Source organism: Phyllobates terribilis, unplaced genomic scaffold, assembly GCF_046119375.1.
Source record: "Phyllobates terribilis strain yellow unplaced genomic scaffold, ASM4611937v1 Scaffold_1__5_contigs__length_1240528914, whole genome shotgun sequence".
In the NCBI taxonomy this organism is placed as follows: domain Eukaryota; kingdom Metazoa; phylum Chordata; class Amphibia; order Anura; family Dendrobatidae; genus Phyllobates; species Phyllobates terribilis.
This window is the reverse complement of record NW_027362761.1, coordinates 736686332-736758420: the sequence shown is the minus strand read 5'-3', so window position 1 is coordinate 736758420 and position 72089 is coordinate 736686332. Positions and strand designations below refer to the sequence as shown.

At 41.9% G+C, this 72089-nt stretch overlaps 1 protein-coding gene across 3 annotated transcripts; it reads left to right on the top strand.

The window, feature by feature from the left end:
• The first annotated feature begins 11946 nt into the window (after positions 1 to 11946).
• Positions 11947 to 71364, top strand: LOC141275451 (kelch-like ECH-associated protein 1A). 3 transcript variants are annotated; one of them, XM_073686387.1, is made up of 8 exons: positions 11947 to 12205; positions 30627 to 30701; positions 31144 to 31304; positions 50318 to 51148; positions 52541 to 53217; positions 53625 to 53830; positions 61869 to 62045; positions 65895 to 67127. In XM_073686387.1, the coding sequence occupies exons 4-8, from the start codon at positions 50585 to 50587 to the stop codon at positions 66059 to 66061; spliced, it is 1791 nt and encodes a 596-aa protein (XP_073542488.1). In that variant the 5' UTR covers positions 11947 to 12205; positions 30627 to 30701; positions 31144 to 31304; positions 50318 to 50584; the 3' UTR covers positions 66062 to 67127. The 3 variants fall into 3 exon arrangements, with proteins under 3 accessions (XP_073542488.1, XP_073542487.1, XP_073542489.1); XM_073686386.1 differs by lacking the exon at positions 11947 to 12205 and adding an exon at positions 69264 to 71364 and having other exon boundaries at positions 30447 to 30701; positions 65895 to 66084; XM_073686388.1 differs by lacking the exon at positions 11947 to 12205 and adding an exon at positions 46270 to 46400 and having other exon boundaries at positions 30448 to 30701.
• The last annotated feature ends 725 nt before the right edge of the window (positions 71365 to 72089 follow it).

Genomic DNA, 72089 nt, shown 5'->3' with positions numbered 1-72089 from the left:
TGAGGGACTGTGAACTGGCCCCCTGTTTAAAAAGTTTGAGGACCCCTGGTCTAAGGTCTAAAACACATGCAGGATTAGGAGGTTAAATCCAAGTGAAAACAAGTTATTGTCTATCCACGGGATAGACGATAAGTTACTGATCGGTAGGTGTCCGAATTCTGGAACCCGCACCAATCGTCAGAACAGGGAATGACTGACTGCTGATCCATTCATCCTTTCTAAGGCTGACAGAAAAAGCCAAGCACAAAGGTAAGCAGCCCCATAGGAAATGAATGGTCCGCAGGTCTCATATGCGCACTGCCGCTTCATTCTAATGGTGATAAAGGTTCCCTGTTCTGCCGATCAGTGTGGGACCCAGTGGTCAGACACCCACTGATCAATAACTTATCACCTGTCCTATGGACAGATGATAATTTGTTTCCAGCAAACAACTCATTTAAGTGAATCTTTTAACTTAAACTTAAAGTGCTTGGCTGGCATCAATCATTGTTGCATTGGGAGGCAGGGCCACCATCAGAGCATTACTGCCCTTACTGGCGTATGGAGCCTGGTGAGCAGAGGGGTCCGGACGGGGCCCCCCTCTGCTCACCAGGCCCCAGCGAACTGAACTGGCAGGTTCACTTGAAATCTATTACCATGCTGGAGTCTTCCCGTGTGGCAATAGCTAACAGCCGCCAGCCAATCAAAGGCCAGCAGCTGACATAAGCGCACACGTCGCGCTGGCGTATGATGTCGCTGCTGGCCTGTGAATGGCTGGCGTCCACGCCTCAGATTGAAGAAGGAGAGTCGTCGCTGGACGCAAGGTAAGGAGAGACATTTTTTTTTTATTCTTTTACTTTTTTGTAGAGCCACACCATGGGGGCACAATGGAGACATGGGGCAGAATAGGAGATGACATGAGGGCAGAATGGAGAGATGACATGGGCTCACAATGGAGACATGTGGGCAGAATGGGAGATGATATGGGGTCCCAATGGAGACATGGGGGCACAATAACGACATGGGGGCAGAATGGAGATGACATGGGGGCAGAATGGAGATGACATGGGGGCAGAATGGAGATGACATGGGGCAGAATAGAGATGACATGAGAGTAGAATGGGAGATGACATGGGGCAGAATAGAGAGACATAGGGGCAGAATGGAGATGACATGGGGGCAGAATGGAAATATGTGGGGCAGAATGGAGATGACATGGAGGCAGAATGGAGATGACATGGGGCAGAATGGAGACATATGGGGGCAGGATGAAGTCACATGAGGCCAGTATGGGAGAACATATGAGGGCAGGATGAAGACATATAGGGCCAGTAATGGGAGAACACAAGGGGCCAGGAATGAGACATGTTGGGTCCAGAATGGAGTACTATGGGACCAGGATGTGGGACGTTATTATTGTAGGGGCTATTTAAGGGCTATTATTACTGCTGTGATGTATTTTACACTTGAGGATACTGTTTTCAGTGAGGGGTGGGGGGTCCTGCAGGGCGACACTATGTCCGTTTTTTTCTTCATGTAGTGTAGTGTAGAAGTTGGTGAAAATAGGGGAATGTGCTCTGGAAACTGATCTAGATAACTGTGTGTTATTTTCTGGAGAGACGAGTCCTGGCTGGAAGAAGTGGTGGCAGTCTGTGCTGGATGAACAAGAAAAGCTAAGATGAAAGATTTCACCTAGAGGCGTCACTAGTGAGTCAGTGTGTTACCTGTACATTGACACTATATATAGAGCTCCTGTCAGGGGCAGACACTGACTGCTTGGGGCCCCTGTGCAAAAAATGTGTCTGGGCCCCCCACCTTTTATGGCGACAAAGCTACAGATGTATATATAGCCACACACACATATATACCTCTTACATAGCCTCCTTTACTATATATATTGCCGTCCCTTATTACACAGTGCCCTCTCTTGTTATGTACAGCACCATCCCTTACATGGATTATTTATAGCGCCCTGTCTTTATTACATAGCGTCCTCTCTTGTTAGATATATAATACAAAAACGGCTGATGGAGCAAGGGAAAGCTTCTTTTCTGATGGAGGAGCTGATGGACTGGTCTTCTAGTCAGATGCTGTGCCATCAGCAGTCATTATATATCTAACAAGAGACAACTATTTAATAAAGAGAGGGTGCTGTGACTGATAAAAATAACAAGAATACGCTATGTAAGGGACAGCACTGTACATAACAGAAGAGGAAGCTATATAATAAGAGACGGCAGCATATATAACTAGAGAGGATGGTAGGTAATAAGGGAGGGTGTTATACATAATAAAAGAGGAAACTATATAACTTAGGATGGCGCTATACATAATAAGTGAGTACACTATAAACTAAGGGACTGTGCTATACATAATCAGGCTACATTCCTGTATTCGTGTGCAGTGTCGGTGTGCTGCCCGCTATTACAGACGCATTGAGCATGTCCTATTCTAATCCTCAAAATCAGATCAGAATAGGACATTCTCTGACCCTCTCAGATCCGTGATTTTCATGGATGTGTGAATGGATATATAAAGCTCTATGAGACCGTGCACCATCCCATGAAAAAATCTGGCAGCACACGGACATTTCACACAAATGTGAGAATGCAGCCTAAGGGATTTTACAGATAACATTATCACTCCAAGTCACACAGTGCAGATACAGAATAATATTTACATCCTGGCACTTACCGCTGACGTCTCATCTGATCAGAGTCGGTTTCTGCTGCTTCTTCTCCATCTGGTCAGACCTTCATGTCAACATCTCCCAGCCACGACTTGTCTTGTAACGATGATCTCCAGCCTAGAAAATGACAAGGTCACTTATATTGTATATATACATGTGTCTCCTCCACACTGCGCCACTGACTACAGATATGTACCCCTCCTTCATTAATATACTATTAGCCACTTAGTAATCAAAATATAAAGTGACAAGCAGCACTGTGCCCCCCATTAACTATGATCTCCACCAGCCAATAATATAAATTATTCAGTCTCTGTGACTCTCCCCAATTAACTGTAAGGCTATGTGCATGGAAAATATACAAGGCTTTATAGTACAAGCAAAGTGAAACCCCCATCAATGCTCTCTCCCAGCACCCCCATCATTGCTCTCTCCCAGCACCCCCATCATTGCTCTATCCCAGCACCCCCGTCATTGCTCTCACCACCCCCATCATTGCTCTCCCCATCCTCATCATTGCTCTCACCATCCCCATCATTGCCTTCCCCAGCCCCATCATTGCTCTCCCCAACCCCATCATTGCTCTCCCCATCATCCCCTACATTGCTCTCCCCATCCCCTACATTGCTCTCCCCAAGCCCCATCATTGCTCTCCTCATCCCCGACATTGCTCTCCCCAGCCCCATCATTGATCACCACAGCCCCATCATTGCTCACCCCAGCCCCATCACTGCTCTCCCCAACCCAATCATTGCTCTCCCAAGCCCAATCATTGCTCTCCACAGCTCCGTTATTGCTCTCCCTCATTTTCCTGTTACTCTCCCAGCGTTTCAGTATAAAAAAACACACACAACTTACCTCTCAGCATCCTCCTTGTCTTCTGTAACTTTCTCCCTGACACAGGCCCACGCTGCATGATGACGTCATCAAGCAGCGTGAGCCTGTGTCAGGGAGGAAGCGCCGGGCAGGAAGCTGAGGTGAGGATCGATCCCTGCAGCTCTGCTCCGCTGCCATTTTCCTCCTGTCAGCAGCAGAGCTGCAGTGATAGCTCCCTGCTCGCTGCATATGATGAGGGAAGTCTGGCCATGGGCGCCCGAAGCCTGGGGCTCCGAGAAGCAGGCCAGATTGCCCTCATCATTAGCCGCCCGGCAAGGGCCCCCATGCAGTTGCACTGGCTGCACTGGTGGTAGGTTTATCCCTGGCTCCTGTGTATAATGTCTCTGGTGATCCCTGTATTACCTGTACACTTACACTATACACTGTATACTATGTACAGAGCTCCTGTGCATAATAGCACTTATGGCAATATTAGTAGTGTGTTTTTTTTATTAATGAACAGTATTGTAGTGTTTGGTCACTATGTGATAGTAATATGTGGTCTGGCCATGGTGTGACGGTATTTATCCCTTGTATGTGGTATTATTGGTCTTTTTTTTTTTTCCCTTTCCTTTTACTATAGTTTTTATTGAATTTTTAATAATTGAAAATGAAGGGTTAGGGAAGATAAGGAGTATAGGGGAGGGGAGGAGGGGGGGAGAAACTGGTGGAGGGGAAGGAAGTGGGAAAGTGAGGGGGTGAAGGGGGAAAAAATTGAATCAACAGTGTTGGTATTTGACAATAGAGTATAACCTATGTAAAATATTATAGCAAAACATAAAATAAACAGCATTGCGAGAGAATTACAGAGAATCATTAATGATTGATTAACTATGTAGTACGGATGAAATAACGGTTGTAGAGGACTCACAAATCAGTATGGAAATTTAGCTGTCCAAATATCCCATTTCTTTAAGAACTTAACCACGCAGTAATTGATAACAGCAAATCTGTATTCATATGTCCTGTGCAGGTTCATTTTTTCAATTAAGTCTTTTAGTGTGGGGAGGTCTGGCTTTTTCCAATAGAATGCAAGAGCATTCTTGGTGACCAAAAAAATATGTATTAGTAGTGATCTTTCGGAATAACTGAGAGGTTCTAAATCTAAAGAGAGTAAGGCCATTTGGGGAGGGATATCGAATGATCTGGTTAATAGGTCATTAACTAGTCTGGATGTCTGAGCCCATAATTTATGGATTTTGGGGCAGCTCCAGAAAAGATGTAGAATTTCACCTCTTTGGCCACAATTTCTCCAACATAGGGGAGAGTTGCTTGAATTGATGTGATGAAGCCTAGTAGGTGTATTAACACCATCTCAAGACAAGCTTATAATATGATTCCTGTAAGGGCATTGATATATTTGACGCTTGTGTGAATGCTAACGCATTCTCCCATTGGTCGATGTGGAATGTGCTTTTTAGATCTGTTTCCCAACGTATCATGTACAGATTTTTGATGAATAATGAGTCATTATTGAATCCGTTGTAAATGTATCTTAAACTCCAAAATATTTTGTGGGTGTGATTGCAGATGAGGTTTGCTGATGCTTCTGAAATTAGGAGTTTGCCGGAAAGGAATTTTTGGATAATTTCTTTTATGCTTGAGTAGTGAAAGAAGTCAGAGGAAGATTTAAATTATTTTTAATGTTTTTGAAAGGGATGATATTGGAGCCATCATGGAGGTCTTTTAGTTTTTTTAAACCTCTACTTTCCCAGAGATCTGGGATTGAGGAATTATATAGGGAGGCAATGAATGATAATGAGAAGTTTTTTAGGATTATGCATTTGTTATTGTTTGAGCCTTTAGAATGAATCTTTTTTTGTTTTGCTAGTTTTTTCCAGGCCCAAATGGCCGTATGAAAAATAGGGTGGGAATGGTCATGTGAGTTTTTTTGGAAAAGATATTTGAATAGAAGTTCTCGGGGAGGAGAGTTATTATTCATTGATGTTTCAAGATCGATCCAAGCTGGTGGGTCTACAAGGTTAAACCAGTAGGCACGCTGTTTAATAACATTTGCGAGGAAATATGCTGAAATGTTTGGTAGACCAAGTCCACCGTTGGCTTTACTTTTGTAGAGAATATTAGTAGATATTCTGGCTCTTTTATTGTTCTGAATTTATTTGGTTTTGGATTCTGAGGATGAATGTATGGGGAATAATTAGGGGGAGGTTCCGGAAAATATAAAGAAGTTTCGGGAGGATAAACATTTTTACCATAAGTACCTTACCCCACCATGAAAGGTTGTGGTCTCCATATCTCAGTAACTCTCTAGAGAGGACATCAATAATGGATTCTAAATTGGTGGAGATAATAGAGTTGATATCCTTGCATATAATGATCCCTAGGTACGTGATATCCTTTTCCGCCCAGCTGAAAGACGTGTTTTTTTTAAAGTGTTTATAGTATGTTCGTTCAAATTAAATTGAAGTAGTTTCGACTTCTCATTGTTGACTTTAAAGTAAGAGATTTGTGAGAATATTTCCAGAATTTCAGAGATTTCCCTCACTGAGTTTATTGGATCTAGTAGGGTTAGCATGATGTCATCCGCGAAAAGACTTATTTTAAATTGTCGAGCTGCAGTGGGTATTCCTTTAATTTTGGAGTTTTCTCTAATTTTTTGGGCTAGTGGTTCCACAGCCATAACGAAAAGTAAGGGAGGGAGAGGGCTTCCTTGTCTTGTACCGTTTGAAATGGGTATTGGGTTGGATAACTGATTATTGACATATACTCTAGCATAGGGATTAGAGTAAAGGGCCATAACTGAGGATAAAAAGTGGTTGTTGAAGCCAAATTTAATGAGTGATTGTTTTAGGTAGTCCCAGTTTAACCTGTTGAAGGCTTTTTCCGCGTCTAACGCTAGTAGTGTTGCTGGTAATTTTGAGGTATTGATTAGCTTGATAATGTCTATTAATCTCCTTGTACCTTCAGTTGCTTGCCTTCCTCCCACAAATCCGATTTGGTCATTGTTAATTAACTGGGGGAGTATATCAGTGAGACGATTCGCTAAGATTTTTGAGTATATTTTGATGTCTGTATTAATTAACGAGATGAGCCTGTAATTTTTGATGTTATCCAACTCTCCTTTCGGTTGAGGGATTAAGATGATAGTTGCTTCTAGCATTTCTGTTGGAAAGGATCCCAGGGTAGAGACTGAATTGAAAATTTTGGTCAGATGAGGGGAGAGGTGTTGGCTAAAATTTTTGTAGTATTCATTAATAAACCCATCTGGTCCCGGGGCCTTAAAAGATTTCAGTTGCTTGATTGTATTTTCTATTTCTGCAGTCGTAAATGGCATGTTTAAGGATTCTAGGTCAGGTAGGTTCAGTTTTGGGAGGTTGATGGAGGAGAGAAATTTATTAATTACTTCTGTGTCTGGTTGGGGGGATAATGGGGATGAATTAATATTGTATAAATTCTTGTAGTAATTGGCAAATTGATTTGCGATATCTCTGGGGTGGTAGTAGGTTGTACCATTTTCTGACTTAATTTTGTCGATTCTGTTGAAGATTCTTTTTTGTTTGATGCGACGAGCCGTAAACCGGGTGGGTTTATTTAATGCTGCATATTGGTTGAATTTTTAATTTTTAATGACTGAGTCAAAAGATGAAAAAATCTCTGATTTCAGTTCCTGTCTTAGATTCAATAACTCTCTCTGTATTGTCAAAGAAGGGGAGGGGAGATTCGTTTGTTTTGATTCTTTTTCTTTGATTATGTTTTGGAGTTTGTTTATTTTTGCCCTATTTTCTTTCTTTTGCTTGGATGAAATCTGCATGATTGTTCCTCTTAGCACAGCTTTATGCGCGTTCCAGCTGATAAAGGGGCTAGTTAGTTCCGGGTTGTCGTTTTCCTTAAAATAGTTGACGATGGCTTCCTCAATCACAGCTTTGTGTTTTGGAGTATGAAGGAGGGAGGAGTTACACTTCCATAAGAAGTTATCTTTAAGGAGAGGGCCTAGAGAGATTTCTCCCATAACAGGGGCATGGTCAGAGATGGATTTATTGTTTATGGAGATTTTGTTGAATTTGGTTAGTGAAAAGACATCCGCCAGAATTAAGTCTATCCTAGACGCTGATTGATGAACGTCTGAAAAATGGGAATACTCTCTAGAAGTTGTGTTTAGACATCTGAACACGTCAAATAGCTCTTTTTTAAACAGCCAATTGTTCAGCGTGGCAGAAAGGTGACGACTGGGGGAAGAGGAATCGAGATGCCCATCTGGAACTATATTGAAGTCCCCCAGCAAGACTAACTCGCCCCTCCTGACTTTTTCTACTTTATTCATTAGTTTATTCAAAAATGAGGTGTGTTTTTTATTGGGGATATAAACGTTTACGATGGTGCACTCGTGATTGTTTAGATTGCATACAAGAATGTGAATCCTCCCTTAAGTTGTTTCTGCGGCTTCTGTCCTCTAAGTCCGCGATTTTTGTTTTGAGTCTTTTGATTTCCATTTTTATATCTTGGTTCTCGGTGGTAAGTGTTACGGTTTTTTCCTCGACTACACTAAGTCTTTTGGCGTTATTCTCTAATTTCTGACCAAAGGTATTAAGGGTGGACTGTATTGTTTCCACCTGTTTTTCAAAACCTATCTTCATGTTTTTGTCAATTGTTTTTGTGAGATTATTGAGATATGTCCCAATATCTTTAAACTCAGAAACATGGGGATCAGTTAAGTTGAGCGTGGGTATGATTCTGTACCCCTGCAAGGAGAGGATAGGTCTTTTTTGGAGCGCCTTCTTTCAGGGCTCAAATTGGGGAATGAATCCAAGAATTCATCTTCTGAGTCTTCTGAGTTTAGTGTACTTTTATTGCCCCAGTCTCCTGGCTCCTTTCTCTTGGCAGAGATGGAGAGATCCATCTCTTCTTCAACTTTTTTGTCTAGTGGGGCAGTAGAGGTGAATGCAAATTTTGTATTTCTCTGGACTTTTGGTGATGTTTAAATTTTGGTAGTTTTGCTATTTGAGAGGGGTATGTTGTTTTTTTTTAATCTGAAGTATCGTCCGCCCTTTTAAGAGGTGATCTAGATTTAACAGGACTTATGAGGTTAGGTACGTCCTCTGAAGGGTTAGAGTATGAGTTGTAGTGCGAGGTTTTATCTTTTTGATTTTTAGTTTTACAGGCTGAATCAGATGACTTTTGTGGCGCTGCAGAAGCATTTCTGGTTTTTGAAGCCATTTTAGGATGCTGAATGTTAGGTATCGGATTATGATTAAAGCTGAATAAAATTGGAAACCTTAAATACGATGCGGGCCCGTGAGGTGTCTTGGTCAAACATTAGAGGTAGTAGAAGTGTGGTGTGAGATCACTGCCAAAACAGGTTAGCTTAGAAAATTATGCTGAGGAGTGTGAGAGGATTTCAGACATGTTTAGAGAGATACAGTAGAATAAGCATAGATTAACACGTGTTGGAATGACTAAAAACTTTAAGGGATATTCAAAACGGCATAATGATTGTATACATTAATGACCGGCACTTAAAATTTTAGTAAGTATATGTAGATAGCTACTTATGAGGAATTAATCCTCTTTAATGCTGTTCTCTGGCGTTAGATGAGGCAGAGAATAATCTTGTCTATATATGAAATTAGAGATTTCTATACAATTCCTTAAAATTTAGAAATTTAGAACCTTCAATCTGATGGTAACATATATATTTCAAAATTAACTCTTCAAGTTTGAAAAGGTACTCCCATGCAGAGGTTAGAAACGCTGAGCTGCAGCTTGAATTACCAGTTTCCTGGTTATATCACTTTAGTTGGGTGAATTGTACAATGAAACTGTCAGAGTCAGCTTTATTTAAGAGGCAGTTCAAATTTCCCGCGGTTCCAGCACTGTCACTGCGCTGCCGAAGACCGGGTCTCGTATCTCCCACTGTGCAGGAGGATGACTGATGCAAGTGAGCCTTACGGCTCTGTCTGGTTCCGGACACTCAAGCAGGGAAAAAGATGTAAGCACAGGGATGTGATTTGAAGATCGGGATGACAGCTGTGAGGTGAGGATTTTTATTTCTCCTCACAGCTGCAGGCGGCAGAGAACTGCTCTCAGAGCTGCCGGCAATTGAGTCCTGCACTGCAGGCGTAGGAGTAAGAAGATCGTGGCCCCGCTGACAGGACGCTGCTGGCTCTTTATTGTGCCATCCCAAGGATGCAAGGTGAGGGTTAGGGAGACCTTGGGTAGAGGCACTGACCTTTGTGGGTGGGTGCAGTTGGGATCCTGAACCTCTCCTTTCTTCTCACGGCCAGTAGATGGGTCAGGTCCACGGTGCTCCCAGGAGATGTGGCTGGGGAACCCTCGGTAGCTGGTAAGCCGGTCAGGACGCTGCAGGTGCTCCAAGCTGGACTAGGTCTGGTCACCGCAGAATAGACGGGTCTGGGGCACACAGATCACCTTGCACTCAGCATTCAGGGCATACAAGCCCTTGTCGCAGCACACCACCCACACTTATTTTACAGCAGAAACAGTGCGTCCGTCACAGCCTCATGGTCTCCCACCACGGCGTCCTCGCTCACTGGGTATACCCCACAGGAACTCAGTTTATATTCTGGTGGGTGTACAACTTGAATTTTCTTTCTTTACAGGGCTTGCCGTAACTAAGCTGCCGGATCCGGCTTGCTTCAGAGCCCCGGCAGCTAGGTTGCGCTTTGCAGCGACGGGAGGAGGGAGGACACGTCCCCGCTGACCAATCACGACTGGGACCCGGTTGTGCCACCCCCAGGATGAAAGGTGAGTGACTGGGAGGACTTGGGTGAGCAGCCTGACCTTAGTAAGAGCCAAAGGGTCCGCGCCTGAGCCTCTTTTCCCTGTCATCTGTCGGCGTGCAGGGAGATGGTTCCGTACCTTTCCTCCGGAGATGCAGCAGATCAGATGTTCAACAGGTTCGCTGTAGAGTATTCGGTTATTGATGAAGGTATGGTCCGGGGGCACAGGGTCTTATGCACACAAAAAGCTGCAGGGCTGCAGGCCTGCGTCGCAGCTTCCAGATCAGGGGAGATTCCCGGGCTGCAGCTCCGGCACCCCGCTGGCCTTCACACAGTATAAGTCCTGCTTTACTGGATCAAATTTATCCTTTTTGGTCTCAGAATGTTCCAGGACACATAAGGAACACGTCCTAAGTATTTTTAGAAGCATAGTTCTTCTTTGGTAGCTTAAATTGTAGATCTAAGGCTTAGCCTGCACGGAGCTCTGGATTTCTGCTGCCTACATATCCTGTGCCCAGGCCACGCCCCCTATTGGTCATTTTTTTTAAAAAAGTATATGTGACACATTCCTTTAAAGAAAAATAATGATAAATATATCTAAATATATTGAGTATTCTAAGAAATATTTAATAGGTTAGAGTAGAGTAGGGCCCTGCCAGAAGAGTCTACCTTGTCATGGTGGTGGCTTCTAAAATCTTGGTCAAAACAAAAGCTGCTGGCTGTGTGTGATATGGTGTTCAATAGAAACTGTTAATGTGTGATTGGTGAGGACGTGGTGCAGAAGAGGAGTTTTTCCAAGAGTGGGTGGTGGGACTGTGGAAGATTTGAGATGGAGGCGGAGCTGGGGTGAAGCCTGGGTGGAGTCTCAAAGAGACCCGAAATTTTTGCCAGTATGTGGCCCTGAAATTCCTGGTGGCAGCCCTGTCGGGAGGTGACATGAGCTGATGACGTCCCATCTACACATACCTGGTGGGACACACGATTGCCAGTCACGTGTCTTATTAGACAGGCTATGGGTTAGTGAACATACTGGTAATAACATTATTGCAGAACTTTGGGCCTCACTTTTATTTTTTGCCCAGGGTCCCACATTGTCTAAAAATGGCCCATCACTTATATCGATTTGTTATGGTTTTCCAATGTATCCATAAAAAATATTGTCTGTCTGTGATTTTTAGATAAGCAGTCCAAAAAAAATAAAGTTAGGTTTGCAGCCTTGGTGGGTTGACAATGCATTTATTGCTCTCCCGCTTCTCTGCCTTTTCCCTACCAGCTGCTACCTCCTGTCTTTGAATGACAGGTCACTGAAACAGCGAAATGGATTTCTACAAGAAAGGTAAGGATTTAATCAGCATCACAGCACCTTTACATACGTGCCATCAGTTTGGGGTATAAAATTCTGATGACAAGATCCCTTTAAATTTAGTGTATTGGTGAGTTATCGAACCTTTTTATAGGAGTCCAATCGTTTTTTTTTTTTTGTTTTTTTTTTCAAATGAAATAGATCTCCATTAAAAAAATAATGGATTCCTTGTTTAGATGGCAATAAGAACTGGAATCATATTACTTTTCTGCATATTAAATGCAATGATACAAGCTGCAGAGTAATACATTAGCTGTCCTTTCTGAGCTGCTGGCTGGACTGCAGAGTTGTGCCTTCTCCCCTACAATGATTTTGGATGAGTCATTGTGACTGGATTAGTGGCAGACAGCGCTCATTGTTCCTGTACACACATACATCAGAGACCTGCATTGCAATTATTATATTTACTGATGAGAGGTCGCTGTACAGCTTTCAAACTACCTGAAGAATACTGTGTCTTTTCACTTGGAAATTGCCTACAGTTACAGTTTGATCAGTGTCCTGCCATACTGCTACTTTAAGCATTCTCTATGAGCTTATATGAATATTTGTAATACTAGTGCTACATACAGAATTTGATGGGATTCTGTGATAACACAGGTAAGTGTGTCATGAGTGTGTCATTTGTACTGGACTATTCCTTGCATAGCTCACTTATACAATATTGTGTTTCTCCTCACTATTCTACTACCTTACTCTCTGGCCTTCACGCTTTGCAGCCTATTACTTCACTCAGTTTTCACATATTTTCCTGACAGATACTGTAAAACGAGACGCTGATATCAGAACTGGTGTGGTTGTTAAAGAGGTTATCCCATAAATAGCATTTAACAACTATCCATAGGATAAGTGATAAATGTATGGTTGATGGGGGTCGACCCATTGGGATGCCCAACAAACCTGATAATGGGGACCCTAAAGTCCCATTGGAATAGAACAGTGATGTGTATGTGACCACTAGCCAATAATTGTTATGAGTCTATGGTTACAGAGAATATCTTGGTATAACAATTTTAACAATTGCAGTACATAAGGATATTGTTAATACAAAGCTTTTGTGGAGCTACATTTGTTTGCATCAGCTTTTTATTTCTATTCTTCTATACTGTTATAGGAAGAGATAAAAGAGAAAAACAGGAGTGTCAAAACACATACTTGATAGCCTCCAATAGTGTCTGATGGCCCCCATTTACTATAATGAGGTAATTTGGGACCCAATATGGTGGCCATGATATTACTGGACAAACCAGTACAGTCCCACTTTTTTTACATAATGGGCGACGGTGCTTTCAATGTAGACGTGATCACAACTGTAGACAGTCAGTAGACATTGGGAACTATACTTGTCAGTTAGTGAAAGTAAAAATATTGTACTGATTCTGATTATATTCCTAGAAAAAGTTTAAAGGGAATCTGTCACCCCCTTGGACGTACGTAACCTATTAATATGGACATACAGATTATAGAATGGTTAAAATAGTCATATCTGTATGCCCATATCTGTGGTCTTGTTGTGCAGAAATCCTTTCTTATTCATTAATGATAATGAGTTCTTCCAGGCTCTGGAGCTTGCGGTGTCTGGAAGAAAACTCTGCCTCTGATCTTCCTTTCTGCATATACTTAACAATAGAATAAAATAGTAGGTTGATACAGGGATTTATTCTGACTGCTGGTTTCAGAGTCGGGAGGGAATTTTTCCTCAGGTGAAGATTGGCTAAATCATTTGGGGTTTTTGCCCTCCTCTGGATCAACTTTAGCAATTACAGAACTAACAGGTCGAACTTGATGGACGCAAGTCTTTATTCGGCTTTACTAACTATGTAACTATGTAACTATACCAGCCCCCTTCCATCATTCTCACAGTGTCCTTTGACATTTATTGGTGGCCCCGGAATTCCGCGCCTGCGCCCTGCAATACCGCGATTACACTTGACATTTCCTCCCTTCTATGGGTATTGGCTTCTTCTTTTTTCTGCGTAGGTGCTGGCGAGTCTCTGTAAAAAGGTGCTCTCCCCAAACACAGCGCACGCCGGAGGTCACTGGAGCGGAAGTAGCAGTGACTTGCCGGCGCCTGCGCAGAAGAAAGAAAAAGCTAATGCCCATAGAAGGGCGTAATCATCAAGTCTAATCATGCTATTGCAGGGCGTAGGCTCAGGATACCGATGCCACCACTACATGTCACAAGGCACTGTGATGCTGATGGGAGGGGGCTGGTATGCTAATGAAGACAGGGTTTTCTTCCATACCCCAGAGCCAGGAAGAACACATTACCATAAACGAATAAAACGATTTATGCACAACAAGACCGCAGATCTGGGAATACAGATATGACTAATTTAACCATTCTATAACCTGTATGCCCACTTTAATAGGTTACATATGTCCAAGGGGGTGACAGATTCCCTTTAAAGGAAATTGTCACTGCAGCCAGTCAATTCACTCAGCTCTGGAATTAAAGTCTCATTAACCTGCCAGTATTACAGCCTCAAAGCCAAAATAAAGCACCCATAAAGGTCTTTAGTTCCCCTGATATTCTCTGATATGCTTTTAAATACTGTGTCTATGGGCTCTTATACATGCCCTCTGGCTACACAAAGAACTCTTTGTGAAAGAGCAAACTTACACTCAACAAGCTGGACTTTCATTAATGGCAATATAGGAGCTAAGAGTTTTAGTAACAGAAATGGCATCTGCCCGTAGTGGCAGTCTGTAAATGTAAGAGTACACAGCTCATAACTACAGACACCTTAAGGTACCGTCACACTTAGCGACGCTACAGCGATCCCGACAACGATACGACCTGGCAGGGATCGTTGCTGCATCGCTATGTGGTCGCTGATGAGATGTCAAACAGTCAGATCTTCCCAACGACGCAGCAACGATACGGCGACCCGTAGTGACCTGTATAACGATGTCGGCGGTCGTTGGGACCCTGTCACATAGCAGCTACTCTGACTATTCAGACCTCGATGAGGGACGACTTCTCAGTTCTGAGTCGCCAACGAGGTCGTTGGTAAGGTGTCAAACACACCGATGCATGCTACCCAGCGGGACCTCAACGATCAAAAAATGGTCCAGGCCATTTCGACACGATCAGCGATCTCACAGCAGGGGCCTGGTCGCTGCTACGTGTCAAATGTAGCGAGATCGCTGCTGAGGTCGCTGTTGCGTCACAAAACTTGTGACTCAGCAGCGATCTCGCTAGCGATTTCGCTTAGTGTGACGGGGGCTTTAGGCATATTCAGTTAATTGGTATTGTCCCACAAAACGGGGGACAAGTGGGTGGGGTTTAAAGGGAACCTGTCACCAGGTTTGTCCCACATGAGATAAGGCAAGTACCTTTCAGCCCTGATGTACAGTACAGACCAAAAGTTTGGACACACCTTGTCATTTAAAGATTTTTCTGTATTTTCATGACTATGAAAATTGTACATTCACACTGAAGGCATCAAAACTATGAATTAACACATGTGGAATTATATAGTTAACAAAAAAGTGTGAAAAAACTGAAAATATGTCTTATATTCTAGGTTCTTCAAAGTAGCCACCTTTTGCTTTGATGACTGCTTTGCACACTCTTCGCATTCTCTTGATGAGCTTCAAGAGGTAGTCACCGGAAATGGTTTTCACTTCACAGGTGTGCCCTGTCAGGTTTAATAAGTGGGATTTGTTGCCTTATAAATGGGGTTGGGACCATCAGTTGTGTTGTGCAGAAGTCTGGTGGATACCCAGCTGATAGTCCTACTGAATAGACTGTTAGAATTTGTATTATGGCAAGAAAAAAGCAGCTAAGTAAAGAAAAACGAGTGGCCATCATTACTTTAAGAAATGAAGGTCAGTCAGTGCTAAAAATTGGGAAAACTTTCAAAGTGTCCCCAAGTGCAGTTGCAAAAACCATCAAGCGCTACAAAGAAACTGGCTCACATGAGGATCGCCCCAGGAAAGGAAGACCAAGAGTCACCTCTGCTTCTAAGGATAAGTTTATCCAAGTCACCAGCCTCAGAAATCGCAGGTTAACAGCAGCTCAGATTACAGACCAGGTCAATGCCACACAGAGTTCTAACAGCAGACACATCTCTTCAACAACTGTTAAGAGGAGACTTTGTGCAGCAGGCCTTCATGGTAAAATAGCTGCTAGGAAACCACTGCTAAGGACAGGCAATAAGCAGAAGAGACTTGTTTGAGCTAAAGAACACAAGGAATGGACATTAGACCAGTGGAAATCTGTGCTTTGGTCTGATGAGTCAAAATTTGAGATCTTTGGTTCCAACCACAGTGTCTTTGTGCGACGCAGAAAAGGTGAACGGATGGACTCTACATGCCTGGTTCCCACCGTGAAGCATGGAGGAGGAGGTGTGATGGTGTGGGGGTGCTTTGCTGGTGACACTGTTGGGGATTTATTCAAAATTGAAGGCATACTGAACCAGCATGGCTACCACAGCATCTTGCAGCGGCATGCTATTCCATCCGGTTTGCGTTTAGTTGGACCATCATTTATTTTTCCACAGGACAATGACCCCAAACACACCTCCAGGCTGTGTAAGGGCTATTTGACCAAGAAGGAGAGTGATGGGGTGCTACGCCAGATGACCTGGCCTCCACAGTCACCAGACCTGAACCCAATCGAGATGGTTTGGGGTGAGCTGGACCGCAGAGTGAAGGCAAAAGGGCAAACAAGTGCTAAGTATCTCTGGGAACTCCTTCAAGATTGTTGGAAAACCATTTCCGGTGACTACCTCTTGAAGCTCATCAAGAGAATGCCAAGAGTGTGCAAAGCAGTCATCAAAGCAAAAGGTGGCTATTTTGAAGAACCTAGAATATAAGACATATTTTCAGTTGTTTCACACTTTTTTGTTAAGTATATAATTCCACATGTGTTAATTCATAGTTTTGATGCCTTCAGTGTGAATGTACAATTTTCATAGTCATGAAAATACAGAAAAATCTTTAAATGAAAAGGTGTGTCCAAACTTTTGGTCTGTACTGTACATCATTCTAATATGCTGTATATATGCCCACAATCTGGCCTTCAAGACAAGAAAAATACTTTTTATAATACATGTTCCTTTTAAGCAAAATAAAAGTGGAAGTTCCCACAATGTTTTATGGGCATTGGTGTACCTGGTTAGGACTTAAAAGTGTAAATGTAAATAAAAAACATCACCAAAAGATCCAAGCAAATTCATACATAGATATCCCCTTAAATAGCCAGTGGTGTCAAAAAGAGATTCCCCCTTCCTGATTTCTTATTCTTTTGCATGTTTGTCACACTTAAATGTTTCAGATTTCAAAACAGATTTAAATATTAGACAAAGATAACACAAGTAAACACAAATTGCAGTTTTTAAAATAAGGTATTTATTATTAAGGGAAAAATAAATCCAAACCTACAAGGTCCTGTGTGAAAAAGTTATTGTCCCTAAACGTAATAACTGGTTGGGCCGCCCTTAGCAGCAACAACTGCAATCAAGCATTTGCGATAACTGGCAATGAGTCTTTTACAATGCTCTGGAGGAATTTTAGCCCACTCATCTTTGCAAAATTATTGTAATTCAGCCACATTGGAGAGTTCCTTTTTAAGGTCATCTCAATCGGATTAAAGTCAGGACTTTGACTAGGCCAATCCAAAGTCTTAATTTTGTTTTTCTTAAGCCATTCAGAGGTGGACTTGCTGGTGTGTTTTGGATCATTGTCCTGCTGCGTAACCCAAGTGCGCTTCAGCTTGAGGTCACAAATAGATGGCTGGACATTCTCCTGCGGAATTTTCTGGTAGACAGCAAATTTTATGGTTCCATTACCACAGCAAGTCTTCCAGGTCCTGAAGCAGCAAAATAGCCTCACACCATCACACTACCACCACCATATTTTACTGTTGGTATGATGTTCCCTTTCCAAAATGCTGTGTTACTTCTACGCCAGATGTAATGGGACATACACCTTCCAAAAAGTTCAACTTTTGTCTCATCAGTCCGTGGAGTATTCTCCCAAAGTCTTGGTGATCATCAGGGCTGGTGTCAGCACCTGGCGTATCCGGGCAAGTGCCAGGGCCCTGGACCATCAGGGAGGCCCACTCGCTGTCGGGCCCCGGACGCTTCCGCGGCATCTGTGCAGGACCGCCGGCGCTGTGTGAGTGCTGTCACTTTCCAGACATGGCCGCGCGCAGTGCGCTGTGCATGCTGTGTCTGCTAGTAACGACATGGCAGGGGCGACACTGCGCTTTAATTGTGCTGGTGTGTCACCCTGCCACGTCATTACTAGTAGACACAGCCGCACAGCACACTGCGCACGGCCATGTCTGCAAAGTGACAGCACTCACACAGCACCGGCAGTCCTGCACAGATGCTGGGGAAGTGGCATGGGCCCCAACGGCGAGTGGGCCCCCTTGATGGTCCAGGGCCATGTTTGTGACACGCTGGCGGCCCTGCACTGCCACATACAGTACAGACCAAAAGTTTGGACACACCTCATTTAATGATTTTTCTGTATTTTCATTACTATGAAAATTGTACATTCACACTGAAAGCATCAAAACTATGAATTAACACATGTGGAATTATATACGTAACAAAAAAGTGTGAAACAATTGAAAATATGTCTTATATTCTAGGTTCTTCAAAGTAGCCACCTTTTGCTTTAATGACTGCTTTGCACACTCTTGGCATTCTCTGTGCGTGTCTGCGTATTGTATGTGTGCATATCTGTGTACTATGTGCATGTGTATGCATGTCTGCGTACTGTGTGTGCATGTCTGCATACTGTATGCACGCATGTCTGCATACTGTGTGCATGTCTGCGCACTGTGTGTGTAACGTGTGTGTGCATGTCTGCGTACAGTATGTGTGCGTGTGCATGTCTGCGTACATGCCTGTGTGCATGTCTGCGTAATGCGTGTCTGAAGGATGACTGCATATGTGAAGGATGAGGCGGCAGGCTGTGTGCTAAAAGGGCCCACTGAGACTCTCGCCCGGAGCCCACGAAAACCTGGATCCGGCCCTGGTGATAATCAATATGTTTTCTGGCAAAACTGAGATGAGCCTTTATGTTTTGTTTGCTCAGCAGTGGTTTTGCCATTTTTGTATAGTCTCTTTTTTATGGTGGAGTCATGAACACTGACTTTAACTGTGGCAAGTGAGGCCTGCAGTTCTTTGAATGTTGTTGTGGGGTCTTTTATGACCTCTTGGATGAGTCATCGCTGCGCTCTTGGACTAATTTTGGTCGGCTGGCCACTCCTGGGAAGATTCACAACTGTACCGTGTTTTCGCCATTTGCGGATAATGCCTCTCACTGTTGTTCACTGGAGTCCCAAAGTTTTAGAAATGGCTTTATAACCTTTTCCAGACTGATAGATCTCAATTACTTTGTTTCTCATTTGTTCCTGAATTTCTTTGGATCGCAGCATAATGTCTAGCTTTTGAGCATCTTTTGGTCTACTTCACTTTGTCAGGCATGTCCTATTAAAGTGATTTCTTGATTGAGAACAGGTGTGGCAGTAATCAGGCCTGTGTGTGGCTAGGGAAATTGAATTCAGCTTCAAAAAGATGTGATAAACCACAGTTAAGTTATGTTTTATGGGTGGGGGGTTTTAAGGGTTTTTCACACAGGGCCCTGAAGGTTTGGATTCCTTTTTTCCTTAGTAATAAAGATCTTCATTTAAAAACTGCATTTTGTGTTTACTTGTTTTATCTTTGTCTAATATTCAAATTTGTTTTGCGATCTGAAACATTTAAGTGTGACAAACATGCAAAAGAATGAGAAATCAGGAAGGGGACAAACACTTTTTCACACAACCGTAGCTGCTCATAGAAACAAAATGATGCCATGTTCCATCATACAGTGCAGTCATTTGAGATGGAATGATGTGGCTGCCCAACATCTAGTCTCTTACATATGGTTGTCACACAGCCCATTCCTAGCTACTAGTCTATTTACATTAGAGTATACTCACATGTTAGATGTTTGCAGCAGAAATTACTGTACCAAAAACACTGCACCAAAATACTGCAGTTTACTGTACCAGCAAAATAAATGAGATTTATGCAGTCTCATGCACCTGTTGCTTTTTTTTTCCTTGCAAATCTGAAGCACTTTCAAATTTGCCACATGTCAAATTCAGCATTTTTGCATTGTTCTTTTTCAAATGCTTCAAATGCTCAGGTATTCGTTAGTTGGGTCGAGTAAATCGTAATGCTTGGGTGCTCGACCCGAGTAACGAGTACAATGTATGTCAATAGGAAATGCGAGCATTTTTCTGGTGGCCCTCCAGAGGTCTGGAGGGGGTCTAAAAATTGGTCAAATCGATGGGAACAGTGCTAAAACAACATGGGAACAGCATGGGGAAGACCCCTAGAAGCATCTCTGAATCCCAGGTCACTTCTGTGAATAATGTTGTCAGAATATTATGCCCCTTTTACAGACTGACAATAAAACATACAAAAACTAAGCTAAAATGGATTTTCCTGGAAAAAATGTTAAGAAACATTTTTTTCCAGGGAAATGACTTGTATATAAGGCAGAATAAATAACCAAAAACAAAAATTCTCTTCCACACCTTGGGCTATGTTCACACGTAGTGTTTTTGATGCGTTTTTGCACTTTTGCATTGCTTTCAACGGTGAAAAATACATTCATCAATAAATGTAATTTTAACATTTTACTACCTTATCTGGCCATGTGATGTGTGAGACATGATTAGACACATCCTGTTTCATTTTTTGAACAAAGGAGTCTGAAAGTCACAAAGCCTATTTTTACAGGGCCATCAGGTGGCCCTAACTATTGTTAGAGGGCCAGCAGTCGGCCCTCACTATTGTTAGAGGGCCATCAGCCGGCTATGCTTTGCATAGCAGTATATTGCTAATGCAATATAACGTATCCATGTGAGGTGGTCAAATTTTCTTTTTTGTATATATATTCTGTAAAGTTTGAAATTTAGATTTTCAGCAGGCGCCCTCACAATTTATAGAATGCCAGCATGCGGCCACCACTATTCTTAGAGGGCCAGCAGGCGTCTTGGGGACAGATGAGACCAAGATAAAGCTTTTTGGTAAAGCACATCATTCAACTGTTTACTGTAAATGAAATGAGGCCTACAAATAAAAGAACACAGTACTTACAGTCAAATATGGTGGAGGTTCTTCTGGACATCTGTCAAGTCAGAAGTCTTCCGCATGATTGTGGAGCCTACTGAAACAGACTAAGGGATCTTTTTAAACATTTAGGAAGCCTTTGCAGGTGTTTTTTGTTAATGACTCAAATTTACTGAGATAATGACTTTTGTGTTTTCATTGGCTGTAAGACATAATCATCAACATTAACAGAAATAAACACTTGAAATAGATCACTCTGTTTGTAATTACTCTATATAATATATGAGTTTCACTTTTTAAATTGCGGAACTGGAATAAATTAACTTTTTGATGATAATCTAATTTTGTGAGATGCACCTGTAGATCCGATGATGCTATGTGGCCATCCAATCACTGTAATGCCACAACCAACATGGCTACGGCATTACAGTGACTGTCAGGCAATCCCTGCATGTTAATTGGCTGCTTAATATGCGCCAAACATGCGGGGCGGGGAATCAAGCTCGCGCCCGAACATTCAAAAAATACTCGCCGAGTAATGAGAATCTCGAGCACTATGATGCTCGGGTGAGTCACGAGTAGTGACGAGCATGTTCGCTCATCACTATTCTTCACCCATTCAAATGAATGGGGAAAACACACACAAATGCATGCATATAATATGCCACAAATACATCAAAACGGCGTAAAAAATTGAGTATTTTATGCAGTGTTTTTTCCACTGCAAATATTCGTGTTTATGTAGAAAAAAATGTAAAACAAACACAAAAAAACAAACATATTTTTGCCTGATGTAGAATAATGCTCTACATATTCCAGCACAAGAGCAAACTATTGGAGGTCTTTGATATGAAGCTTTAGCTAAATTCAAACTTTTCAGCTCTCTATAGGCTAAAATGCTTCAACACATTTCTTGTACTTCTAAAAAAAAATACTGTGCAAACAAAGTCTGATTCAGAAGATTCAGGCATTATACTATGCTTATTCACTTTTGTTGAGGGCCAATATATCATGTTACAATTTTTTTTTAAATTGAATTGCAATTTTTAACTTCAAATTGGTGCACCGCTGAGATATATATTCAGTAGGATGTGTTTTTAGAGACCTTATACAAAGTCTAACGAGATTGGTAAGCTTGCATGCGGTAGATATTTGGCACTGTTGCCCTGAAAAATCTGCAATAACTTTGGCCATCATGTGGATTTTACCACAAAGTTTACCACATACAAAAACAAAAAATGAGACTGCACTGCCTCATGAGTTGGAGAAAAAGAAGTAAAAATAAAGCCCTATAAAATGTAATCTATATTCCTTTACTTTAAAACAAAACAACATTTTACAAGAGGACAAAAATATATAATAGGGGTATGGAAGAGACCGCACGGACCTCTAGGGTGCTAATTTTAGCCCTCTTTCATCTCTAATCTGTCTCTCCCTACCTGACCGCAAGTGTTGGCACTCTAATCCTAATCCACGTAATGGCACCCACACTCATTGTAGTCTGGCCCTCATATAGTCCCTACCTACAAAGAATGGAGACATCTGTCATTTTTATCGTAGGTACACTTCAACTGTGAAAGACAGATTCTAAAAAAAAAAACAGAAAATCACATTGGATGACTTTTAAATAATTAAATTGCATTTTACTGCATAAAATAAGTATTTTATCACCTACCAACCAGTAAGAAATCTGGCTCTCACAGACCTGTTAGTTTTTCTTTATGAAACCATCCTACTCTGCACTCATTACCTGTATTAATTACACCTGTTTGAACTCGTTACCTGTATAAAAGACACCTGTCCAAACACTCAAACAATCACACTCCAACCTCTCTTCCATGGCCAAGACCAAAGGGCTATCTTCAGACACCAGGGACAAAATTGTAGATCTGCAGAAGGCTGGGATGGGCTACAGGACAATAGGCAAGCAGCTTGGTGAGAGGACGACAACTGTTAGCACAATTATTGGAAAATGGAAGGAACACGGGATGACTGTCGGTCTTCCTTGGTCTGGGGCTCCGTGCACGATCTCGCCTCGTGGGGTAAGGATGATTCTGAGAAATGTCAGGAATCTGCCCAGAACTACACGGGAGGACCTGGTCAATGACCTGAGGATAGCTGGGACCACAGTCTCAAACATTACTGTTAGTTACACACTACGCACTATATACAGTAAATAAAAAGATTATTTATTACACCGTCATGGATTAAAATCCTGCAGGGCATTTAAGGTCCCGCTGCTCACACCAGCACATGTCCAGGCCCATTTGAAGTTTGCCAATGACCATCTGGATGATCCAGAGGAGGTATGGGAGAAGGTCACGTGGTCAGATGAGACCAAAAATAGAACTTTTTGGTATCAACTCCACTCGCCGTGTTTGGAGGATGCGTACAACCCCAAGAACACCTTCCCAACTATGAAGCATGGTGAGGGAAATATCATACTTTGGGGGTGCTTTTCGGCAAAGGGGACAGGACAACTGCACCGTATTGAAGAGAGCATGGATGGGGTAATGTTTCACGAGATTTGGTCCAACAACCTCCTTCCCTCAGTAAGAGCATTTAAAATGGTTCATGGCTGGGTCTTCCAGTATGACAATGACCCGAAACACACAGCCAGGGCAACTAAGGTGTGATTCAGTAAAAAGCATTTCAAGGTCCTGGAGTGGCCAAGCCAGTCTCCAGATTTGAACCCAAAAGAAAATCCTTTGAGGGAGCTGAAACTTAATGTTGCTCAGCGACAGCCCGAAACTTGAAAGATCTGGAGAAGATCTGTATGGAGGAGTGGGCCAAAATCCCTAATGCTTTGTGTGCAAATATTAAGTTCTGTTTTTCTAATATATCAAATAGTTATTTCATGCAATAAAATGCAAATTAATTATGTAAAAATCATACAATACGATTTTCTGGATTCTTTTTAAGATTCTGTCTTTCACAGTTGAAATGTACCTACAATAAAAATTACAGACCTCTCCATTCTTTGTAGCTGGGAAAACTTGTAAAATCGGCAGTGTATCAAATACTTATTTTCCCCTCTGTATACAGGTGCATCTCACTAAATTAGAATATCATCAAAAAGTTAATTTATTTCAGTTCTTCAATACAAAAAGTGGAACTCATATATTATATAGAGTCATTACAGAGTGATCTATTTCAAGTGTTTATTTCTGTTAACGGTGATGATTATGGCTTACAGCCAATGAAAACACAAAAGTCATTATCTCAGTAAATTAGAAAACTTTATAACAACAGCTTGAAAAATTATTTTAAAATCCGAAATGTTGGCCTACTGAAATGTATGTTCAGTAAAGTATGTTCAGTAAATGCACTCAATAGTTGGTCGGGGCTCCTTTTGCATCAATTACTGCATCAATGCGGCGTGGCATGGAGGCGATCAGCCTGTGGCACTGCTGAGGTGTTATGGAAGCCCAGGTTGCTTTGATAGCAGCCTTCAGCTTGTCTGCATTGTTGGGTCTGGTGTCTCTCATCTTCCTCTTGACAATACCCCATAGATTCTCTATGAGGTTAAGGTCAGCTGAGTTTGCTGGACAATCAAGCACAGTGATACTGTTGTTCTTAAGCCAGGTATTGGTACTTTTGGCAGTGTGGACAGGTGCCAAGTCCTGCTGGAGAATGAAATTTCCATCTCCAAAAAGCTTGTCGGCAGAGGGAAGCATGAAGTGCTCTAAAATTCCTGGTAGACGGCTGCGCTGACTTTGGTCTTGATAAAACACAGTGAACCAACACCACCAGATGACATGGCTCCCCAAACCATGACTGATTGTGGAAACTTCACACTAGACCTCAAGCAGCTTGGATTCTGCGCCTCTCCACTGACCTGTCACATGACTCAATGACGTCACCGCAGGTCCTTCACACCACCGCGAGCCGCCCAAGACACCGGACGCAGCGGAGAAAACACCAGGAGGACATCGGAAAGTAAGTATAATCTTTATTTTTTACCATTCTTATTCTTTTTTTTTTTTTAACTAACTTGGTCACACTACTATAAATCCATGCCGGTTGCATGGATTTATATAATGTGAACAAGTTGTCAAGCACCTTTCCAAGTGATGCTAAAATCGCTTGGAAAAGCGCTTGATAACAAGCATGCAGAAATGCATGCAAAAACGCTTGACAAACGCTTCTACCTGGCGGGAAAAACGCATTTTAAAACCGCATGCATTTTTCCTGCCAGGGAGAAGCGGAAAAAATATGCAGCATTTCTGCATTGTGGGCACATAGCCTTTAGGGTATGTGCCCATGATGCAGATTTTAAGCAGAAATTTCCTGAGCGTTTTTTCCTCTCCCTGGCAGAAAAAAACGCATGCAGATTTTACATGCGTTTTTTCTGCCAAGGAGAAGCGTTTTTTAAGCGTTTTTATATGCGTTTTTTCAAGCGCTTTTCCAAGCGATTTTGAGTATCACTTGGAAAAGGGCTTGACAAGTTGGTCACACAATATAAATCCATGCAACTTGCATGATTTATATTGGGTGACCGAGATTTCTGCTTAAAATACTACACCTATAGTAAAAAAAAAAGAATTATAAAGTAAAAAATAAAAAGAAATATTCATACACACCTCTCCGGCAGTCCCCGGTCTGCTCCAGGCGGTGTCCTCTTTCCTCGGCGGCCTGCGGTGTTCTGCCAGGACTTGCAGTGATGTCATTTAGTTAGCTGATGGTCACAGCGGTCGCGTGACCATCAGCTGACTAAATGTCGTCACTGCAGGTCCTGCCGCCGTGAGCAGACCAGGGGCCGCCGGAGAGGTGTGTATGAATATATATATATTTTTTACTTTGTAATTCTTTTTTAACGTGCAGGTACCATGGTACCCGGGTTGGAGGAGAGTCTCCTCTTCTCCAGACCCGGGTACCATCCACGCATTGAACCGCATAACATCCTCATGTATACATGCGGATGTTATGCGGTTCAATGCAAGTCACTGGCGGCGATTTCGCAGCAAAATCACACAATAAATGGTTGTGCTGCGGATTTTTCCACAATGATAATCTGCAGCACATGCGAATTATCATTGGGAAACATGGCAGACATCTTAACAAGCGATCTTAATGCGTTTCCGCGGCGAAAATACCACCGCGGAAACACATTAAATCCGCATCGTGGGCACACAGCCTCAGGAAGCCTTTGCAGGTGTTTTTTATTCCAATTTACAGAGATAATGACTTTTGTGTTTTCATTGGCTGTAAGCCATAATCATCAACATTAAGGCTATGTGCCCACGTTGCATTTATGAAGCAGAAAATTTCTGCTTCATTTCTGCAAGTCCTCTCCCGGAAAAACGCATGCGGAATTCCGCACGCGTTTATCGCGCATTTTTCGCGCGTTTATCACGCGTTTTCCACATGCGGAATTGCCTTGCGTTTTTTATGCATTGGACAAAGGCAATTCTGCTTGCGGAAATGCAAAATTAAATGACATGCTGCGGATTTTTGAACGCAGCATAAACGCTGCGGAAAAATCCGCAGCATGTGCATAGAACTTGCGGAATCCCATTGGGGACCATGGGGTGCGGGTTACCAAGCGTTTTACAAGCGTTTCCGCTGCGGAAATTCCGCATCAAAAACGCTTGAAAAACGCTACGTGGGCACACAGCCTAAAGGAAATAAACACTTGAAATAGATCACTCTGTTTGTAATGACTCTATATAATATATGAGTTTCACTTTTTGTATTGAAGAACTGAAATAAATTAACTTTTTGATGATATTCTAATTTAGTGAGATGCACCTGTGCACATACAGTACAGGCCAAAAGTTTGGACACACCTTCTCATTTAAAGATTTTTCTGTATTTTCATGACTATGAAAATTGTACATTCACACTGAAGGCATCAAAACTATGAATTAACACATGTGGAATTATATACTTAACAAAAAAGTGTGAAACAACTGAAAATATGTCTTATATTCTAGGTTCTTCAAAGTAGCCACCTTTTGCTTTGATGACTGCTTTGCCCACTCTTGGCATTCTCTTGATGAACTTCAAGAGGTAGTCACCGGAAATGGTCTTACAACAATCTTGAAGGAGTTCCCAAATATGCTTAGCACTTGTTGCCCATTTTGCCTTCACTCTGCGGTCCAGCTCACCCCAAACCATCTCGATTGGGTTCAGGTCTGGTGACTGTGGAGGCCAGGTCATCTGGCGTAGCATCCCATCACTCTTCCTCTTGGTCAAATAGCCCTTACACAGCCTGGAGGTGTGCTTGGGGTCATTGTCCTCTTGAAAAATAAATGATGGTCCAACTAAACGCAAACCGGATGGAATAGCATGCCGCTGCAAGATGCTGTGGTAGGCATGCTGGTTCAGTATGCCTTCAATTTTGAATAAATCCCCAACAGTGTCACCAGCAAAGCACCCCCACACCATCACACCTCCTCCTCCATGCTTCACGGTGGGAACCAGGCATGTAGAGTCCATCCGTTCACCTTTTCTGCATCGCACAAAGACACGGTGGTTGGAACCAAAGATCTCAAATTTGGACTCATCAGACCAAAGCACAGATTTCCACTGGTCTAATGTCCATTCCTTGTGTTCTTTAGCCCAAACAAGTCTCTTCTGCTTGTTGCCTGTCCTTAGCAGTGGTTTCCTAGCAGGTATTTTACCATGAAGGCCTGCTGCACAAAGTCTCCTCTTAACAGTTGTTGTAGAGATGTGTCTGCTGCTAGAACTCTGTGTGGCATTGACCTGGTCTCTAATCTGAGCTGCTGTTAACCTGTGATTTCTGAGGCTGGTGACTCGGATAGACTTATCCTCAGAAGCAGAGGTGACTCTTGGTCTTCCTTTCCTGGGGCGGTCCTCATGTGAGCCAGTTTCTTTGAAGCGCTTGATGGTTTTTGCAACTGCACTTGGGGGCACATTCAAAGTTTGCCCAATTTTTCGCACTGACTGACCTTCATTTCTTAAAGTAATGATGGCCACTCGTTCTTTACTTAGCTGCTTACAAAAATCTTTAAATGAGGTGTGTCCAAACTTTTGATCTGTACTGTATATATATATATATATATATATATACTCTCTATATATATACTGTGGTGTGAAAAGGTGTCTTCCCCCTTCCTTATTTCTTATTCTTTTGCATGTTTGTCACACTTATTTCAGATCACAAAACAAATGTAAATATTAGAGAAAGATAACAAGGATAAGCACTCCTCATATCCAAAATATATACATAACAATATAATTTTATTGATACAAAAAATGAACACACATAGAGTCAATAAAATCACGTAAAAACACCAAACCCTGTCCTTACTTTGCAAGATGCCTGTCCAGATGCATAGGTAGATATATTTTTATTGCTGTTGCATTTGACTAATATGACTGTCAGAACCAGTCAATTACAAGCTACCCTCATATTTTATAACAATCCCTAGGAAAAGATATAATATAAATATACGTTACCAATATAAATTGAATAATGCATCCATCCCAAACCCTACATCAGGACAAACTCACATACCAGTTGGTAACCAGGTATGTATGATAGTATGTGAACACCAGCTCCTTGCGTCCCTGGAGAGGAGTAGGGAAAAAGTAAAGAGGGGTAGTGGGAAGGGCGTTTGTCCAAGAAGAGCTGAGATCAGCAGAGTATGAGAAACAAACTCATCCTAGACCATATGACCCATCAGTTAGGTAACATACCCAAGTGGTTATGGGCATAAAGAAAATGAAGCCCGTTTGGTGTGAAAGCCTTAAAGGGAATCTGTCACCACTTAGGAGATATCAGACCTCTACTATGGGCATACAGGGTATAGTAAAGTAAATCTATACATACCTGTATGGCCCATAGTAGAGGTTTGATTGCAGAGAAAGCACTTTAATCAATTGTATTTTGTACAAGCTTGGCGTCCGGGGGAAGCCAAGCAATCCTCGCCTATATGCTTATTATTCCCCCAAAGCTTTGCCTATATGCTTAATTATCATATTACCCCCCTCCCCTGCACGTCACAGGGCCCTGTGACAAGCCCTGTGACGTGTCCTGTGCTCCCTGACTTCCCGGGCATGCGCATAGAGCGCGCTTTGCTTCATCCCGGCCCCGTCTGCCTGTGTACTGCGGCGCAGGTTTCTATTGCGCAGGCACCAGGGAGTTACAAGAATTTTGCAAATATGAGTGGGCCAAAATTCCTCCAGAGTGTTGTAATTGCCAGTTACTGCAAATGCTTGATTGCTGTTGTTGCTGCTAAGGTGTAGCCCAACCAGTTATTAGGTTTAAAGGCCAATTACTTTTTCACACAGGGTCCTGAAGGTTTGGATTTCTTTTTCCCTTAATAATTAAGACCTTCATTTAAAAACTGCAGTTTGTGTTTACTTGTGTTATCTTTGTCTAATATTTACATTTGTTTTGTGATCAGAAACATTTAAGTGTGACAACCATGCAAAAGAATAAGAAATCAGGAAGGAGGCAAACACTTTTTCACACCACTGTATATATATATATATATATATATATATATATATATATATATATATATATGCACAATTTGTTTGAAGCAAAAAATATATATACATACATATACGGTATATTCAAACAAGAATAGGGTGTTTCACGTAGTGACAAGGGACTGTGGGCACCTACCTGGTCCCTCAAACTAGGGGCACCCTAGGCTATCCCTGTCCCTGGATTACTGCTGATGGTGAAGACACTGGGGTTTCGTACCTTGCTATGCTCCTATCTTATCCCTTATCTGTTCTCTCCCCCACCCAGAGAGGTGTGAGACCGAAGTGTATTGGAAAAAAAAGAAATCTACAATTCTACAACCCTAACTATGGCATACAATGCCATCCACAACCTGTCTCCTCCATAAATCTGTGACCTAGTCTCCTGGAACTTATCTGCACGCCACCTTTGATCCTCACCAGATCTCCTTCTCTACTTCCCTGTTATCTCCTCTTTTTCACATGTAAAGTGCTATGGAATAAATGGCGCTATAATAATTATTATAGCGCCATTTATTCCACAGCATTTACATGTGAAAAAATAAATAATAATAATGGGTAGATTTGCTTTCTAAATATTTCAGAAATGACATACACAGCTACTGATGACCACGATATTATATAAATCCAGACATTTTAACTAGTCATGTTATTATTACTTTGCAAAATAACTACATGCTTTAAGAAACCAACCTATTCAGGTGTGAGAACACACAAACCTTTCCCAGACCTTTGAAAAGTTATATAATATTATTTTCTCTACATTGAGCTAGTGCTAAAACCTATAGAAGTGTCCAACTTTTGATACACATAAACCCTTTCCTCCAAAAATGCACAGAGGACAATTGTCATGTCTTTACAATTGTAAACTTTAGGAAAACTCAGGCCAGGTCAGTACTCTGTGACCGCTCGACAGGAGGCTTGCAAGTCGCCTTCCGAATCTTCTTTCGATTAGCTGGGCTGGTGCGACGCCGTGTGTGTGTCAATAATAACGCGACGCCAGCCTGGCTAATCAAAAGAAGAGAGGTAAGAAGACTCGCAGGCCTCCATTTGAGCTGTCACAGATTACTGACCTGGTTGATGGATTAGAGTCCTGTGAATCGATTCTCTAATCTCTAAGATTAATAAAAAATGTCAGATGGAATTTTATATCTCTAATAATTCTAGAATTATGTCCTGGTCACTTGTTCTTGTGGCTTATGGTGGCGCTTAGCTGTGTCCTCTCCTCTCAGACATTGTATAATCACAACTCCTGGCAGTTGCCTGGAGATTCACTAGTTAGAGACACATTTTCTCTCCTGAAAAGTGTCAAGTCACTGCTGTAATTCCCTTCAGCAGAGAGAGCTTTGAACCCAGGTCACATCATAATCAGGAGAGGACAGAGGATTGCCAGTCCCACCACTCAGACACTGAGTCACTTAGCTTTTGTTTTCACCATTTGCTTTTATCCTTTTACACTTTTTTCTACCTTCCAGAATAACTTGGTGGGTGGATAGATACTAAAGCCTCACAAGACTTCTTGTAGAAACTGCTCTGTCCATGACTGATGGGTGAGTAGCTTTTTAGCAGGTAACTGATATTGTTATTATTTCAGGCATAAGCTCTGTGTTACATAAAGAATGACAACTATGCATGTGATCTGCAAATCTGTTCTGAGTGCTTTGCAGGTATAAAGGGGTTAATGAGGAACTCCTCTTGTGCATTGCAATGATTCACTGCTAGGTGCCTGGTGTGGATGACAGTGCAGTAATTCTAGCACTGTGTGTACACTTCCTAAGCAGCAGAGATATCAGAAGAGAACTAGATCCAGAACTCTGAACCTGCCCCATAGAGTCACAAGATGCATTAGTATTGATATGACAGGGTTACACTTATAAGCCAGGCCTGGCTTATAAGTGTCAACCTTTTAATGGTTGACACAAATCATCAGCCACATTTTCTTATTGTTGTACTATTTGTGAGATTTCTCCTATTCGGCTTTCATTACTACAGAGATTAACTGGATATGGCTATGTGAAGATCTTTGATTCCTTGAATGAGTTTATACTGTGACTTGATCTTCAGAAGAGCAGACAAAACTTAAACTTGCTGAGGACAATGGAAGTAAAAGGCAAAGGAAAAATGATCTCTGAAGTGTGGACCCGCAATACAAGGTATATTATTTCCTATTATTGTATCCTTCATTTCCTGCTCCCACTCACAATCTGATTTCGATATCTGACAGTCACGCTCATACATGTCTTTAAAGAGTGGGAAGGAAATAGAAACAATGTGCGGCTGTTGCTTCTGGTCAGATTTGCACCCATAACACCAGCACTTCATGGAAATTTGCTAACCACATAGCTGCTGTATTTCGGTTTTTTTCTCAGCGTTTATTCCTTCCAGGTCTGTGGTTTAGGCATTTTTAAAGTACTGTCAGGGCTTTTTCACACATCAGATTTTCTGGTACGTGTGCTATCTGCTATATTTAGGGATAGATTATGGACCCTCTACGATCAATGTGCCTTTTCATATGTTATTTTTTTTGTGGACCGAAAGCAAAAAAAGGAGACATATGCTACTTCGATACCAGGCAACTCAATGGAGCTGTGAAAATAAAATGGATAGCAACAAGGATTATAAAAACTGACACGTGGACAAAAAATATGTCCAGCACACTGAAAAAAATACAGACCATTGTTCACGTATGTTTTGCAATGAAGTAGAGGCAATAAGCAGTTGTACATTCATAATCTTTTTTTGCAGAATTTTACTTATCGTAAATGCCACTGTATTATCTTCTAAAATGTCCCTAAGTTCATGTCTCAATGGTGATAGATTATTTTTTTGCTCTGAAAAGTATCTAAACCTATCAGCACCTATTGCTGCGTGATGCTATTAATGCTAATATAGTTGATGATTTTGTTTTCGTGGATAGCTGTAAAAAATATTGTGCTTTGATTTCTTCGGTGGTGATTTGAAATGTTGGGAAGAATGAGACTGCTAAATCCAGCTATTTTTTGTACATGATAAATATATAAATATACATAGTATATACAGTCTGAACATATAACATGCCATTTGCAGGAAGTGCATGAGAGAGACTGTCAGAAATCTTGGAATTTAGTCATTCTTTAGGCTATTAGTAGGATTTTGGCGTTTTATTTGAATGCCATATATTATACAGATAAACATTTTGTCCTACAAAAGTGACATTTCTGTATTACAGGTCAGAACAGACACAACACATGTGCCTGTTTTAGAAGAGTTGTCATAAATTGTGGTGCAACATTCATAAAAATATGTTGCGACATAAAAAGTTTCTTCACTGCATCATGAAAACAGTATTTGAAAGCCAAATCTATGAATAATATTGATGACTTTAAGAGAGCTGTCCAGAGCTTTCACATTGATGACTTATCCGTAAATTGGTGGGTGTCCACACCCCTCGCCCCCATTGATCAATCTGCTCCAGCAGCAGCCAGATGTAGCCAATGTATGGAGTAGAACACTACAGTTCCATCCAGTGTTCAGTCGCTGTGGTTCTATCCATTTCATGGTTTTGTCACAATGTACTGTAATAATAGTTATTTCTGTTTTCAATTACACCTACATGCAAATAGGGAAATAAACATATACTGTAGTACACCATACATCTTTTTTAACTTATGTCACTGACAGACTTACTGTATGCACATATATGTTGCTAATATCTGAGGTATATGATTAGAGGACTGTTTCAAGACATCCCACTAAATTTAACTTGGGGTGGACCTGTCCTAAAAAGTATACAATGTAAGATAACTTCAAATATTGGAGACATTTCCCTGTTTCCACTGTAGCATTGTGTATTGCTGCATTGCAGCTGGTTCATTTTTAGTTGCTGGGTCAGTAACAGACAAAAAATATGTAAGTTTTAAATATTTGTTCAAATTTCTGTTGTATAATTAACAATTAATGTGTGTGGAAACAGGAGTTAAAGAAGTGACCTGACCATTCTTCAGGCATTCTATTTTATTTATAAACAGAAAAAAAACATGACAGCAGCAAGAAACGTACGGGAAGGTGCTAAAAAATGCACATTAGGAGTAGAGATGAGCGTTGTTCTACTCGAACTGTTCGCCAATCTCAAATTCGAGCTGTTTTGGGCGGTGTTCGAGCCGTTCGGCGAACACGAACGATTTGAGAAAAATTCGGCTGTTCGAGGTTATGTTCGATAACTGTTCGTGCACCAAAATCATAACTGGATTTTTTCTCAGTAATGATGAAAATTAATGTTAATACGCAGTTTGAGTGTACAGTGGGGTGGGGGGAGGGGCAGGGGATGGATCTCTGCAGGAACAATGAAGATCTCCATTTGTTTTTTCTCTTTCCCGCATTTGCAGTGGGGAGGTGCAATCTGTCAGCCTATCAGCAGCGCACACACGGAGCGAAGTGCTTTTTTTCACACAAGCAAGGGCATGTGTCATTGGCAGTGTATGTCACATGTCCTTGCCCTATAAGACCAAGCCATTTTCCCCGTCGCCACCATTTTCTCACTGCTGCAGCTGCGTGTTAGACGGCACCGCTGTTGCTGTGTGCGCTATACCTTGTTAATTTCAAGCCAATTTTCGCACAAATCTACAGATAGCTTGGGAGTAGGGAATAGTTGTGATTGCAGTCTTAAGGACTAGGTTACAGCATTTCCTACGACTTTTATCAGGCAGGTCTGTGCTCTTAAATAGATAGGTTGTGGGAGTAAAGACTAATTGTAATTGGAGTCCTTTTCAGGACTAGGTTACATCAGTTCCTATCAGTTTTTGCTAGGCAGGTCTGTGCCAGTGCTGTGCAAGTTTTTTTCACAGCATTTGGCTGAATCTAGCAAAGCTAATCCTTTTTGGCCTATTGCAGAGTGTGTTAGTCAGTGGAGTAGCCTATCTGTGTTGCAAGATATACCACCTGTGTATAGAATACCAATTTTTTTACTGCACCCAGTGAAGTAAAATCTTTTGGGCATAGCATCATTCTATTAGTCCATCTATACTGACCTCCATCAGGTTGCAAATTGAATATAATTTTTTTCTGCATCTAGCTCTGAAAAAATATTGGGCTTCTAGCTGTGTGTGGGACTTGTTCTATTAATCCATCTATACAGACCTCCATCAGGTTGCAAACTGAATATATTTTTTTCTGCATCTACCTCTGAAAAAATATTGGGCTTCTAGCTGTGTGTGGGACTTGTTGTATTAGTCCATCTATACTGACCTCCATCAGGTTGCAAACTGAATATATTTTTTTCTGCATCTACCTCTGAAAAAATATTGGGCTTCTAGCTGTGTGTGGGACTTGTTGTATTAGTCCATCTATACAGACCTCCATCAGGTTGCAAACTGAATATATTTTTTTCTGCATCTACCTCTGAAAAAATATTGGGCTTCTAGCTGTGTGTGGGACTTGTTGTATTAGTCCATCTATACTGACCTCCATCAGGTTGCAAACTGAATATATTTTTTTCTGCATCTACCTCTGAAAAAATATTGGGCTTCTAGCTGTGTGTGGGACTTGTTCTATTAATCCATCTATACAGACCTCCATCAGGTTGCAAACTGAATATATTTTTTTCTGCATCTACCTCTGAAAAAATATTGGGCTTCTAGCTGTGTGTGGGACTTGTTGTATTAGTCCATCTATACTGACCTCCATCAGGTTGCAAACTGAATATATTTTTTTCTGCATCTACCTCTGAAAAAATATTGGGCTTTTAGCTGTGTGTGGGACTTGTTCTATTAATCCATCTATACAGACCTCCATCAGGTTGCAAACTGAATATATTTTTTTCTGCATCTACCTCTGAAAAAATATTGGGCTTCTAGCTGTGTGTGGGACTTGTTGTATTAGTCCATCTATACTGACCTCCATCAGGTTGCAAACTGAATATATTTTTTTCTGCATCTACCTCTGAAAAAATATTGGGCTTCTAGCTGTGTGTGGGACTTGTTCTATTAATCCATCTATACAGACCTCCATCAGGTTGCAAACTGAATATATTTTTTTCTGCATCTACCTCTGAAAAAATATTGGGCTTCTAGCTGTGTGTGGGACTTGTTCTATTAATCCATCTATACAGACCTCCATCAGGTTGCAAACTGAATATATTTTTTTCTGCATCTACCTCTGAAAAAATATTGGGCTTCTAGCTGTGTGTGGGACTTGTTGTATTAGTCCATCTATACTGACCTCCATCAGGTTGCAAACTGAATATATTTTTTTCTGCATCTACCTCTGAAAAAATATTGGGCTTCTAGCTGTGTGTGGGACTTGTTGTATTAGTCCATCTATACTGACCTCCATCAGGTTGCAAACTGAATATATTTTTTTCTGCATCTACCTCTGAAAAAATATTGGGCTTCTAGCTGTGTGTGGGACTTGTTCTATTAATCCATCTATACAGACCTCCATCAGATTGCAAACTGAATATATTTTTTTCTGCATCTACCTCTGAAAAAATATTTGGCCTTCTAGCAGTGTGTGGGACTTTCTCTATTAGTCCATCTATACTGACCTCCATCAGGTTGCAAATTAAAAATAATTTTTATCTGCATCTAGCTCTGAAAAAATATTTGGCCTTCTAGCAGTGTGTGGGACTTTCTCTATTAGTCCATCTATACTGACCTCCATCAGGTTGCAAATTAAAAATAATTTTTATCTGCATCTAGCTCTGAAAAAATATTTGGCCTTCTAGCAGTGTGTGGGACTTTCTCTATTAGTCCATCTATACTGACCTCCATCAGGTTGCAAATTGAATATAATTTTTTTCTGCATCTAACCCAGCCAATAGTTTTGGCCTAATACCACAGTTTGGCCACTCAGCTCTGCTCGGTTCCCATCCATTGTTTTTTTGTGCAAACAACTCCAGAGTTGTTAATTAGTTAACCACCAAAATGAGTGGAAAAAGGCCTGCTGCTGGTGGAAAGGGGAATAGGCGTGTTGGGAAGGGGATAAAAGGTTGTGTCCGTGGGGTAGGTGTTAAAGCAACAGTAACATCTGCAGAAGAAAGACCATCTTCCAGCCAAACTAAAATGTCTGCTTCTTTTAGCGGACAATGTGATAAGATCCCTTTCTTACGGCCATGCCAATCGCTACAAATTCCAGATGAGGCACAAAAACAGCAGGTGCTTCAACGGATATCAAGTGCTCCTTTAAGTGGGCTCTCCTCCACATCAACTTCAACATCACAAATACTCCAGTCCTCAAAGGTGTCACCCCAATCGCACTTGCTTCCTCACAGCTCCCAAATCTCCAGCTGCCCGTCTGAGTATGAGGTAGAACAGATGGTTGAGTCTGCAGAGCTGTTTACTCATACTATAGCCTGGGAATCAGAGGTCGACTCCAGCGCTTCTGTGAATCCAGACGAGGAAATGATCTGCACTGATGCCCAGAATCTTTTTGAGTCGGATCCAGGACCAGACGCAGAAGGTTCTGACCATAATGTAGACCCTCATTCCCAAACTGTAACTCCTGTTGGTGGAGACAATGAGGAAGACGATGATAAGACTCAAATACCTGATTGGAGCGACAACTTTAGTTTTTTGTCAGGGCAGGAACAGGTTGGCTCTGAGGACGACGGGTGTGATAACGCACAGGGTGATGATGATGAGGTTGGAGATCCCACTTACTGTCAACCCACAGTCAGCCAAGAGATGAGGTCAGCAGAGGAGGTGGAGGAAGATGCTAGTGACGACGAGGTCAGGTTGCGCCTTCCTGGACAGAGACGTAGTACTGGAAGCACGTCAACAACTGCATCCTCAAACACAACTCTGCCTCTCACCACAAGTCGTGGTGGCTCTTCAGGTCGCATGGGTGCTAAGCCTTGCATAGCCTGGGCATTTTTTCAGATCGATAAAGATGACCCAACTCGTGTTATCTATAACATTTGTCAGCAAAAGCTAAGTAGAGGCCAAAAAATACATAGTTTGAGTACTTCATGCATGAACCGGCACATGGACATGAAGCATAAGTTGCAGTGGGAAGCTCAGTGTGCTACAATGCGGCCTAGCCGGCCGGGCCAACCACCGTCTGCCATGTCTTGTGCATCCGCGGCCTCTTCATCCTCTGTGACTGGGGGGACAGCAGTCACACCTGTTTTGGGGCGCAGACCTGCCACCTCTTTACCCGCAACAGCCAGCGTGATTGGCAGGTCATCATTTTCTTTGGAGGTGGTAACACCAGCTGGTGTTGAGCGCTGTCCGACATCGATAGCACCACCTTTGGATCAAGGCAACCTAACATGTCCGCCTGCATCTTCCTCACAGACCGGCAGTTTGCCGGGGACACCCTTATCAACCCCGTCTAAGCACAATAGCCAGCCCTCGGTCCCTCAGATGTGGACAAGTAAAAGACCATTTCCTCCTAGCCATGAGAAAGCTAAGAGGTTGAATTTCACCATCTGCAAGTTCTTGGCTACAGAAATGCTGCCTTTCCGCCTGGTGGACACAGAGGATTTTCGAGACCTTATGTCCGTCGCAGTGCCCCAGTACCAGATGCCCAGTCGGCACTACTTCTCAAAGAAAGGTGTGCCTGCGCTCCACCAGCATGTCGCACACAACATCACCGCTTCTTTGAGAAACTCTGTGTGTGACAGGGTGCATTTCACCACAGACACTTGGACGAGTAGGCATGGACAGGGGCGTTACATGTCGCTGACTGGGCACTGGGTAACTATGGTGACAGCAGGACAAGGGGCTGCTGTCCAAGTCTTGCCGTCCCCACGAGTTGTGCGTCAATCCTCTTTATGTCAAAGTTCCTCCACTGCTTCTGCCTCCTCAACCTCCTCTCGGTCTTCCACATGCACCCAAAGCCTGTCTGGTCATGCCACAAGCTTTCTAACTGCGCAGAAGGGATCCTGCACACCTCCTTACTATGCTGGCAGTAGGGCTCAACGTCATCAGGCGGTTTTTACATTGAAATGTCTGGGAAATGTGAGTCACACAGCTGAGGAGTTGTGGTCAGCTCTGGAGAACCAATTTCATGAATGGTTGTCTCCACTGGACCTGAAACCAGGGAAGGCCGTGTGCGACAATGCTGCAAACCTGGGTGCGGCCCTTCGCCGGGGCAATGTCACACACGTGCCTTGTATGGCTCACGTGTTGAACCTGGTTGTCCAGCAATTTTTAGCCCACTATCCCAGACTAGATGGCCTTCTGCAGAGGGCACGGTCGCTGTGTGCTCACTTTCGCCGTTCGCATCCCGCAGCTCAGCGACTTACATCTCTACAGAAGTCGTTGGGCCTGCCACTTCACCGGCTAAAATGCGATGTGCCTACCCGGTGGAATTCAACTCTGCACATGTTTCAGCGACTGTGGCAGCACCGACAAGCCCTGGTGCAATACGTTCTGACGTATAGCCTGGGCCAACGAGATCCAGAGGTGGGGCAAATCACGCTGGAGGAGTGGTCTCAGATCAGGGACCTATGCACCCTTCTGCACAGTTTTGAAATGGCGACGAAGATGTTTAGTGCTGACGATGCCATTATCAGCATGACTATTCCGGTGATTTACATGCTGGAGCACATGTTAAACAGAATTCGGAGTCAGGTGGTGGCACAAGAGGAGGTGGAGGAAGTAGAGGAGGAGGAGTTGTATGCGGAAGGGCTAACATCTGCAAGGTCCAGACGGTCGGCAGCACCAAGGCGGCAGGCATGTGAGGGTGGGGGAGATGGTTTTACCAGGGCGCATGGTAGCAGCCAAACTAGTGAGGAAGGTGCAGGAGCCCAGGAAGAAGTGGAGGACGAACTGATGGAAGACTCATCAGATGAGGGAGACCTTGATCACATTTCTGTTGTGCGAGGTTGGGGGGAGAGGACAGAGGAAGGAAGCATGATTGTTACCTCGCCACCAACACAACAGGGACTTGGTGCTCCTGGATGCGCAACACACATGAGTGCCTTCTTGCTGCACTACCTGCAACATGACCCTCGAATTGTGAGAATTAGAAATAATCCTGACTACTGGGTTGCCACACTGTTAGATCCCCGGTACAAAAGTAAATTTGCAGAAATTATTCCTGCCATAGAAAGGGATGCACGCATGCAGGAGTATCAGCAGAGACTGTTGCAGAATCTTACATGTGCTTTTCCACAAAATACCAGTGGTGCACGTAGTGAATCTCACAGTTCCAACTTGCCAACCGTGGGACCGTCAAGTGTTCAGCACTCAAACCGTAACAGAACCACAGTATCTGCTGGTAACATCAATTTTGCGGAATCATTTCACCACTTTTTTAGCCCATCCTTTGCAAGGCCACAGGAGACAAGAAGTCTGACACATAGTCAACGCCTAGAGACGATGGTACAGGAGTATCTCCAAGTAAACATTGAAGCCACGACTGTGTCACTGGACCCTTGCTCTTTTTGGGCTTCCAATCTGGATAAATGGCCGGAGCTAGCCACTTACGCCTTGGAGATCTTGTCATGCCCCGCAGCCAGCGTTCTGTCTGAACGTGTGTTCAGCGCTGCTGGTGGTGTGCTGACAGATAAGCGCACGCGGCTCTCCACTGATAATGTAGACAGACTCACGTTCATAAAGATGAACAAATCATGGATCCGAAACGACTTTTCTACCCCTGTGTCATCCTGGGGAGAGTAAAAGCTTGATGATTGGTTAAAATCACCCTACCAACCGTTTTAAGCTTTCAAATTACTAATCATGTTTATCTGTATCTTGGCTGGAAAATAATTTGGGCTTTGTAGCAGTGTGCAGCACTGATTCTATTAGGCCATCTATAATAAGCTCCACCAGATTTAAAATTACTAATCATGTTTATCTGTATCTTGACTGGAAAATAATTTGGGCTTTGTAGCAGTGTGCAGCACTGATCCTATTAGGTCATCTATACTAAAGCTTCACCAGATTTAAAATTAATAATAATTTTTAGCTGCATCTAGCCCGGAAAATAATTTTGGGGCTCCGAGATGCGCAAGACACATAAGTGCCTTCTTGCTGCACTACCTGCAGCATGACCCTCATATTGTCAGAATTCGAAGTAATCATGACTACTGGGTTGCCACACTCTTAGATCCCCCAAACTTTTCGATCAACCTTTTCATTTTAATAAAGACCAAAAAAATGGTCATTTTTGAAATTATAAGCATTAGCAGGTTGTTAGAAACTGAAATCAAACAGTTTTCAACTCAAAACTTTATTCTAGGTGATGTTACATTTTCACATAGGACCCCTTGTTCGAAAGGAGCTTCTGAACTCTCTCGTCCATTGAATTTGTCAGGTTTTGGATGGTTTCTGCTTCAATTGTTTTGCATGAGGACAGAATACCCTCCCAGAGCTGTTGCTTAGATGTGAACTGCCTCCCGCCATCATAGACACTCCTTTTAATGATGCTCCAAAGGTTCTGAATGGGGTAGAGGTCAGGGGAGCATGGGGGTCACACCATAAGTTTGTCCCCTTTTATGCCCATATCAGCCAGAGATGCAGATGTTTTATGTGCAGCATGAGATGGTGCATTATCATGCAGAAAAATGATCTTGCTGTGAAATACACGGTTCTTCTTCTTGAACCATGGCAGGAAGTGCTGTTTGAGAAAATCCACATACATTATGGAGTTCATCTTTAGCGCCTTCAGGGATCCTAAAGGGGCCGACAATCTCTCTCCCCATGATTCCAGCCCAAAACATTACTCCACCTCCTCCTTGTTGGCGCTGTAGCCGTGTTTGCGTGGGGTGTCCATGAACCAGCCATCCTCCACTCCATCCATCTGGACCATCGAGCGCTGCACGGCACTCATCCGTGAACAAAACAGTTTTGAAATCAGTCTTCATGTAATGTTTGGCCCACTGGAGCCGTTTCTGCTTGTGTGAAGTGGATAGAGGAGGTCGACAGGATGGCGTATGCACAGCTGCAAACCTCTGAAGGACCCTGCATCTTGTTGTTCGGGGGACGTTGGAGGCACAAGCAGCTTCAAAAACTTGTCTGCTGCTATGACAAGGCTTTTTTGCCGCTGCTCTTTCAACCTGACGTAATTGCCTGTAGGAAAGAGTCCTCAATTTGCCCTTATCAGCACGCACGCGTGTGTACTGTGAATCAGCTACATACTTCTTGATTGCCAAGATACTTCATCCTGATCATCGCACAATGTTGATTGTAGTCATGCCTTGACCTAAACACTCCACAATTTGTTGCTTCTCAGCAGCCGACACATCCTTTTTCTTTCCCATTTTGGCAGAAAATGTAGGCTGCTTAATAATGTGAGACAGCCTTCTTAAGTAGTCTTGCCTTTCATTGGACACACCTGCCAAACTAATTAGCACAGGTGTCTGCAATTGCTTACAGTGATATAAAGAGCCCTGACACACATCACCATCAATGAGTTTAACTGACAAACAAACAAATTCTTCCCTTATCACTCCTAAACACTTTTTGCATAATAATTTGGAACACAGTGTACATGTGCTTTTCCACAAAACACCAGTGGTTCACGTAGTGAATCTTACAGTTCTAACTTGCCAACCGTGGTCTGTATGGAGTTGTTCAATAAAGGGCCCAAAATTAAGATAACATAGATGGGAGAGGTCTCTATGAATAGGAATTCCTAAATATTTGATACCCTGTGAGGGCCAGGCAAAGGGAAAGTTGGACTGGATGGAATCCTATATGGATTTGGGGAGGGAGACATCGAGGGCCTCAGACTTCGCTGCATTGATTTTAAAATTTGACCATGTAACAAAGTGATCTATTTCAGCCATAACAGCAGGGATGGATATATGTGATTGAGTGATATATACTAGGACATCATCAGCAAATAGAGAGCACTTGTACTCGGTGCCTCCCACCTCAATCCACCTAATATTGGGGTTATGGCGAATTGATGAGAGCAGGTGCTCCGTCACTAGGATGTATAAGAGAGGGGACAGAGAACATCCCTGCCTTGTCCCATTGGTGATTGTGAAAGGTGATGAAAATGTTCTGACGCGCCCCCTGGGCCTTGGGACACCCGGAGCCGGACCCTTTTTGGTGGATGCTGGTGGTTGTAGTCTCCGTGGCGGCAACCCGGTTCCATGGCTCAGGGCGGTCAAACCAGTGGCGGAACTATTTATGTGGTTTTGATGTTTAAATGTCCGACTACGCCACCCGTGGATTGCGGTCAGAGTGAACCGCCGCTCCAGGGCAGACCGCTGAGGCTGGTGTTGTGGGTGCAGCAGAGCGTAGCATAACTCCCCACGGGAGGAGTATAGCCTCAGGGCAGTGTATGCGGAGGATGGGGGTGATGGTGCAGGGCAGCAGCAGTAATGACACGGAGTCAGTGATGCAGTCCAGGGCCTTTACTCACAGTTCTTATTATCCAGACCACGTCTGCAGGTAACGGCTGCCCACGTCGTACTGTGCTCACCAGGTGAGGGGCTCAGACAACTCCCAGATAACTTTGGAGTGCTTCACAGGACCCCCTTTGTGTGTCCTTTGTCTGGCCTTTCTTACCAACCCTTCTGTCCGGCTGCCTCGGGCCTCCTCTTGGTAAACTTGGCGCCAGTTTCCCTGACCCTATGTGGTGCCTTCCTAGCGGGTGTAGCGAGGGGCTGCGCCACATAAAATGTCACAGCCTCCTGTTTCTAGCTGAGGGTCGTTTCCTGCCTCCACTAGTTTCGGGGACCGGTCTCCCCCTTTGGCCTGACCCCTCCACGCAGGTGGATTCGGGCGTGCGGTGGTGACTCTCCCGTCCGCACCCCTGAGATCCCTTCGTTCCTCGTTCCTGGAGCCTTCTCTGCTCCTCTTCCTTCCTTCTCCCTCTTCCAGGCCTGGGCCTCTGTTACTAGGCCCGCCTCCGGAGCAGAGCTCATGCAGAGCCCCTGCTCCCTGCCACTTCTGCTCAGACTTCTCTGCACTGAACTAAGATGGTGCCCACCTTTTATACTCCCTTCTCAATGCACCCAGGAACTGCTTCCTCCCTGCTCCTGCACTACAGGGTTCCCCTTCCTCAGTGTTCCCTCCCCCCACTCCAGCCAGGGACAGGGACTGTCGTGCCCATCTCAGGGGCATATTGGTCGCCCTGCCCCACGGCAATGTGGTGTAATGCATGCAGGTGTCGGGTCCTGATCCACACTACATCCTTACCTGAGAGTGAGATATCACACCTCTGGGTGAGGTGCAATACCTCTGTAGCAACCGAGCCCTCAGGGTGCTACAGTTCCATTTATCTTCAGCCTCGGTGACGTATTGCGATACAGGGCCGTGATTTTGGCTATAAAAGGGTCCCCTAGACCCCTACCCCAAGCTTTTTAAGAGAATCATATATGGCGTGCCAGGAGACTCTATGGAATGCTTTCTCAGCATCCAACGAGAGTATCTAATTACAAATTTTTAACTGCATCTAGCCCAGGAAATACTTTGTGCCTAGTAGCAGGGTCTGCTAGTCAGCGGATTATCCCGGCTGTTAAGCAAGCTACACCACCTGTAGTTTGGACACTTCATTTTTTCAAAGGAAATGCTTCGGGACCACGGGATACTCAGTGAAGAGCATCAGGAGGCACCCCAAGGCATAGGGGCTCGGACTGGCAGTAGGATGCCTTGCGGTGGACAGCCGAGCTCGATCCTTATAAAAGCTTTTTAACTGCAGCAGCTTTAGTGGACGCTACTGGAGCTGGAATTACGCGGCTGCTGGCATGAGACTTGCCCTCCAATAGATCCTTGTAAATGGATTTAAAGTGTATTTATTCAAATTAGAGAGACAATTTAAATTAAAAAGCTTAGAGCTGCCTCCACCACAGGGGGGCTCGCTCAACCCACCAGCGGACAGGCACCAGTATTGGGAGAGGGGGGCTGGCCGTCAGGGTTCACCGCGGCTCTGGCACAAACCCGGCGACACGGAGGTGGCACGGGCAGGAGCGGACTGAACGTGTCGGCTTCTCACTTTTTGGATTTTAGAAGGGCATGACATGCCTATATCTGTGTCTCCCCCTCCTTTTACTCCTCCACCTCTTTTCTTTTCGCATGACTATATGTACTTGTCACTTTTCCATGTGTTAGTTGTGTCTTCTGAGCAGTTTGTCAGCTTTTGGACACCTTTGAAGGTGTTTTCTATGTGTTTCTATGTGTTTTTGTTTGCCTGCCATTGGTTTTAACGGTGTTCGAAGGTGTTCGACGAACAGTTCGACGAACAGTTCGGCGAACACACGGGTGTTCGACGAACCGAACCGAACTCGAACACTACGGGGGTGGCTCAACACTAATTAGGAAAAACACCCCATGCATTTTTCTGAGGTGTCTTCTGCTTGAAAAACTCAGTGGGTTTGTCAGAATTTAAAAGGCATCATGTGCAAATACCCTGGTGAATCAAGGTCAGAATTTTAATCCAGAAGAAGTTGTAAATATAAAGGATAGTTAATACTTTTTGTTAAAGAATCCCTCCCATCAAAATTTTTATCTTTTTAATATATTGCAATCATCATATTATATACAGTTGTGCTCAAAAGTTTACATACCCCGGCAGAATTTTTCCTTTCTTGGCCTTGTTTCAGAGAATATGAATGATAACAAAAAACCTTTTTCTCCACTCATGGTTATTAGTTGGGTGAAGCCATTTATTGTTAAACTACTGCATTTTCTCTTTTTAAATCTTAATGACAACCAAAAACATCCAAATGACCCTGATCAAAAGTTCACATACCCCAGTTCTTAACACCGTGTATTGCCCCCTCTAACATCAATGACAGCTTGAAGTCTTTTGTGGTAGTTGTGGATGAGGTTCTTTAATTTCTCAGATGGTAAAGCTGTGCATTCTTCTTGGCAAAAAGCCTCCAGTTCCTGTAAATTCCTGGGCTGTCTAGCATGAACTGCGCGCTTGAGATCTCCCCAGAGTGGCTCAATGATATTGAGGTCAGGAGATTGAGATGGCCACTCCAGATCCTTCACTTTGTTCTGCTGTAGCCAATGAAAAGTCAACTTGGCCTTGTGTTTTGGATCGTTGTCATGTTGGAACGTCCATGTACGTCCCATGCGCAGCTTCCGGACTGATGAATGCAAATTTGCCTCCAGTATTTCCTGATAACGTGCTGCATTCATCTTTCCTTCAACTTTTACCAAGTTTCCTGTGCCTTTGTAGCTCATACATCCCCAAAACATCAGCGACCTCTGTGCTTTACTGTAGGAATGTTGTTCCTTTCATCATAGGCAATGTTGACCTCTCTCCAAATGTAACGTTTATGGTTGTGGCCAGAAAGTTCAGTTTTGGTCTCATCACTCCAAATTATCTTGTTCCAGAAGTTTTGAGGCTTGTCTCTGTGCTGTTTGGCGTATTGAAGGCGAGATACTTTGTGGCATTTGCGCAGTATTGGCTTTATTCTGGCAACTCGATGCAGCCCATTTTTCTTCAAGTGCCTCCTTATTGTGCATATTGAAACAGCCACACCGCTAGTTTTCAGAGAGTCCTAAATTTCAGCTGATGTTATTTGTGGGTTTTTCTTTGCATCCCGAACAATTTTCCTGGCAGTTGTGGCCGAAATTTTTGTTGGTATACCTGACTGTGGTTTGGTTTTTACAGAGCCCCTGACTTTCCATTTGTTAATCACAGTTTGAACGCTGCTGACTGGCATTATCAATTCCTTGGATATTTTTTTGTATTCCTTTCCTGTGTTATACAGTTCAACTACCGTTTCCCGTAGATCCCTTGACAATTATTTTGCTTTCCCCATGACAATCCAGAAACGTCAGTGGCTGGATGAAAATGCAAGAGTCTGTCTGGATCCCAGAAACTCACACAGATTTTATGCGCACACACTGATTACAAGCAAACAGGTCACAGGTGAGGATGTTACCTTTAGTAGCCATTCAAACCCATTTGTGTCAAATTCTGTGCATGTTATCAGACCAAAATCACCAGGGTATGTGAACTTTTGATCAGGGTCATTTGGATATTTTTGGTTGTCATTAAGATTTAAAAAGAGAAAACACAGTAGTTTGACAATAAATGGCTTCACCCAACCAATAACCATGAGTGGAGAAAAGGTTTTTTTTGTTATTATTGATATTCTCTGAAACAAGGCCAAGAAAGCAAAAATTCTGCCGGGGTATGTAAACTTTTGAGCACAACTGTATCTCTGTGTACTTACAATTGCTCATTGTGCCTTTTTACCCAGCTAATTCTTCTCTTTTCCATTAGGTCTATGACATCACATGATTAGAAACTGACTAGCTCAGGGGTGGAGAAGTTTTTTTCTGCCAAGTGGCCGTTTGGATATTTAAACCATCCTTCGGGGGTCATAATAATTGTGCCCTAACTCCGCCCACAAAGTAAGTCTTGATGCTGGTACTGGTGTCAGGATGTAATCTTTCATTGCACGCACTTCAGCGCTCAGTAGTGAACGCTGCGTGTGCAATGCATGCTCACAGAACAAGAAGAAATTAAAAGGCCGGTGGCCATCAAAGCACAGCTTAGGGCCCAAGCACTGTGGTCCTTAGGAATCTGCTTGGGGGCTGGAGAAAAAGTCATTACGGGCCATAATTGGCCCGCGGGCCTGAGGTTCTCCACCCCTACACTAGCTGAATCCTTCGAAGCTCTATGTAGAAACAGGAGGTCAATTTTCCCTGTATGACTCATCAGTCACTGCAAAAGTCCCTGGCAGGGGGGAGGGGGAGTAGCTGGGTCAGGAGTTGAGGAGAAAAGTGATAAATGCAGGGACAAGAGATTTCCTGTTTCTACATAGGGCAGAGAAAAGAGAAGAATTAGCTGGGTAGAAAGGCAAAATGAGCACAGTGATATATAATATGATGATTGCAATATATTAAGAGGATTAAAACTTTGATGGGAGTGCTTCTTTAAAAAATTTCCGAAAGATACTGTAAATTTCTGAGAAACGACAGAAGTGGAAATACTAGTATAGCCCCCTTCAGTGTAATGATCTATGGAATTAAAGCCCCAGCACTTTTCTCTCATTGTATTCAGGATCAATCATAAAAGTAGCACTTTTTGTTTCGATGAGTGCACTTTTTTTTATTTCTGCACTGTCTTCAAAATTGGCAACTATCTGTAAGTATAGCGACAGATCACAAAAACTATTAGTGCCTGTCAGAAAAAAAACCCTGCATAATATTTTTTTTTACAATGCAAATAAGTGACCTGTGGGCTAGTGAGTTGCAAGACCATGGTAGGGAGAGATGAAGTCAGGCTTTACCTTGAAGATATACAGTACTGTGTAATATTGTGCAGGTGGGGCCATATTCCTGCTCTCCCTCCTGCATGTGACATAGTGAGCTTTTGAGTCACTCCTGAACTACTATGATTGACAGCAGCAGGTGTATTGGATGATTGACACTATTCAGCGGAGCATAATGAGTAATGAAAGAGAAAATAGCTGTGAGCCCTGTATTGCCCTTGGGGCAATTGGGAAATAATAGTAGTTATAATCCCACAGCTATCAAAGGGGAATCTCGCTATCATTTTCTGTGATTCTCTTTGCTATATTAATGTAAAAATTAAATAAACACTGCATACCGTTATGAAGGAAAGTGATTCACTATATGCTCCATCCCCTGAATTTTATAGACTGGGAGATCAGGAGGCTGTAAGAGGCACAAAATTGGGGTGGAGTAGGGGCTGGATCCGACACAGATCCTCAGAAACAGGGTGGACAACATCAACAAGGTCCTCTAGAGTCTCTCGTACTAAAAGAAGTACGGTATGTTTATCTCCACAATGCCATGAATGTCAGATAGATGCATTTGCCACCAGAACATGTTCCTGTTTACAGACTCTGTGACAGGCATCTTGGACTCGCATAGTCGAAATATTCAGGACCTTACATTTAGACATTTAAAGCATAACTTAAGGATATTACTTAAATTTCTGAAATAGGAATACTCTTTTAATCCATTTAGGATCTCAAGTCTGTTGGGTTAGGGCACATAGCCAATATAAATGAGAAGGATATGTGTCTGTACAAAAATTTTCATGTAATTTTTCACTTCCCAGAGGTACTGTAGGTAGTCAAAATTTGAATCTGATTCTAAGCCATAGATTTTCCTGTTACCTGTTGTTAATACAGTGACCTAGTTAACTAAAGGATATATTTCCAATAGGCAAGGACTATATTGTGACTTGTGCCACTGCCTGTAGAACATTGAGACCGAATATGTCACACTGCACTCTCAACTAATGAAAGTGAATGTAATCAAGCAAAAATCCAGCTTTATTGGATTTCTGTCGATTGTTGAGTGGTCATCATGAAAAGTTATGGGTCTCAATGCAACTAAATTCACCATAAGAAGTCGCAATGTAGTAGCGCAACATCACAATTTTATGTCTTAATACTACAAGTTGCCATGTAGCCTTAGCCTAATACTAAATAAAATATAATACCATTACGGACGATCAAGTTTCCTCGTTACTTTCCCAATCACACCTCACCACCTGTGAACTGATCCAATCCCGTCCCACGTCATCCACCTCACCACAGTCTTCATCCCAACCCTAACCCACTTTTTCAACCAGTCACTAACAACTGGTGTCTTCCCCTCATGCTTCAAACATGCCTCGATAACATCCATCCTCAAACAGCCCTCCCTTGACCCATCCTCTCTGACTAGCTATCGCTCCATTTCACTTCTTCCCTACACCTCAAAACTACTGGAACAACACGTCCATTCTGAACTGTCCTCCCATCTCTCCTTCTGCTCCCTCTTCGACCGCTTACAGTCTGGCTTCCGATTGCATCACTACACTGAAACTGCCCTGACTAAAGTCACCAACGACCTATTAACTGACATCCAAGAAAGACTGCTCTGTCCTCCTCCTCCTGGACCTGTCATCTGCCTTTGACACAGTGGACCATTCCCTCTTACTACAGACTCTCTCATGTCTTGGCATCACAGACTTGGCCCTATCTTGGATCTCTTCATACCTAACAGACCGGACATTCAGTGTCTCCCACTCACACACCACCTCCTCATCTCACCTCTGTCGGTGTCCCCCCAAGGTTCAGTTCTAGGACCCCTGCTCTTCTGCATCTACACCTTCGGCCTGGGACAGCTCATGGAGTCCCATGGCTTTCAGTATCATCTCTATGCTGATGACACACAGATCTACCTCTCTGGACCTGATATCACCTACTTACTAACCAGAATCACACAATGTCTGTCCGCTATTTCATCCTTCTCGGATAGATTTCTAAAACTTAACATGGATAAAACTGAATTCATCATCCTTCCACCATCTCACTCAATTCCCCCATCTGACCTATCATAGTCAATGGCTGCTCACTGTCCCCAGTCCCGCAAGCTCGCTTCTTCGGGGTAATCCTGGACTCTAATCTCTCCTTCAAACCACATATCCAAGCCCTTTCCACTTCCTGCCGACTCAACTCAAAAATATCTCCCGGATCCGCACATTCCTCAACCACGAATCTGCAAAAACACTAGTGCACGCCCTCATCATCTCCCACCTCGCCTACTGCAACCTCCTGCTCTGTGGCCTCCCTACCAACACTCTTACACCCCTCCAATCTATCCTAAATTTTGCTGTCATCTGTCCCCCTGCTATTCCCCAGCCTCTCCTCTCTGTCAATCCCTTCATTGGCTCCCCATTACCCAGAGACTCCAGTTCAAAACTCTAACCATGTCATACAGAGCCTTCCACAACTTCTCTCCTCCATACATCTGTGACCTAGTCTCCCGGTACTTACCTGCACGCAACCTCCGATCCTCACAAGATCTCCTTCTCTACTCCCCTCTTATCTCCTCTTCCCACAATCACATACAAGATTTATCCCGTGCATCCCCCCTACTCTGGAACTCTCTACCCCAACATATCAGACTCTCGCCGACTGTGGAAACCTTCAAAAGGAACCTGAAGACCTACCTCTTCCGACAAGCGTACAACCTGCAGTAACCCACCATACCGCTGCACGACCAGCTCTACCCTCACCTACTGTATCCTCTCCCATCCCTTGTAGATTGTGAGTGGGCAGGGTCCTCTCTCCTCCTGTACCAGTCGCTGACTTGTATTGTTCAAAATTATTGTAATTGCAATAGTTTTTGCAATGTATACCCCTTTCACATGTAAAGCGCCATGGAATAAATGGCGCTATAATAATAAATAATAACAATAATAATGTATGATACTTTATATATCTGCTTAAAAATCACCTTGTAATTTTTTTTATGTTTTTTTTTTTACTGGAGCTTTGATTAATTTTCTTTTTTTCTTTTTTTAGCACTTTAAAAGTATCCTTTACTTGGATTTATCTGTCTACGGAAGGTGGCTTGACACATCAGTTATTATATGCCATGATTTGATTAGAGACGTTTCTGGCCAAGAAGTACATTGGACTCTTCAAGTGTCAGGAAGTGTAATACATCCTTATTGTACTGAAAGTGAATTGACTAATATGTGGGTTTACATTTTTCCAAGTGAAGAAGCAATCATCATGAAGCATAATGTCATATTTTAGATATTCTCGAAGTGAATTGCAAGCCTGAGGATGTTATGTTCAAGGAAGAAGAAAGCCAGTCTTAAGCACTCTACAACTATAGCAGTCCCATCTATGAAAGGTCATGGCTACCTTGATTACACCATTGAAAACCATTCTTCCAAAGCTTTTGAAAAGATGGATGAACTTCGAAAGAACAATCAGCTGTGCGATGTCCTTATAAAAGTAATTTATAATGGGCAAGAAGAACACTTCCCTGTGCATAAGATTGTCCTAGCATCTTGCAGCTCATTTTTCAGAGCTATGTTTACCAACAACTTTCGTGAGTGCTATGCCAAGGAAGTCACCATCAAGGACATATGCCCCATAGTAATGCAGAGGCTGATAGAATTTGCCTATACATCAAGGATAACGGTTGGGGAAAAGTGTGTCTTACATGTGCTCTTAGCTGCAATGAGGTACCAAATGGAGGACGTGGCTAAGGCTTGTAGTGACTTTCTCATGAAACATCTTGACCCCTGCAATGTCATTGGAATCTCCAACTTTGCGGAGCAAATAGGATGTATAGAATTACATAAAAAAGGAAGAGAATATATCAATAAGCACTTTAGTGAGGTAATTGTTTCTGTAGAAATGATTTTATATGGTAAATAAATGAAAGTAAGATATCTCTTTAAACTCAAGGATACAATTATTTTGCAGTTCTCCTTAACGGGGTATTATAGTTTCACATAATACTAATTCATTATGTAATGCATAATTACATAATTCCGTATTATATTTTTTCAATCAAATCCGCAGTGTTCAAGATATTTGTATGTTGTCTTTGTATAAAATTGTTCACTGGTAATTTGATGATCACTCACGTACATGGCTTTTTCCTGACAGACCTTGGATCTTTGTACTGTACCTGTGGCAAGCTGTATAAATGTGTGCTTATCGCATGAACAGGATACTTCAACTCAAAAATTTTTTCATCAATCAAAAATTTTTTAGAAGTACCAATGGGATCCCATAGTAAAGCTTAAATGGTGCTCCCTCTCTGCAGTGACCACCATCCATATAGAATGAAAACAATTGGGATCACCATGGTCATACTTTTCAAATTCTAACACTTGCTATATTATTAGTTACACCCTTGTAAGAGATCAGTGATGGAGATGTTTTTACGGCTATAAGCAATAACGACTCCCAAGTCTTTTCATCAGGGTCACTTTATTATTAGGTTTATTTAAAGGTGTAGACTAGTGAGTAAACATTAGAATGGGTTAGAAAAAATGGGTTACACAAATAATTGCAATACTTACCTGACTGATACTTTGCTGCTTCCATTCCGACACTTCCCGGTCTCCCCGCCGGTCTCTATTTCATGTTAAAGCGATGTCATCCCAACACAGCGACATGTGGCTTTTGCAGCCAATCACAGACTGAAGCGTTGACCCACTACTACAAGTGTTTACATGCAACAATCACATATTCCTGTGTCAAGACGTCATTGCTGTAGAAGGAAGATCGGTACAGAAACGAACAGCTACAAAATGGGAACAGTGGGGATCTATGAAGGGAGTATTGCTTATTTGATTTTTATTTAACCAATTCTTAAAAATTCTTTTTAAAGTATTCTGTTTCTTTTACCAAGTATTGGAACACTTGCCCAACATTTTACTTCTGTTATTGAAACTTTCAGATGTTCAAGTTTATCTGTTGCTGTAGAACCCAATGGCCATAAGCAAGTTACAATGTTATGTAAAATGGGTAACTACAATATGTAAAACAATATAAGGCTGATTTCTAAATGAAGTTCTTTGAGTAAGAGCCAAAAGTGGGCCCAGCAGGATATGCAAGTCCTACCTTTAAAATCCACTCCTGGCTTTGGCTTAAAAAGATGCATGAAATACTGCCATAAAAACTGCAGTCTTTTTCCAGGAAACATTGTGCATGAAACAATTTTAAAATGATTTTGCTTACTGCATATATGATGACAATATATTTTTTCTTTCATTTCAGGTTATAAAGGAGGAGGAATTTTTAAATCTTTCTCATTGTGAACTATTGGACTTGGTTAGTCAAGAAAGTCTGAATGTCCTCTGTGAGACAGAAGTGTACAATGCCTGTGTAAGATGGATGCAGTGGGATTTGAACAGCAGAGCCCAGTACTTTCATGTCCTGCTAAATGCCGTTCATATTTATGCTCTACCACCAAAGTTCCTGGCAGTTCAGCTAAAGCAATGTCCCATTCTGAGCAAAGAGAATTCATGCAGGATGTATCTATCTAAGATTTTCCAAGAAATGTCCTTACATAAGCCTCTCCCACCAGCAAAAGTACGAGGAAACCAACTAATCTATGTTGCTGGTGGCTACCTTCATAACTCACTGAGTTCTATGGATGCCTTTAACCCACAGACTGGAGAGTGGATTAAGCTGGCTGACATGCTAGAACCAAGGAGTGGTCTTGGAGCTTGTATCGTCAGTGGTTTGTTCTATACTGTGGGTGGGAGGAATCATTCCTCAACAGACAACACAGACTCAAATTCTTTAGCTTGCTTCAATCCATTAAACAATCAATGGACCTCAGAAACTTCAATGAATGTTCCCAGAAACCGTGTTGGAGTAGCAGAAATTGATGGTGCCATTTATGCGGTAGGAGGATCATCTGGATCTGATCATCACAGAAGTGTGGAAAGGTAAATGGCTTGATAGGTTGCGCTACATGTAAGCTAGTATTTTATCTTTGCAACCTGTAAAAATCTTCAAAAAGGATATGTCAGAAGGTAAATGTGCCACATCATAGTATATTGTATCAGAAAAGAATTATGGCAGTCGTTCAATACAGAACTGTCTGTAGAAGAAATGATGCACTTTGGTGTCAAATTATTATATATGTCCAATAAGGGGCAGTCATTCTATAATTCCAGGGTCTGCCCCAGTTTTTCAGCTTTGAATAAATTAAAAGTTGGTGGCCTGTGTATGGCAAGCCTAAAATCACTTGAACGAAGAGATATTTTGTTCGCATATCACAGTTTGTGTAGGCTTTTTCATGGTTTTATTCCTACCATGGCCTATTTGTGATCCTTACTACTTAATTCTTTAGGTACGATCCGGAATTGAACCAGTGGACATTTGTAAATTCCATGCATGTTGCCCGAATTGGGGCTGGAATAACCTCATGTCGTGGACTTTTGTATGCAGTTGGTGGATTTGATGGAGAAAACCGACTGAATACTGTAGAATGTTATCACCCAGAAAATGATAGATGGTATTTTGTCACACCAATGAAAACAATTCGAAGTGGTGCAGGTCAGTATATCTCAATGCAATGTAGATTGTGCATTGTAGTCAAATACACTATCTAGTACACCGTATACTTTGCGTTAATAACATAAACTATACCTTCAGATGTGCATTTATGGCTTTATGTATGTTCATACAGTTATATGAAAAAGTTTGGGCACCCCTATTAATCTTAAGCTTATTGTTTTATAAAAATTGGTGTTTTTGCAACAGCTATTTCAGTTTTATATATGTAATAACTGTTGGACACAGTAATGTTTCTGCCTTGAAATGAGGTTTATTGTACTAACAGAAAATGTGCAATCTGCATTCAAACAAAATTTGACAGGTGCATAAGTATGGGCACCTCACCAGAAAAGTGACATTAATATTTAGTAGATCCTCCTTTTTCAAAAATAACAGCCTCTAGTCGCTTCCTGTAGCTTTTAATGAGTTCCTGGATCCTGGATGAAGGTATTTTTGACCATTCCTCTTTACAAAACAATTCCAGTTCAGTTAAGTTTGATGGTCGCCGAGCATGGACAGCCCTCTTCAAATGATCCCACAGATGTTCAATGATATTCAGGTCTGGGGACTGGGATGGCCATTCCAGAACATTGTAATTGTTCCTCTGCATGAATGCCTGAGTAGATTTGGAGCGGTGTTTTGGATCATTGTCTTGCTGAAAGATCCATCCCCTGCGCAACTTCAACTTTATCACTGATTCTTGAACATTATTGTTAAGAATCTGCTGATACTGAGTGGAATCCATGCGTCCCTCAACTTTAACAAGATTCTTGGTGCCGGCATTGGCCACACAGCCCCAAAGCATGATGGAACCTCCACCAAATTTTACTGTGGGTAGCAAGTGTTTTTCTTGGAATGCTGTGTTTTTTTGCCGCCATGCATAACGCCTTTTTGTATGACCAAACAACTCAATCTTGGTTTCATCAGTCCACAGGACCTTCTTCCAAAAAGAAATTGGCTTCTCCAAATGTACTTTTGCATACCTCAGCCGACTCTGTTTGTGGCGTGCTTGCAGAAACGGCTTCTTTCGCATCACTCTCCCATACAGCTTCTCCTTGTGCAAAGTGCATTGTATAGTTGACCGATGCAGTGACATCATCTGCAGCAAGTTGATGCTGCAGCTCTCTGGAGGTGGTCTGAGGATTGTCCTTGACTGATCTCACCATTCTTCTTCTCTGCCTTTCTGATGTTTTTCTTGGGCTGCCACTTCTGGCCTTAACAAGAACTGTCCCTATGTTCTTCCATTTCCTTACTATGTTCCGCACAGTGGAAACTGACAGGTTAAATCTCTGAGACAGCTTTTTGTATCCTTCCCCTGAACAACTATGTTGAATAATCTTTGTTTTCAGATCATTTGACAGTTGTTTTGAGGAGCCCATGATGCCACTCTTCAGAGGAGATTCAAACAGGAGAACAACTTGCAAGTGACCACTTTAAGTAGCTTTTCTCATGATTGCATACACCTGGCTATGAAGTTCAAAGCTCAATGAGGTTACAAAACCCAAAAAAATGCTTTAGTAAGTCAGTAAAAAGTAGGTAGGAGTATTTAAAACAAGAAAATGATAAGGGTGCCCATACTTATGCACCTGTCAAATTTTGTTTGAATGCAGATTGCACATTTTCTGTTAGTACAATAAACCTCATTTCAAGGCAGAAACATTACTGTGTCCAACAGTTATTACATATATCAAACTGAAATAGCTGTTCCAAAAACACCAATTTTTATAAAACATTAAGCTTAAGATTAATAGGGGTGCCCAAACTTTTTCATATAACTGTATGTGCTCATTTTTTACTTGGGCAAAACAATAACAATTGACTATTTCATTATTGTTAAAATCACTATGCACATGACAAAGTTATTCAAGTGATCTTATCAGATATAATTTAAAGAAGTTGGACACTTTTTCTATATTTTTGTTTGTTTTATAAACGTGTTGGGGACAGGTTAAGGTTGAACTGAATGGTACATAACTATTACAGGTTCTCCTTCGACACTTGTCAGTACAGCCTTGCTCGTAGACTGCTCAGTAATCCTGTTCTCAACATAGACACGTGGTCAAAATTGTTTGCACCCCTCGTTTAATGAAAGAAAAACCCACAATGGTCACAGAAATAACTTGAATCTGACAAAAGTATTAATAAATTAAAAATCTATTCAAATGAACAAATGAAAGTCAGACATTGCTTTTCAACCCTGCTTCCACAGAATTTTTAAAAAAAATTAAACTCATGAAATAGGCCTGGATAGAAATGATGGTACTATTCACTTAATATTTTGTTGAACAACCTTTTGAGGCAATCACTGCAATCAAACGATTCCTGTAACTGTCAAGGAGACTTCTGCACCTCTCAACAGGTATTTTGGCCCACTCCTCGTGAGCAAACTGCTCCAGTTGTCTCATGTTTGAAGGTTGCCTTTTCCAGATTCCATGTTTCAGCTCTTTCCAAAGATGCTCAATAGGATTTAGGTCAGGTCTCTTAGAAGGCCACTTCAAAATAGTCCAATGTTTTCCTCTTAGCCATTCTTGGGTGTTTTTAGCTGTGTTTTTTTGGTCATTATCCTGTTGCAAGACCCATGACGTGTGACTGAGACCAAGCTTTCTGACACTGGGCAGCACATTTCTCTTTAGAATCCCTTGATAGTCTTGAGATTTCATTGTACCCTGCACAGATTCAAGACAACATGTGCCAGATGCAGCAAAGCAGCCCCAGAACATAACAGAGCCTCCTCCATGTTTCACAGTAGGGAGAGTGGTCTTTTCTTGATATGCTTCATTTTTCCATCTGTGAGCATAGAGCTGATGTGCCTTGCCAAAAAGTTCCATTTTTGTCTCATCTTTCCATAGGACATTCTCCCAGAAGCTTTGTGGCTTGTCAACATCTAGTTTGGCAAATTCCCGTCTGGCTTTTTTATGATTTTTTTTCAACAATGGTGTTCTCCTTGGTCGTCTCCCATGAAGTCCACTTTGGATCAAGCCACGACAGATGGTGCTATCTGACACTGATGTTCCTTGAGCTTGAAGTTCACTTTTAATCTCTTTAGAAGTTTTCCTGGGCTCTTTTGTTACTATTCTTATTATCCTTCTCTTTGATTTGTCATCAATTTTCCTCCTGCGGCCATGTCCAGGGAGGTTGGCTACAGTCCCATGGATCTTACATTTTTGAATAATATGTGCAACTGTAGTCACAGGAACATCAAGCTGCTTGGAGATGGTCTTATAACCCTGACCTTTAACATGCTTGTCTATAATTTTCTTTCTAATCTCCTGAGACAACTCTTTCCTTTGCTTCCTCTGGTCCATGTTGAGTGTGGTACACACCATGTCACCAAACAGCACAGTGAGTATTTGTAGCCCTATATACAGACCCACTGACTGATTACAAGATTGTAGACACCTGTGATGCTAATTAGTGGACACAACTTGATTTAACATGTCCCTGTTGTCACATTATTTTCATGGGTACCATCATTTCTGCCCAGGTCTATTCCATGAGTTTAATTTTTTAAAAAATTCTGTGGAAGCAGGGTTGAAAAGCAATGTCTGACTTTCATTTGTTCATATATATAGATTTTTAATTTATTATTACTTTTGTCAGTTTCAAGTTACTTCTGTGACCATTGTGGGTTTTTCTTTCATTAAACGAGGGGTACCAACAATTTTGACCACGTGTGTAGCAGTAGTTGATGAAGCATGTGAGCAGACCTGTCTTTCAGCCTCCAAATAGAAAGCTGCTTTCCCATATGAGGTTTCTTTGTTGGAGGAGGCTGATGGACTTTCAAAATGTGGTCACATTTTGCTCTATCTGCAGCCATTGTATGAACCGGAGAGCTGTGCAGCCCGAAAGATAGGTTGCACTGCAAAGAGCAGGAGAACACCCTGTAATACTTATCCAATAAATATAGCCAACACATTTGTTTTTTATATATACAGTGGGGAAAATATACATTTGATACACTGACGATTTTGCAAGTTTTCCCACCTACAAAGAATGGAAAGGTCTAATTTTTATTGTAGGTACACTTCACCTGTGAGTGAGAGACAGCATAAAAAAAAACCAAACAGAAAATTACATGGTATGATTTTTAAATAATTAAATTGCATTTTTTTGCATCAAATAAGAATTTGATCATTTACCAACCAACAAGAATTCTGGCTCTCACAGACCTGTTAGTTTTTCTTTAAGAAGCCCTCCTACACTGCACTCATTACCTGTATTAATTTCACCTGTATGAACTCGTTACCTGTATAAAAGACACCTGTTCACATACTCAATCAATCACAATCCAACCTCTCCACTATGGCCAACACCAAAGAGCTGTCTAAGGATTCCAGGGACAAAATGGTAGACCTGCACAAGGCTAGGATGGGCTACAGGACCATAGTCAAGCAGTTTGGGGTAAGGATGATTCTGAGAAAGGTAAGGAATCAGCCTAGAACTACACGAGAGAACTTGGTCAATGACCTGAAGGGAGCTAGGACCACAGTCTCAAACATTACCGTTAGTAACACACTATGCCGTCATGGTTTAAAGTCTTGCAGGGCACACAAGGTCCCCCTGCTCATGCCAGCACATGTCCAGGCCCATTTGAAGTGCAGCAGTGACGATCTTGATCCAGGGGAGGCATGGGAGAAGGTCATGTGGTTGGATGAGACCAAAATAAAACTTTTTGGTATCAACTCCACTCGCCGTGTTTGGAGGAAGAAGAAGGATGAGTACAACCACAAGAACACCGTCCCAACCGGGAAACATCATACTTTGCAAGCATGGGGTTGCATCAGTGATGCTTTATGGTTGTGATGCAGCCAATGGCATGGGGAACATTTCACAGGTAGAGGGAAGAATGGATTCAATGAAATTATTGATGCAAACATAACACCATCTGTCAAAAAGCTGAAGTTGAAAAGAGGATGGCTTCTATAAATAAATAAGGATCCTAAACACACGTCAAAATCCACAATAGACCACCTTAAAAGGCACAAGCTGAAGGTTTTACAATGGCCCTCACAGTCCCCTGATCTGAACATCGTTGAAAATCTGTGGCTAGACCACTCAATAGCAGTGCATGCAAGACAACCCAGGAATCTCACAGAACTGGAAGAATTTTCCAAGGAAGAATGGATGAAAATTCCTCAAACAAGAATTGAAAAACTCTTGGCTGGCTACAAAAAGAGTTTACAAGCTGTGATACTTTCAAAAGGGAGTACTACTAGGTACTAACTATGCAGGGTGCCCAAACTTTTTCATCGGCCCATCTTCCTTTTTGTAATTTTTAAAAAGAAAAAGATGAAATTATATATTTTTTTGCCTAAAATACAAAGGAAATGTGTCATCTTTAACTTTAGCCCATTTAGAGATCATTTCATCTGCAACTTGCTTAACTGTTCACAATAACAGTAATTTTGACCAGGGGTGCCCTAACTGTTACATGCCATTGTATATGTAAGACATATGTATACATGTGCATAGGGAGTTACATATTTTATTACCATGCAGAGCCATATGCCATTTCTGATTATTGCCAATTTTGCTAACAGAAAAAATCCCTAATAACTAATTTTATCTCCTATCATGCAGCACTATTGTTAGTTTTACTATATCAGATAACTGTGCACTGCCTTGTGACAGAGAGGGCTCTACGTAGCACAGAATTCTGGGAGATTTTAGCTCTAAACTCTGCAGAATTGTAACTATATCTCTACAGAGAAATACAGGATGTAAATCAGCATTATTACAAGATGGGCAATACAACAAAATGGATTAATTACTCAGCTTCATGCATCTGACGCGCCCCCTGGGCCTGGGGTACTCGGTACCGGGCCGTTCATTGCTAGGGGAGATGTCACAGTGGCGGTGACCCGGTCCGTGACCCAGGGCGGTCAATCAAAGGGGAATATTTACAGGGGAATTAAAGTCTTTATATACAGTTTGTGATGCCACCTGTGGTATGCTGCTATATGGAGCCGCCGCTGCAGTGCAGAACCTCTGGAGCTGGTGTGAATGCAGCAGAGTTGGTTTAGCTCTCCACAGGTAGAGCTTAGCTCCAGGGCAGTGTAAGTGTTGTAGATGTTGTGGATGATGCTGGGCAGTATGGCGCAGGTGATGGCGCAGATAATGATCACGGAGACAGTAAGGTGCAGTCCTCAGGGTTTACTCACGGTTTCTTAGACTTCCAGTTACCAGTACTAGAGTAACTTCCCATGGTGTCCTGTGCTTACTCAGGGAGGGGTTCAGCAAACTCCCAGGTCTCTCTGGAGTACGTAACGGGACTCCCTTCTGTGTGCTCCTTCTGGCCGTCTCCCTGCGCCTCACACCCAGTGTCTCAGGCCAGTGGCCGCGGACCTTGCCGGGCGACGTCTTCTCTGTCCCCTGGGTCCTCTATGGCCACCTTTCTGGTGATTAGATGTGGCTTTTGGCTACAGTACCTGAAATACTGCAGCCTCCGGTTTCCTAGTTGAGGCTTAAAGAACTCTGCTAGTTTAGGGTCCGGTCCCCTCTGTGCGACCTGACCCCTCCACCTCCTGGTAGATTCGGGCGTACGGGTGGCCTCCAGCACTACCAGTACCCCTGGGGTCCCTTCCACGTTCCTGGAGCCTTTCTCCTGCTCCTCTCTCTCCTCAGTCTTGGGCCTCTCTGGCTAGGCCCTCCTCCAGAACAGAGCTCCTGCTCCCTGTACTTCTCCTCTCAGACTGTCTGCACTCCCAAAATGGCTTCTCTCTTTATACTATCCCTAACAAGTGCTCCCCTGAACTTCTTCCTCCACTCACACCCACTACATGGTTCCCCCTACTTTAGTTCCCCCACTCCAGCCAGGGACAGGGCTCAGCAGGGAAGCGACGCATCTTGCCCCTCCTGCTGGTCTGGAGCAGTGTAGTGTTGGATGCAGATGTTAGGGTCCCGGGCAGTACTCCTTCCTTACCTGAGAGTGAGATACCACACCTCTGGGTGAGATGCAGTACCTCTGTGGCGACTGAACCCGCAGGGGCGCCACACATCTGCAGACTATGGAAGAAATGTGTGATAGATGCGATTTCACCAAAAGAGTCGGTTTTTTATTTATGAGAACAGAGGTCCACTGACCCTCATTCTTCCTTGTATGCATGCTCAGCTCCCATTTTATACTTCTATCAGAGTTCCAGATACAGCCAAACAAGTGTTCTGGCCTGTGTCTGAAATTCATAAAAGTTGATTAAGAGAGTAGCACATCCGTGGCCACATTTTCATTTACAATGGTCATATAACTAAACAGGAAGAGAGTTTAGGGGATCTCAAATATCAAGATAGGGGCCACATGTGTCAGACATTTATGACATATTCTATGGATATGCTATTAATGTCTAAGATGGAAATTAGCTCTTACAAAACAAATTAATAAACACTTTTGATATGAGGCCATTCACCAATCTTGTAGTCTTCATGGTTCTCCTGGGGCTTAAAAGCACTTTATTGCCTAGAATTGGGTAGACGTCAAGAAGAGTAAACAGTTCAGCCCTCCTGGTGCTTATTAAATATCAGAGATAATTGAGTTAAAATGCAAAACAGGGTTGGTACGGTCCAAACAGTGATGCATTTCATAGAATGCCTTTTAGATCAACCACAGAAAATCCGATCCATGTAAATACATTTTGAGAATCTCATTCACACACATATTGCACTGTTCCATTTTTGCGTCAGATATGCAAAATGGGACTGAAGGAAGTATCTTTTCTTTTCCACATTTTGGTATTCATTCTCAAAGAACAACCACAATGGGGAAATGTGATATTGACAAACAGCTGTTTTGGCCACTTGGCACCATGATGTACAAATATACGTGGGATTAGGTTCAGCTTTGTTACCAGGGCTCTTGGAGATACCTGTATAGTGCCCCAGAATATGTTTTCTCTATGTAACTAAGAGTTATCATTATTAGTTATATCATTATATGATAATTAAATGTTTTTTATCTGATAGTAGAGAGGTTAAGAGTCGTACCTACTATTTCCATTTTTATGCTAACCCATACCTAAAATATTAAAATGATATCCTCTTACAGGAGTTATGTGTCTGGACAATTATTTATATGCTATTGGAGGATATGATGGCAATATTCAGCTAAACACTGTAGAACGGTACAACATAGACCATGATTACTGGGAGTCTGTGGCACCAATGAAACACAAAAGGAGTGCACATGGTCTGGCTATGCACCAAGGAAAGATTTATGTTCTTGGTAAGTATTTCATTGACTGTATGATTAAAAATTATTGCCAGTGAGAAGCCTCGTATAGAAAATGGGCATCTTTTTAGAAATCTCTTAACAATTATTTTATATTTTTTTTCCAAATTTTCATACATTGCTGCTTCTAAAGGTGAATTCTGTAAATGCAGTAGAATTATGCATTCCTGTGGGAAAAAAAAGTTTACATCAAAGGAATAAAAATTTAATATTTTGTTTCATTCAAATTTCAAACAATTTTCTTTGTTATTAAACAATTCCATAATAAACATTTACAATGAAAAATATAAGGAGATCACGTGCAATGTAGAATGCGTTTTATACCCAGAAGAATGCTGAAATACCGTATATAGCCATAGGTCATTAATTCATCATTTTAAACTAAATAGCGAAAAATAAAGTACAGTAGCCATCACTTAGTAAACATCTTGCCATTTACTACAAAGAGGATAAGGCATATGACATATTTGATGATATTGCTAACAGTACATTATTGTCCATATACACTGTGTTGCGAATTATTAGGCAATTTGTGTTTTTGATGATTATTTTTATCATTAAACAACTACAGTGCTGTCGGTCAATCCACAACGTTAGTAAACCTGAATATTTAAGAAAGTAACAGCGATATATTCTGTCTTTCTTAGGGAATATCTGTGTGTGCAGAATTATTGGGCAACTATTAGTACGCAAAATTATTATGTAACTAGATGAAAAACGTATACTTTCCCATCTCAATTGTTTATTTTCACCTGTTAAAGTGATAATAATAACCAAACAGCTCAAAATGTCCAGTAATATATTTCTGACATTTCATAAAAATTTCAGCATCTAATATAGCCACCCTACTTTACAATAACAGTCATAGGCCTTCCATCCATGGAGTCTGGCAGTTTAAATCTGCTGATGATAAATGTTTTGGGAAGCACCAACCACACCGTCCCAGACATTGATCAGAGAGATGTACTATTCTTCACCATAAATCTCCTGTTTAAGAAAGGCCAACATGTTCTCAATAGAGTTTAGGGAAAGTAAGGTAGGGGACCATGTCATTATTCTTTAATCTTTAACCCATTATTCAATCAGTCATCATGTGCCTTTAACAGCCGCGGGAGGAGCGGAGCTCTGCCCACGGCTCTTAATCTGTTAAATCCTGCTGTTAATCTCTGACAGCGGCATTTAACACACACCAGCAGGCACGGCACACCATTCCACACTTCCATTGGCATGCCCGTGACTCGATCGCGGGGCGCCGATGGGTTGCCACGACAGCCGGGGGGTCTGCTAGTGACCCCCGTGCCTGTCACTACTATCCTCTTGTGAAAGCTAGCCCATGGCTGCCATTCATAGGAGATTGTGATTTTAGCTGGTGCACTGCTACTGTGGAGAAAATAAGTATTTACTACACTGCCGATTTTGTAGGTGGGAAAACTTGTTGCCTTCTCATAAAGCTGCTTGCCTACTGTTCTGTAGCCCTTCCCAGCCTTGTGCAGGTCTAAAATTTTGTCCCTGGTGTCCTTAGACAACTCTTTGGTCTTGGCCATGGTGAAGGGGTTGGAGTGTGATTGATTGATTTAGTGTGTGGACAGGTGTCTTTTATACAAGTAATGAGTTCAAAGAGGTACAATTAATACAGGTAATAAGTGCAGAGTAGGAGGGCTTCTTAAAGAAAAACTATCAGGTCTGTGATTTTCTGGTTTTTATTTTTAGATTCTGTCTCTCACAGTGAAAGTGTACCTACAATACAAATTACAGGCCTCTCCATTCTTTGTAGGTGGGAAAACTTCCAAAATCGGCAATTTATCAAATACTGCCAATTTTGCAGTTGCAATCGGACGATTGCAGATGCAAGTCCCCTAAGGGAATTAACAAATCTAGTAAAAAGTGAGAAAAAAAGTTTTTAAAAATATGAAAGAAAAAAAAACACAAAAGTTCAAGTCATCCCCTTTTGGCACATTAAAAATACAACAATTAAAAAAAATACACATATTTGATATCACTGCATTTGTAAATTTCCATCTATCATAGTATAAAATAAATTAATCCAATCGGTAAACAGCGTAACGAGAAAAAAAATTCAAAAAGCCAGAACTACTTTTTTTGGCCGCCGCAACATTGCAATAAAATGCCATAAGAGGCGATCAAAACATTGCATCTACCCCCAAATAGTATTGATAAAAATGTCTGCTCAGGGCGCAAAAAATAAGTCATCACACAGCCCCAAATGAAAACGTTACGGGTCTCAGAAAAGGACGACACAAGCCAAAACCTTGTACTTCTGAGCACTTCAGGGAGGTTTCAGTTCTGGAATATGTCGGCACTGGAGGGTAATGGGTTCCTGGTCGCTTCAAGCTTGATTCTTCTCAAGTCTTTGACAGTTAATGTGTCTTTTTTTCGCAACATGTTTTTTGTGATCCTGTTGACTATTTGCAATAAAACTTTTGATGGTCCTGTGATCAGTCCCCAATATGTTAGCATTGCTGCATCGCTCTGTAAGACTTTTAATAATTTTTGACTTATCACATAAATCTCTTTTGGCCCATTTTGCCTGAGGAAAACAAGCTTCATAGTTCTGCACACCTTGATAAAGGATGTTGTATCTTTAGGCCTCACCGTCCCTCATTACACAAATACACATTACTTGATCTGCTTCATCCAATCAGCATTCAGGCTTATACAGCACTGGAGTCGAAAAATCTGTATAAAAATGATGATATAGTAAAAATCCTCACTTGTGTAATAATTATTCTCAGAGTATACTATGTATAGGGGTCATCCATAGATCACAATCACAAGATAAGAGCAGGATCACATTATGTTGGGATGACCATCCATAGACACAGTTTGCCCCTCCGTAGAGTTTGCATATTGAACAAAAGCATGGGTATCGTTCCTATACCTTTGAATGCTTGCTTTGGCCTCCTTCGTAATGTTATGTAATATGATTTCATGTGGCCTGGCTATAACAATTCTCATCTTGTTGCATGAATTGTTCAGTATATTTTACATTCACCTAACAAGCAATCAAAATTAATAACATTTCAGATTATGTTCATTGAAATAAAATATCTGCAGCATTGTCTAAGTCTTATCCGAGTACTGTTTCAGTATTGATGTCTGAAGATTGGACTAATATACTGATGATAATTGCACTACCATCAATAAAGCAAATCTCAAGAAATCTAATCCTACTGGTATATGCAATTAGTTTATCGCTATGTGACCACATTGATTTTCTATATGGTACAATGTAGCATCATAAAAGTGCAATCTTTAGCTGTGCAGTGTGTGCTGTGGCCAAAGTCACTATGCAACCCAAGCCTAAACCTCTTTTGAAGCTCCTTATGTATGGCTCCTCTATGGAGTGAAAGTAGCTGTTGCAAAAGATTATTAGATTAATTAGCACAATTCATAGTTTCATCGTTGTTAAGGTTGAAGGTAGACTTAAGTCCATTGAGATCAACCTCATGTTGATCCAGAGGAAGGCAAAAATCCCATTAAGCAGATGCTAATAGTTCCATATTAGGGGAAAAATTCCTTCTGGACTCCACATATGGCAATCAGACTAGTTCCCTGGATCAACGTCCCATTACAGAATCTAGTGCCCATGACCTGTAATATTATAAGGCATCCGGGCTATACTATACTCCATGTAATAGTCGCACAAACTATACAATGTTAAATTAAGCATTTATCAGTGCCAATAATAGCACAAGACAATTGTTCTTACAATAATCTTTGCTGTTATATTATTATTTTTATTCTACTTATACTACTTGCTGTAACCGAAAGGGTTAATTAAAAGCGATAGATTGTAATATCTGTATATACTTTTTTCCACAGGTGGCTTTAATGCAGAAGGTTTTCTATCTTCAGTAGAATGTTATTGCCCAAAAAGCAACACATGGACAGAAGTGGCAGAAATGCTCGTAGGGTGCAGCGGTATGGGTGTAGCAGTAACCATGGAGCCCTGTCCAAATATTGTCAAAGACATTGATGAGAATTCATGAATAACATCTTGAAAGTTTAGAATGTAATTATTTTCAGTTATTAACTTTTTCCGTTCCGATCTATTGCTGCTTTCCGAGTGCCACTGCTTGCTGCTTGTAACAGGCCAATATTTAGATTTATTTTTTTGTCACATGTAACTTAGCTACACACCTATAAAACGTCTGACATGTCTGTTAGTAGATTTTCTATGAATCCGTATACCACATGTTCCACTCTCTGAGAAGACAGAAGCAGAGACAAACAGAAGCTAAAGAACACCTCCCTTACCTGAGAGCTTCTGTCCCTTCCTTTTAGAAAACAGCAGAGGTGTTAGCACCCAGACCTACACTAATCAAACCCTTGTACACATCATTATTAGTGATGAGCGAGCATGCTCGTTACTCGAGACTTACGAGCATGCTCGGGTGTTTTCTGGGTATCTTCAGCATGCTTGGGTGTTATGTTTGAATCACTCCCGTGTGCATGATTTGCGATTGTTTGACAGCTTTAATACATGTGAGGAATGTCTGTTTCTTAGGCATTTCTCACATGTATTAAAGATGTTAAACAGTTGCAAATCATGCGCAGGGTGTTACTAAAACATAACGGCCGAGCACGCTGAAGATACTCGGCGAGCACCCGAGCATGCTCACCGAAGGGTTAACAGAACATACTCGCTCATCACTAATTATTATGATACCTCATAAGGTATATATTAAATGTTAGGTACCCTTTAACAGTTTAGCTGTCATTTGAACTCCCACAATGCATTGATCCTTGAAGACATTAAAGTGGCTCTATGAGAATATAAAAAAGAAGAAATAAAGAAAATATAATTTTGAATAAATTCGTAAATATCGATCAATAGCAAATCACATATGGTTTAGTCTAGGGAGGTAACAATTAAAGTACCTTAAAATGGACAATGTCTTATTATACTAACAGAAAACTGTCATAGAATGTTAATAGAACAGGTGTCTTGTGATCACGTGTAGTAGGAAGTTCTGCTACTGTATCTTGGAGATAACCTACAGTGGTGGCCAAAAGTATTGGCACCCCTGCAATTCTGTCAAATAATACTCAGTTTCTTCCTGAAAATGATTGCAATCACAAATTCTTTGGTATTATTATCTTCATTTAATTTGTCTTCAATGAAAAAACACAAAAAGAATTGTCCTAAAGCCAAATTGGATATAATTCCACACCAAACCTAAAAAAGGGGGTGGACAAAAGTATTGGCACTGTTTGAAAAATCATGTGATGCTTCTCTAATTCATGTAATTAACAGCACCTGTAACTTACCTGTGGCACCTAACAGGTGTTGGCAATAACTAAATCACACTTGCAGCCAGTTAACATGGATTAAAGTTGACTCAACCTCTGTCCTGTGTCCTTGTGTGTACCACATTGAGCATGGAGAAAAGAAAGAAGACCAAAGAACTGTCTGAGGACTTGAGAAACCAAATTGTGAGGAAGCATGAGCAATCTCAAGGCTACAAGTCCATCTCCAAAGACCTGAATGTTCCTGTGTCTTCCGTGTGCAGTGTCATCAAGAAGTGTAAAGCCCATGGCACTGTGGCTAACCTCCCTAGATGTGGACGGAAAAGAAAAATTGACGAGAAATTTCAATTCAAGATTGTGCGGATGGTGGATAAAGAACCTCGACTAACATCCAAACAAGTTCAAGCTGCCCTGCAGTCCGAGGGTACAACAGTGTCAACCTGTACTATCCATCGGCGTCTGAATGAAAAGGGACTGTATGGTACGATACCCAGGAAGACCCCACTTCTTACCCCGAGACATAAAAAAGCCAGGCTGGAGTTTGCCAATACTTACCTGAGAAAGCCTAAAACATTTTGGAAGAATGTTCTCTGGTCAGATGAGACAAAAGTAGAGCTTTTTGGGAAAAAGCATCAACATAGAGTGTACAGGAAAAAAAAAGAGGCATTCAAAGAAAAGAACACGGTCCCTACAGTCAAACATGGCAGAGGTTCCCTGATGTTTTGGTGGCCAGCAATGAGTCCAGACCTGAATCCCATAGAACACCTGTGGAGAGATCTCAAAATGGCAGTTTGGAGAAGGCACCCTTCAAATATCAGGGACCTGGAGCAGTTTGCCAAAGAAGAATGATCTACAATTCCAGCAGAGCATTGTAAGAAACTCATTGATAGTTACCGGAAGCGGTTGTTCGCAGTTATTTTGGCTAAAGGTTGTGCAACCAAGTATTAGGCTGAGGGTGCCAATACTTTTGTCTGGCCAATGATTTGATTTTTGCTTCATTCTGTTTTGTGTTTTTTCCTTGCAAGCAAATTAAATGAAGATAATAATACCAAAGAATTTGTGATTGCAATCATTTTCAGGAAGAAACTAAGTATTATCTGACAGAATTGCAGGGGTGCCAATACTTTTGGCCACCACTGTATATCATATATTCTCAAGATGCTACACAGTATTCAGAAACAACTGGGAAGGACAGCAGCCTTTTCTTACCTCAGCACCCTTCATATCCCTAGTATTAGATCAGAAAGACATCACGGGAAGAGGTGTGAGAAGCCTTTTATTACTCTAACACTCCTGGTATCTCCAGTATTAGATCAGATAGGGTAGACAGCAGTGTGAGCAGCCTCTTCTTACCTCAGCACTGCTGGTATTTCCAGTAGTAGATCAGAAAGACAGGTGGATAGCAGTGTGAGCAGCCTCTTATTAATCTAGCACTTCTGGTATTTCCAGTATTAGATGAGATAGACAGTGTGGACAGCAGTGTGATCAGCCTCTTCTTACCTCAGCACTCCTGGTATCCCCAGTGATCAGAAAGACATGGTTTGGGAGGTGTGAGCAGCCTCTTATTACTCTAGCACTCCTAGTATCTCCAGTGCTAAATCAGTTAGACATGGTGGACAGTAGTGTGAGAAGATTCTTCTTACCTCAACACCAACACTCCTGGTATTTCCAGTATTAGATCACAGATACAGAGTGGACAGCATTGTTAGTTGCCTTTTCATACCTCATCCCCACTGGCATCTCCAGTATTACTTTGGAAAGACAGGGTGGACACAAGTGTGAGCAGCCTCTGGCTGCAGCCAGAGAAAGCGTCTGCCCTGACAAAATGTTGATGAGCTGGGCCGCTGATTGGCTTCACCCAACATATTACACAACAATGTTGCGTCACTGCTGGCAACAATCTGTATGAGGTGAATATACACTGTTTTTATTTTAATTCAGGTTCTGAATTGATCAAAAACTGCATTTGTGAATTGGCCCTACAAGGAGAAAGTTCAGCAGAGCAAGGTTGTGCATCATGTGTGGGTGGTTCTAAATTGGTACTCAGAAGTGAAGTTTAAAGGGAACCTGACATCAGAAAATTGCCTAATAAGGTAATCCCAGGCTCCTGCAGGAAATTATGTTACCATTACAATGAAGTTTGTAGCTAAAGTATGCATGGTGGACTTGCTAGAGTTATAAAGTAAAACCTCTGTGAGTGGAAAACTGTTTCCCTGAGTCACCTGGGCGGTACGGTATACTGGCCAAGTAACCGAATCTTGATTTGAAAAAACATCTTTCCTTTTGATTGACTGCTCCAGCCGGGTGACCTCAACGTCGACATCTTTGAAATCCAGCAAACACTTTCATGATCCGAGCTCCAAACACCTCTGTCATTGCACACTGAGCTATTCACCGCAGGACTCCAGTCTTTGACTGACAGATCAATCTTGTTTTAGTGACCCTCCTTCCTATCTCTGATTTCGTGCCACTGCCATCAGAGCGTAGGATCTTCTCCTCACAGGGGGGGCAGTGCATGCTCACATTGATTGTCTTGCTCTTGCAAAGCAATTGTGAACTTATTACGCTTGCACTGGCCCAGACAATGAGATGCATGTGCAAAACCTCAGACAGGGGAGGCTGAAACAAGAGTGACCTGTCAACCAAAGACTCAAAGCAGACAGTGGGTAGGTAATAGGGAGAGAGACAGGAGAGCTGTAAGTGCATTGTCACACACCTCTGCACTTGCAGCTTATTATCATATAATTTAAACCCTGGAAAATTGACAGAATGGCAAAACGAAATACTAGAACCAAGGCAAGATTTTAATCAGCATTAAAGAATCTTTACACAAATGCCATTAATTAGCGGTATAAAATTCTGATGACAGGTTTCCTTTAAACAGGTCTCTATAGTCCCAATTTTTTTTTGTAAAAGGTGCTTATCACTTTAGTATTTGTTAGGAACACATATTTATTGCAACAAAAAGGAAAAAAAATATAACATTTTTGCTGTGCTTGTGAGTGTCTGCCATTTAGGGATATTTGAGCATGTCTCGCCAGTCCTCGGTTTCAAATGAAGGAAGGAGGCCCTTTCCCAAGTGGTGCTCTCAGTTGTCTATGCCATTTTGATAATCATAAATAATGTAACGTGAGAAGGGCCTGAGGCAAGTAGACGCTACATATTTTTTCTAAGTAATGAACATTTCCGATTATGATAGACATGTATTCATAATTATAAATATATGCCTCCCAACAGTTTACTAGATGTTTTCCAACAATGGTGACATCATTTTTACTTTAGCCAATATCTTTGCCAATTTAAAATGTGTACACTTTAGTACTTTAGTAAAACGTCACTCACATATTTCGCACATGGTTGTCTAGCGATATAAAAAGTTGTTAACTTTAATTCAGAATACTGACCTGTCGGCCCTAATTCACATCTCTAATGGTGCCGATCTGACACATGCAGACACAGAAGGGGGCTGGTTTATCTAAATAACTTAGCCAGGATCATAAGATCGGATCTGAACTTAGAACAAGACTGCTAGATGATAATGATAATGTATGTAAATTGCTGTGGAATATGTTGACGCTATATAAAAATAAAGATTATTATTATTATTAAAGATTATTAAGAGTGCAGTATTGAGAATTAAAGTACATTAGCAAGTTTCATTAATTTACATGTGGACAACAACCAAATAACGTTTTTGTTGTCGGATAACCCCTTTAATCTCGATCAGAATGTTTTGATGCAGTTTTTGCTGCAATTTTAGTGGATTAGAAAGTTGAGTCCACTTTTGGACATGTATAGCATGTTGTTGGACAGCGTACCTCTGCTAAAATTATGGCCTTGTGTGTGCATAGGTTCATATTGCCATATTAGATAATATCATGTAATATTATTGTCAGTGACATATATTCAGTAAATTGTAAAGCTGCTGTAATTAAATTTTGAAAAAAAATGGTATTATTTTGCTTGTGCCAAAAGGAAAAAATAATGGAAAAAATAATGCTATAAATGTAAATATATTTGTAAAAAATGTAATTAATGTACAGCCAGTTGTATTTGTAAATATGTAATAAACGTTGTATTCTTAATACTTCATGTCTTATGTCCAAACTTTTGTTATATTACCGTACTTGTTCTACGTGTTTATGCATTCCAAAGTGCCCAATAGAAATGCTCACATACCCTTGAATTGCTGACATACGTACATGTTTTCTGGTCTGCTGACACATCGGTACTGTATGTTCCCGACTTCAAATGTGGTAATTAGAATAAATACCTGGAACAACACCCTAATTCCAGAAATCTAGTACTCGTCACATCCAGGCTTCATGAATTAACCTTCAGAGCTTCCTCTAAAGCATCATTCACACATCTGTGAAAAATTTTTACCGGTATCAGAAGTATTTTCCATCAGTGTGGTCTGTGTGTCTGTTTTTACCATCAGTGTCATCAGTGTTTTTCTAGATGGGTGAAGAAAGAAATAAATTACAAAGCTTCTCCTATACCTCTGTGTGCTTTACGTGTTTTTCATGGACCCATAGACTAGTATTGGTCCTTTTCATCCGTGCTGCCGGAAAAAATGGACATGTGAATTGCACCATAGATTATAATGAGAAAGTAACGTGAGACCCGTCAGGGTCCACAGAAAATCAGCTCACCCATGGATAAATGGATCCCCATTGCACGGACGATCTTATAGTATTGCAAGGTTCCACCATGAAGAAAGCATGTAAATCCATCAAAGGGTCCAATAAAAAATTATTTATTTAA

Bases quoted from the DNA above. Each gene is read 5' to 3' on its own strand.
- LOC141275451 (XM_073686386.1), top strand. From the start codon at position 50,585: ATGTTATGTTCAAGGAAGAAGAAAGCCAGTCTTAAGCACTCTACAACT. The intron at 53,831-61,868 runs GTCAGTATATCT...ATCCTCTTACAG, and splicing joins AACAATTCGAAGTGGTGCAG to GAGTTATGTGTCTGGACAAT. The intron at 62,046-65,894 runs GTAAGTATTTCA...TTTTTTCCACAG, and splicing joins AGGAAAGATTTATGTTCTTG to GTGGCTTTAATGCAGAAGGT.